Source organism: Eptesicus fuscus, chromosome 19, assembly GCF_027574615.1.
Source record: "Eptesicus fuscus isolate TK198812 chromosome 19, DD_ASM_mEF_20220401, whole genome shotgun sequence".
Classification (NCBI taxonomy): domain Eukaryota; kingdom Metazoa; phylum Chordata; class Mammalia; order Chiroptera; family Vespertilionidae; genus Eptesicus; species Eptesicus fuscus.
Window position 1 is genome coordinate 8,278,088 of NC_072491.1, and position 72,089 is coordinate 8,350,176.

Below are 72,089 nucleotides of genomic sequence, written 5' to 3' on the forward strand. Positions count from 1 at the left end.
CACCGTGCATCTTTTAGATAAATGACTGGAGCAGGAGCCACTTGGTTGAAGCCTGCTAAGAAACGATGCCCTTAGTGAAATATTTAGCACCTAATATTATGTGTGTAAGCTGTTAGAGAAGCATTAATATTGCAGGGAGCAACTATCAGGGGTGTTCTCTAACTCTAGTAACTTGAAGGGAATAATGACTGGCAGAGGGATTGAAAAAAATTGAATATTTTTCCTTAACAACTTAATGTTCTATTCCCATTTTAGTCATATCGTATGGATTATTTTTCAAAATATCGAATTTATAAATATGTATTATTTTATGTTACTATTAAGACTAATAATGTTATATTTCAAAAGTCACACATGTTTATAAAATTATACTTTTACAGACATCTCTCGTAGCAATATTTTTGCCAATGTGTCTCCTAGGGCAAAGGAAACAAAGGGAAGCATAAACAAGTGGGACTACATCAAACTAAAAAGCTTCTGCAAGGCAAAAGAAACCATCAACAAAATGAAAAGGGATCCCACTGTATGGGAGAACATATTCTCCAATGATACATCTCATACAGGGTTAATTTCCAAAACATGTAACTCCACACCAGGAAGACAATCCAATTAAGAAATGGGCAGAGGACCTGAACAGACACTTCTCCGAAGAGGACATACAGATGGCCAATAGACATATGAAAAAAGGCTCATCACTAGTCATCAGAGACACGCAGATTAAAACCACAGTGAACTATCACCTCACACCTGCCTGAAAGGCTACTCTCAATAAATCAACAAACAAGTGTTGGCAAGGATGTAGAGAAAAGGGAACCTTAGGGCATTGTTGGTGGGAATGCTGACTGGTGCAGCCACTGTGGAAAACAGTATGGACTTTCCTCAAAAAATAAAAAATGGAACTGCCTTTTGACCCAGCAATCCCATTTCTGGGAACATGCCCTAAGAATCCTGAGATAGCAATTGAAAGAATATATGCACCCCTATGTTCGCAGCAGTGTTATTTTCAATAGCCAAGATCTGGAAACAGCTCAAGTGCCTATCAGCAGTAGATGAGTCAATAAAAAAGCTGTGGTACATTTACATAAGGGAATATTACACAGCCATAAAAAAGAAGGAACTCTTATCTTTGCAACAACATGGACCTGGAGAATTGGTATGCTAAGTGAAACAAGCCAGTCGGAGAAAGACAAATACCATATAATCTCACATATGTGTGGAATCTAATGAACAAAATAATCTGACAAACACAATAGAAACAGAAGCATGACTACATGGAACAGACTGACAGAGGTCAGAAGGGATGGGAGAGGAGAGACTGGATGAAAGAAGGTAAAGAGATTAGCCAGAGGACATGTATGCATAGCCTATAAACACAGACAACAGAGTGGAGATGGCCAGAGAGAAGGGGGGTGGGGGCTAAGTGGGGGTGGGCAAAGTGGGGGGAGGGATATGGGGACATCTGTAATAATGTCAACAATAAAAATAAGTAAAGAAATTATGCATATTATTTTTTATTTATTTTCTAAAAACAACAATTTATACACTGTGCAATTTTTATTCTTATTGAAGTCAGAAGTTCTTTGCAGATAGTGTGAAGAATGCATTTATCTTCCATTCCAATGTTTATGTTAAATTTTATTCATTCATTCAATAGCTATAATTATGTTCCGGGCACTCACTGTTCTAGGCACTGAGAATACAGTATTCAATAAAACAGACAAAACTTTTATCTTGAAAAATGAATATGCTCTAGAAGAGTGTTAGAATTTACTGCTGTCGACCATGTGAAAATTAGAAAAGTGGAATCAGAAATGTGAATGACTCAAAGAAGTGATGGAGGATGAAGTGGTAGTGATGAAAAAAAAGCATGACCCAAACTCTTTGGCGTAGTTTGCACATGGTATATCAGTTTATTCCTCACCACTAATTTTCCCTGAAAAACTTGAAAGGGATCCAGAAAATCAAGTTCCATGTTTCCCTAAGCTACGGGCAACTATAAGAATAATCTTAATAGTCAAACTAGTTATGGGAAGAGTTTCTAAATAAATAGCATCCAAATTAGTATCCTTGATCTTCTCTGAGACATACAACTAGAGGCCAGGTTGGAATGGAATAGCATCTACAATGACTGAGAAGCGTTCTTATTATAGTACCACAAGTATAGCCTCCAATGTCTGTTAATTGCCTTCTGAAACAAACAAACAAATAAACTCTGGATAACACAGCTTGTCTGACCTTTCACCCCATCCCTAGGTAGCTGGCTTTCTAAACTTATCTCATGCCATTTCTCCACTCACACCACATGTTAAAATTGCATTGAACTGCTTATTAGTCTCACAATGATTCATGCTTTTTCTGGATTCTGTTCCTTTGAATTAGACCTTTGCCTGGAACCTTTGCTCGTCCACTTCACTCCTTTACTGGCTAACTCATCGGTCTCTTGGGTCCCTGTTTAGATGCTGCTTATTTCTAGAGGCCTTCTCTGACCCCTGTGACTTAAACTCCTTTCATATGCACTTCCACAGCCTTTAATTATTCCCATTGCAGCCCATTTCACCCTGCATTATATTTGCTTGTTTAGTTATCTATATCATCTATAAGACTGAGGATGTTTTGGGAAGGAAGGAAGGGAGGAAGAAAGAAAGGAAGGAAGGGAGGGAGGGAGGGAGGGAGGGAGGGAGGGAGGGAGGGAAGCAGGCAGAAGGGAGAAGGAAGGTGAAAAGAAAGGAAAGAAGGAAGTAGGGCAGTAGAAATGAGATCCACACCCCTTTATCTAAAGACAAGGTAGGAATAATATGACAGCAGTAGACCCTGGAAAAATGCAATCAATAAAATACCAGTCTTCTGCAGAAAATTATATTTCATTGGAAATTAGTTGGCAGGTCAGCTTCTCTACATTCAATGATTCTCTCTCATCATTTTGCTTTAAATTTCTTCTCTAGACCATATATTGTAATTAGAGGCCTGATGCATGAAATTCGTGCAAGGGGCTCGGCCCTCACAACCCCAGCTGCCTCAGCTGGCCCTCGCAGCCCTGGCCGGCTCTCTCAGCCCCTCACAGCCCCAGCCGGCCCTTGCAGCCCCGGCTTCATCCGGACGGTCGTTTTGCTGTTCAGTCTAATTAGCATATTAGCTCTTTATTATATAGGATATAGTGTTGTTGTTTTCAATATTAGTGCAAGTTTACCAATCTTTCTAGAGGGATAGCTGAGTGAATATTTGTGAGTAATGAATATTGCACAAGTTTAAAAAAATCTTTGTGTTTGGTGTGTGTATTGACATTAGAGTTGATAGAGAAAATATGGTATTTATACAGAGGAAAAAAAGAAACTTGAAACTTAGACTAAGACTTATCTATCCTATATAATAAAGATGAAATATGCAAATGCTCGTTACACCGTGAAGCGTAATGACCGACCACATAACAACCAGATCACAGATCAGCAGGACAGTGGGGCAGCGAGCTACAAGTGAGTGGCGGAGAGTTACAGAAGGGGGCAGGGCAGCAAGCTATGAGGGGGGGTAGGACGGGGCAGGAGGAGCTACAGGAGGGTGGGGCAGCGGGCGGAGAGCTACTGGAGGGCGGCAGCAAGCTACTGGAGAGCTACTGGCACACAGATTCGTGCGCAAGGCTACTAGTATATATATAAAAGCCTAAGTGACCATTACGACCAAACAACCAAATGACTGGTTGCTATGATGTGTACTGACCACCAGGGTGCAGCCGCTCAATGCAGGAGCTGTCCCCTGGTGGTCAGTGCCTCCCACAGCCAACCTCCCATGACCAGTGGCCAGCCAACCTCCCTCAGTCCCTCACCCCAGCAGGTCCCTCCCCCCAGCTAAGGATCAGGGCACTGGAGAATCTGGGTCCAGAAAGCCTGTAGGAGGAGAGTGACCCCAATACTGATCGAGACAGAGTATCAGGTTGGAGGGGGCAGAAGGGGCAAGGCAGCAGCCTAACTGCAAAGACATAAAGTAAGCACCACTGCCATCTTACCTCTGCCATTGCACTGCGGCGCTCGCCCTTCTGCCCCCATCAGCCACTTCTAGCTCGGCCTTGCGCCTTTCTGGGCTCCCAACCACTGATTGGCTAGCACTCCTATGGTGGTGTGCCACCATAGGCCGAAGTCAGCTACCTATCATGCTTGGGGGCGGAGCCCCAAGAAAATGTGCGGCTGAGGTAGGAGAGACAGCCTGTCTGTCTGTCAGCAACTCTGCCCCAGGGAGAGTGAGGTGGCCCACGTGGGCAGTGAAGTAGAGCTGTAGCTCCACCTCAGAGCGTAGCTGGTGTTCAGGCTGTTTTGGAGCACTCTGTCTGTGGTCTTTGCTTGCCACTACCTCAGCACATCTTCACAACTAGATCGAGGCCTGCTGGCCAACCTTGTGGGGTCCATCTCCCCTCCCCCTCACCCTCCCCTCACCCTGTGCATGAATTCGTGCACCGGGCCTCTAGTCCTTAATAAAGCTCAAATCCCTAACTGGGCTATACAATATTTTGTCCAAAGTGATAATATTTTAGAAAGACTTTGAGAGACACTCTCCCTTTTTTCTGTATTCACTGAACCGTACTGAATTTAGTAGTGTGTATGATCATCCATCAAGCAGATATGTATTTTTTTACAGTATCTTTTCTTTAAAATATTTGAAGCTTCATCTTGGCTCTTTTTCATGACATTTGCCTAAATTCTGTGACGCTCTTATTGGCTCTTTTAGCAACTAAGATTCTAGTTTGGTGTTAGCAAAAGGTTTGTGTTAGCTCTTGGCAGATATTATTATGCAATTTTTCCTTAATTATTCAATGGCTTCAGCTTGACTAGAATCTCAGCAACCTCTCACCATTTCAATGGGCATTGCCTTTCATAAAAAATAAGGCTATCAGCCCTGCTGGTGAGGCTCAGTGGTTGAGCATCCACCTGTAAACCAGAAGGTTGAGGTTCAATTCTGGTCAGGGCACATGCCTGGGTTGCAGGCTCGATCCCAAGTAGGGAGGGTGCAATAATTCTCTCTCATCATTGATGTTTCTATCTCTCCCTCTCCCTTCCTCTCTGAAATCAATAAAAACATTTTTTTAAAGGACAAGTTTATCAAAGGAGAAAAAAAAAGACAAAAAGACAAAAAACAAAACAAAACATGTATTTTGAGATTTCAATAAAATAGTAAGTCAATTTCATGTCACCATCTTGAAAATTTACAGCATTCAGCAATGAAAACATGTACTTGATAAATGCCAGCAGCTTGAAGCCTGCAAAGTTCATCTACTCATTTAGTGAGACAGATGTTTCATTTAATACTCTTCATACTATAGATTGGGATTATATTTTTTCTTTTCCTATTTTTTTTTTTTTTTGTGTCTTGAAGAGAGAAGGGGAAAGAATTTCCCGACATGCTACTAATATCATCCCACACTGTGGGCCAGATGGCGAAAAATGCAAAGGCTGCAGCTTGGTTTCTGTGCTCTATTGTGGGAGGAAAGGAATTTTGTTGCGGAATGAGTTTCAGCTTGATCATTTGTTCCTCTAATCTAAACATGAGTCAATGAGTAAAACAGTACCAGCCAAACTTTAAAAAGTTCTTGAGCGTAAGTGCTTTGAAACGAAATGCATCTGGACCAAGTGCCTGATAGCATCCCGACCTACCACATGTGGAAGGGGCAGAGGATCAGACGTGAACGGCTGCTTTAGTGCCGGGCCCTGTACAAAGGCATTTAAGTCTTGCGTATTATATACCTGCCACATTTTTATTAAGATGTTTGGAACGCTCTTCCTTCTGCTTGGTTTGAATTAAGGATTATGGCTGTCATTGCCCCTGAAATTCCACAGCTTTCCATCAGGTTTCGGAAACCCCAGTGAAAGAGAATAAACAAGAGTCTATGGGTCCTGTTGCTCTAAGCATTAGTTATGCACAACCTGTAACTTCCCAAGGGTGTTTTGAATCACCTATAGAATAGAAAACAAGCAGGGACATGTCCAAGAGACCACTGTAATTTTCGTAATTATTGAAGGATTGGTTTCCTGGGGGAGAGGAAGCATATTTCTATTCTTTAAATACAACGAGACAAGTGATTCTGTTGGAAACAAGCTTATCTGTGGAGCCCCGGCTCTGAAGGCCTTAATGCATGTCTGTGTCAGAGGCGCGTCCATCCAGGTGCAGTAGGGACACCGTTCTGACCATTAGGGTCTTTTTCAAGAGAGTTTATCCTGGTTCTTGGATTCTGAATAGAGCTCAGTGCAGATACTAGGGCACAAGGAACCTCATACCTAATGAGGATTCCACCTGTTCTTCTCCTTTTGGTTTTATTATTAGCACTAGAGGACCAGTGCATGAAAATTTGTGCACGTGGGAGGAGGGGGGCGTCCCTCAGCCCAGCCTGCACCCTCTTGCAGTCCAGGAGCCCTCAAGGGATATCTGACTGACGGCTTAGGTCTGCTCCCAGCGAGCGGCCATCCCCTCCCCCATCGCTGTCTCCTCCCTCTGCCCCCTGGCACTCGCCCTGGCTGGCCTGGCACCACCCACCCACTGGTTGTGCCACTGTTTGGTCGATTTGCATATTATGCTTTTATTATATAGGATTGTGCATGACAGAGAGACAATGTACAGGTCTTAAAACAAGCAAAGTGTTCATCAGTGTCCATTTTAACTTTTGAGTGAATCATATATTTTTAAAAATACGTATTCACCTCAAATTCATCTCCCTTCACTGATAAGCATACATGCAAGCATTATAGCAACTTGTATCAGTGATTAAGAGAGGAAGTCCCTTTCAAACCAGCGATAAGCTTTCAGAAAAAAATATACCTATTTCCCAATATTTCACACATTCCATATGGTTACACAAGGTCAATAGCATGGGGATCATTGAGGGTAGCAGTTTTCAAGGGCTGGTACATGGTAGAACTTTTACAGGTTCACAGTAACATATAAATAAGAAGGACAATGTAGCAAATTTATCAAAAAGCTAAGTGCATTTAGTTTAAAGGCCCATATTACTATAGTTTTTATATTAAAATGTCATTTCTTCTGGGAAATGACTTGTGTTAGTAGGTGGTAACATTATTACAGCAAAATATATGCTAGCCATCCTCTTTTAAGTAGCTCACATTCTTTGAAATTCTTTCTGATATATGAACTCCAGAAATCAGCCTAGAGACCACTTATTCATCTTAAATGAACCTTATAGACATGAAGGAGCCTAGCTTTGTATTAGTGTAACTTCTAGTTCTTAGCAAAGCTCTAGTTCAATAAATTAAATGAGCAAAGATAAGGAAAATATTTTAGTTAGAATAGAATAATGCATTTCTTAACTAAGTGAAGCTACTACTCTTGAGCATAGAAGAATGATCGCCAATTATAAATAAGAGAAATACAGTTATTCGATGAATATTTAATGAAAGAATAAACAAATAAAAATACTTAACCTAGATAACTTACTGGTGGTGGGTGTATAGAAAAAGATGCAATTTGTACATTTTACTAATATGGTGCTTTTTAGTATCAAACGTATTTAAAACATAAAGAAAAAAGCAAATAGTAATTTTTAAAACTTACAACATGTACTCACAACAAAGAATTAGAAATATTAATACTTTACCTTATTTCCTTAAAAACCTTTCTCTTTAAGGAATAAACATTAAAATGACATTGAAATTCCTTTATCCTCACCAATTATACTATCTCTTTCTTCCTGAGAACTTGGAATATCCATTATTCCAAAGTTAGGATGTTTTATTATATGTATGCATCATTCCAAGCTATTTTTTAAAAAATGTCTCCACAAATAACTTATAGCCTTGATTTAGGTAAAAGAGATTAAGAAGTACTATTTTGCATGGTTTAAAAAGTTAACTAAATAGTATTTCTATTGTAGTTATCTTTCAGCAAAGTGTTTTATGCCTGTTTTTTAAAATGTATTAATGTTGAAATGTGTAAATCTAGTTAATTGATTTTAACCTATATAGAATATTCAATGGTATGTATATATTCAACTATATTATGCCTTGCCAACTTACTCTCCAAATTATTTCTCAAATTTAAATTTCAAACTATATATCTGAGTTTATATTTATTTCCTCACATTCTCATCACCATTACGGTTAAATTTTAAAATTTTTGCAAATCTTCTGAGTATGAATCTTTTTCTCTGTTTTTTTTAAGTTGTTTCAAAAGTTGAATAGATTTTGACAGCATAACTCAATGTTATTCTTGCTCATTTTTCTCAAATACGTAACAGAAAATACCCCCAAAACTATTTGTGGATCAAAACATTTGTCACATCTCTCAATTATTTAGTTTACTACAACTTTCAGATACACACTAAGCAGTACCTTGAGGGTTGTTTATATTTTCTTGATTCTGTTCTTTGTTGAAATTGTTAGAAACACAATGGGAAAACTTCATTATGTGGAAACTATATATCAATGATAAAAATTGACTATTTGCTCTACAATTATAAGACAAACTTCGAATACCTGTTTATATTACCTAAGAGATATGATCAGATTACTCAAAGAGATAATGGGTTATTTTCAGATTTTAATAAATAGAGAAATCTTACTAATGATTACTAAATTCCTATATTTTTAGAAGAAAACAATTCATAACTACATATTGTACTATTATAAACATATGTTTCAGTTTCCTACCATTGTAAATATGTAGTAATTATCACTAGATCCATTCTCTGAAATTAAGTACTCTAGATAAATAAGGAATAGGAAAGCCATTTATTTCTTTGCATTCTAAAGGCAAATATATCTCCCTATAATCCTTTTAAATAACCTGACACAATGACAATGGAATAGAAGGTTGTCACAGTATAATAGTACCTGGCTGAGAAATTAATATTGAGGCAAAGCAAAAGCATTTATCAAAAATAAGTGTCGAAGTGAAAGGAAAATGGTGGTGTTTTTCTAAGTTAGAGACATTGATCCTGTGATAATGTTCTATTAAAATGACTTTATTTCTGTTGACTGAATTTGACATAATTATTTTTTAAAATAGAACCTGATGTGCTGTAGTCCAATTTATTTCTAGGAGTTTATTTACAACCTGTTCTTCCCTTTAGCACTGTTACATGCATTTTCAAAGCCTGAAATAAAAGAAGAGCATAGCAGCTCTATAGACCTGTTATTCTTCCTCCTACCCCAGCATCTGAACTTTAATATCCTTTATGCTTGTTACTGAATTCCTCTAGGTTCCCATGAAGGACACGACACTGGCCTGTGAATGTTCTTCATCATTATTAGATGCGTAGCTCAATTTTCATTGAATAGGGTCTTGGAAAATATGAATTCAACAACAACATTCATGGTTGTCTCACTAGCGTCTAGAAAAAGCACAATACTCCAGCTTCACCCTTACCCCTATGGCATTGTACAGCTGAAAATATAACAATACAAACACAAAAATTTAGAACAGTCTCTCATGGCCAACAACTCAAGACTTTGCATTTTTTTCCTACAAATTATTATTTAGTAGTTTCCATGCTTGAAAGATTATAGTTTTCTACAAGTATTTTTATATAAATTGCTGCCAGATTAATAGAGTTTACAATTTTAAAAAAAGTGGAAGTTATAAAGCATTGGCAATTTAGGGAAATCACATTATAGGCAGGTTATAAGTATTTGAGTTATCTTTGCATTATCAACCAGTTAGTACACAGGGACTTGTATATAGTATATTTTCAATAAATAATCATTTGCTAACAAAAAAATATGTGAAAAATATGAAAATTCTATTATTTTATGAGATCTGAGGAAGCTACCTTAGATCCTGACCACCTCAGACTTCTCTTCCAACAGGGACATGATGCTAAGTAAGAAGAAAGAAATGTTTCCTTAGTAGCCTAGGCGAATCTCTGAGTAAGAGACAAACATGTCTGAAAGTCTGATCTGTACTTAAATAATCCTTGGAAATACTTTCATGGAAGCCTCGATTTAGGTAAAAGGCATTAAGAAGTACAAATTGCAAGTAAAACAAACAAACAAACAAACAAAAAAGCAGCCACAGGGGTTTAAAGTACAGCATAGGGAATCTATATATATAAAAGCCCAGCGACCAAATGGCGGAACAACCAGAACGACCAGTCGACCAGTCGCTATGACGCACACTGACCACCAGGGGGCAGATGCTCAATGCAGGAGCTGCCCCCTGGTGGTCAGTGTGCTCCCAAAGTGGGAGTGCCACTCAGCTGACTGGGATGAGCGGCTGCTCCCGCAGGCCCAGGGTGAGGCCAAGTCTCTGCACCTATCAGATACCTGAGACAATCCAGTCGCTGGCCTGACCCCACCAGCTGATGCAGACCCTGTAAGGTGTGTTCTAGAAAGAGTGTGGGGAGCTGGCATAGGCAGATGGCAAGAGGGGATGTCACTGTGGACCCCCTGGGGAGGCTGTCCTGATGGCTGAGGATTCGGGAGCATGGCTGCTCTGAACATCCCCGATGGTTTCACCGACTTGGCATCACACATCAAGGACATTCACCGAGTGGCTTTGGGGTGCAAAGCTCTCCACCAGGTTCCTCCAGGACACAGAACACATTGCCCCGAACACAAGACATTACCCCGAAATATCAGCTCAGACTAATTTCCTCATTCAGCAGCCACTCAGGGTCCACAGCCGATCAGGTGACTGGGATGAGCAGTGCTCCCACAGCGGGCCGATCCCCACAAGCCACACAACCCCCACCAGTGCACGAATCCATGCACTGGGCCTCTAGTATAGTCAATAATATAGCAATAACTATGTGTGGTGTCAGACGGGTGATCGCTTTGTAAGGTATATAAATGTCTAATCCTCATGTTGCATGCCTGAAACTAGTATAATATTATATGTCAACTGTAATTTAAAAATAATTCAATAAAAATATTTTTAAAACAAATCAATGAATTACCCTGACATTCTCACTTTTGTCATCATAATTACTTTTGTTCTATTTTTAAGGTATTGTTCTAGTTCATTAAATGCACTTTACTGGCCTGAAAAAAAAAAAAAATGAAGTGTCCCTCATAGATAAGAAACTCCAACTCTTCAGAACTCCATTTTTATTTTATAAAATGAATTTTCTGAAGATGACCATCATATTTGGTTCATTTTCCCTACATTTTTACTTGTTGAAAGAATACTTGCTAACCTTATCAATGAGGTAAAAAAATAAATTTTATTTTTAAATGATATAACAGAACTAACATTGTCCCCCAAAATCTTGATCTAAAGATACTTGTGTGTGTTTTACACACACACACACAAAGTATTTCTAGAATTACAATTCTAATCCTTGATTGTGTTCACATGAGTGATCTTTTAGTCTAAACCACACAAAAGGGCAAAATAGTTACTTGATCAATAACTATTAATTGATGATAATGATCATTTGAAGCAGCCATTGAACTTGCTTGAAGAAATGAAACTATAATCAATATCTAGTATGTGAATTGTTGCTTCACCTGGTAAATAGAGGTAATGTGCATAGCTTACAGGTTTAGCAGTTTTCTGTGGCTCATAAGGTGTTTTTCTTCCTTTGTACCATGGCGTTTTATATCTTGAGCCTCAAACACTGCCCACCTCCTGCGTAAAATTTACACAAGCCTTGAAAGATTGTGGAATATCCAAGGAAATAATTTTTCAGTCGATTGAGTTCTTAATGGGAAAAGCTCTCTGAATGCTATCTTACAAATTAGAAGATCCCCTGCTTTCTAAATAGTTCAATTGAAACCAGCTTTGTATTTATCCTTCAGGTCATTCAGGCTGAAATGTTAACTCTTACGTCCAAAAGTCAGACTTTTAAAGGTAAAATGTCAAGTCCTTTTAGGGTTCAACTGACCTTTTAAACCAGATTAGGGATTTGAAGCATTACACATGGATTTCTACATTTTATATCCCCATATTTAACAAATGATCAAATATAATTCCCAAGAATACTATTTTTACAAGCTTGACATTTTGGGTCTGAGAGGTGGCTGTCTTACTCTTTTTACATAAATTTACTGGTGGAAGAATACTTTGTTTTTTTCCACCTCCATTTCTTTGAAGAAACTTTGTATGTTTTGCAGTGTGAGGGACAATAACCAATGCCTTAAAATAGTCACTTAAAGATGCAAAATAACCGAATCTTTGCATCTCTTTAATTCAAGACCTAGTACGGTGATAATAACACTTAATACATTCTTTGTATTGATGATAGTGGTGATAATATTCATACATGTCCCAAATGGTAAATTTCTTGAGGCTTTGCTTATCTTTATGTTCTCCACAGGGTTTTGGCCCATAAGTAATTTATAGTATTAAATTGTGTTGTCTATTTGCCATTGTTGCTCTTCCATACTTGTTTCCAACTTTGGCTTAACATTACGCTCATATGGAAAGATGTTTAAAAAAAAATTTAGGCTCAGGCTGAACTAAATCAGAATCTCTGGTCAACTAAATCAGAATCTCTAGGGATGGGATCTAGACATCAGTGGTTTTTAAATGTCTCCAGGTAATTCTCATGTGTGGTTGAGCACCACACTCTGAAACTCTAAGAACTATGTAGTCATAGATATTTATACATATTAGAAATAATTTAATTGTGATAACAAGGAGTAGAAGGATTGGAATACCTTAACCTTGATTTAACTGCTAATATTTGACAGGGAGAAGACCCTAATATTTATTTATTAAATAATTATTTATTGAGATTTTTCTCTATGCAGGACAGCATAGAGAACACAATGGTCCTTGCTTTGCACCATAAAAATCCAGTAGGAGACATAGGACATGGACATATCTAATCTAATAATAGACAAATATGCAAATTGACCATACCTCTGACACGCCCACAAGCCACGCCCACCATCCAATCAGAGCAAGTATGCAAATTAACCCAAACCAAGATGGCTACAGCCACAGAGAGCAAGGTTTCCTAGGTAACAGAGGAAGCCAAGCTTTCTGACAGCCGTTGCAGGCCTAAGCCTCCACTCAAGCTACAAAGTTTCAATTATAGAAGGTAAACAAATTCAAACAAATGGCGGCAGAATGGAGCTTGAGAGAGCAGGCCAGGGTTGTCGCCAGCAACAGGGGAAGCAAAGCTTTCCACACACCCTGGCCAGGCCCACCCGCTTAAGGCAACAAAGTTTCAATTATAACCCCAACACAAATGGCTTCGGGCCTCGGAGGGAGCCCCAGGCTTGGCTCTGCTCCAGGCTACAAAGTTTCAATTGTAGAAGGAAAATAAATTCCAGATACCAGGGCCTCCACTTGCATTGCCAGGGGGCGTGGCTGGCCTGCAAACCACCACAGGCCCCTCGCTCAGGCCGCCCCACGCCCCCAGGGTACTCCACCCTGATCAGGGACACCCTTCAGGGCAAACCAGCTGGCCCCCACCCCTGTACCAGGCCTCTATCCTATCTAATAAAAGAGTACTATGCAGATTGATCATCACTGCAACACACAATATAGCTGCCCCAATGTGGTCAAAAATCCTGCCCCATGTGGACACAGGATGGCCACTACAAGATGGCCAGCAGGAGAGGGCAGTTGGGAGGCACCTGGCCTGCAAGGGAGGGCAGTTGGAGGTGATCAACCCTGCAGGAGAGGGCAGTTAGGGGTGACCAGGCTGGCAGAAGAGGGAACTTGGGGGCAAACAGGCTGGCAGAGAGTGGTTAGGGGGTGATCAGGCTGGCAGGCAGAAGCGGTAGGGGTAATCAGGAAGGCAGGCAGGCAAGCAGTTGGGAGCCAGCAGTCCTGGATTGTGAGAGGGATGTCCGATGCCCGTTTAGGCCCGATCCCTGGGATCGGGCTAAACGGGCAGTCGGACATCCCTTGAGGGGTCCCAAATTGGAGAGGGTACAGGCTGGGCTGAGGGACAACCCCCCTCTGTCCACGAATTTCGTGCACTGGGCCTCTACTATAATAATAAAAGCATAATATGCTAATTACACTAGACAGCTGAATGCGACCTTCAAGACATCATTCCAGAAGTCCTTCTGGACAAAGCCGCGGCTGCAAGGGCCAAGGCAGAGGTGGTTAGGGGCAATCACACAGGCAGGCAAGCAGTTAGGGGTAATCAGGCAGGCAGGCAGGTGAGCTGTTAGGAGCCAGCAGTCCCGGATTGTGAAAGGGACGTCCAACTGGCAGTCAGACATCCCCCGAGGGGTCTCAGATTGGGAGAGGGTGCAGGCTGGACTGAGGGTCCCCCCCCCCCCATTCATGAATTTCGTACACCGGGCCTCTAGTATATCTATAGTACAAGGGTCCTTTGCACCTTTCAGACTCTCAAATGTCTGCATGGACCACGGAGGGTGAGATTCATGTTTTCAAATAAGGAGAAAACAAATCTAACACTTCCCACCCTGACTCCTACATGGCTACATGCAACTCTATTCACTCCTTTGTCTTTTCATGAGTCAAGACAATAATCACAGTGATAGATTAATCATCTTTTTCAAGACTCTGGTTTCTTTTTATAGACCTCTTTTACCCAATAACACATTTTAGCAACAACTCCACAATGCAGTTGTGTTTCTGAATCTCCATGAAATTCTCACTCCCAGAAAATGATGGTTTATAAAAAAAAATAAAAATCTCCCTTTCTTGGGTCCTCTATCTAAATTCCTTTTAGGCAGTTTGGGGGGAGGTCCAAGGTTTTTCCTGAGTCTATTGTTTCTCCAAAATTATCAGCTTAAAATAATCAATATCCCCAAAAGGCATCGTTTGGGATGGGAGACTCTGCTTCCCTCCCATTGGTAATTAATCATTTCATTCTGTTTCTCTCTTACTGCTGTTGTAATTTCCAAAATGCCCCCATATATTCTGTATCCAATGCCACAAAAGGAAGAAGCTGATTGTGTTCAATGTAGAAGTTCATATGGAATGTTCCGTGGGGCTGAGTTCATGCTGAGCCCCCTGCTGACCTCCCGTGAATGTCTCGTGTTAGCCTGCAACTGGCTCAGGTAGAGGTTTTGGCCCGATCAGTTGTAGACCAGGGTAGCCAGATCCCATAGCATTAAAAAGTGATAAATTATAGACACAAAAATTACTTTTGAGCAATTTTTCTAGAAAAGCACTTTTGGCAAAACAACCATGTTGACTCTCTGGGAATTTCCACTATCATTTAGTATTTAATTAACTGATGCTTTTTAATGACTTGGTGTGCATTTTTCTTTTTTTTTTTTTAATATATTTTATTGATTTTTTACAGAGAGGAAGAGAGAGGGATAGAGAGTTAGAAACATCGATGAGAGAGAAACATCGATCAGCTGCCTCTTGCACACCCCCTACTGGGGATGTGCCCGCAACCAAGGTACATGCCCTTGACCGGAATCGAACCTGGGACCCTTGAGTCCGCAGGCCGACGCTCTATCCACTGAGCCAAACCGGTTTCGGCAAGTGTGCATTTTTCTTATCTCACTAAGCAAGGTTATATTGGGAATCATCTCCTATCAACATTACTGTCCATCTTCAATAAGTATATTTTGATGGGCTGATCAAATAGTTAGGAGGAAGATCAGGGAGTGTAATGAGTTCAAAACAAGTTAAAATAGGTTAGATAGTGTATAAAGACAATAGAGCACAGAAAAATTGGGGCTGCGTCACTTAGGTAAAAGGCTACAGAATTAAAAAAGATGAAAGGAGGAAAAAGAAAGAAAACACTCATTGTAAAGGAAGAATAGTCTTATGTTAAAAAATTATTCTAAGAAGAAAATCCCAGTTAATTACCTGAAGGGGATTACAGGAAATAATCATATAAAAATATATTGCAGAAAAAATAGAGAAGAAAACTTGCTAGAAGAAGGAGGAGGAGCACGTGTGATTTACAATTCTAAAACTGTAGCAAGTCTAAATGCAAAATATATTAAAGAGAAAAAATAATCGGATATAAAATAATTTTCACAAATGTTTTCCCTGGAAGAAATAAATATCTTTGATAAATGAAGTAGAGGACCCCTCGACTTCAATTTTCTATACAACAGAAAAAAATGCCTAAAACCATCCTGAATAAATTGTCTGATTGTGGGTTGGAAAATATTGATGATAGTTTGTGATTGACTTTTAATCATAAACACTATACTCCAAAGTTTAAAATATCCCCCACTTGAGCAAGAAAAACACTTAAGTTTTCAAATCTGAGAGCACAAGCTCATCAATTTTAGTAACATCAATAACAACGTTTAGTTTAGTTACACTTTTTAATTATGCATTTGTTTTTCCAGATGGTTGTAGAATATTTATATCACAAAAGTTCTCTTCTTAATAATAATATGGACTTATTATTTTGTTACAATTTTCTCTGAAAAAGTGAGAAATTTAACTGAAAGGAATTTTTAAAAATCTATGTAGAATTTAACCAGTTTGGGGAACTAAATGTTTTCTTGCAATGAGTTTCTTGAGAAGAACGCTGACAGTGAACCTCCAAGTATAATTTAATGTCACCTACAGTGTAAGATTCAGCTTGCTTCTGGGCTTTATTATAGCACTGCAGGATTGGAAACTTTCCCAGACTCGCTAGGCTGGGGAGAATTCTCACCTCCCTCGACTTCTGTGGTTAGCGAGTCCCTTCCCCAACTACAGCAGAATTCTGACAATAACTCGCCATTGTCTTGAGTGATGAGCAAAGAACATCAAGAGCTTCGGGCTAGAAGAGCTAAGTGAGTTTAATCTCCAATTACACAGGCAGACAAGGAAAGGGTCCCTCCTAGGTTCATTCTAAAATTTTCTGTATTGGGGGCCAATCGATGTGTGTAATTTCACGGATGCATTATTGGGACACTGTGAATATATTATAGGGATATAGTAACTATGAGGAGATGGCAAATTTAGTACCCCATTTATTTTGCTGTTATATCAAAATAGCAACAAATAATCTTACAGTAAAAGTAATCTATTTTTATTCATCGAGTGGCAAATTACTCCGTAATAAAAGCAAGTTATTGGTTATAAAGAAAAGTTTTGCTTATGTTTTGACGACAATTTTTTTTAATAAGGATATTTCTAGGCTATTAATCTTTGTAAACATGTTTCTTCTTGAAAAGGCTGAGAGCTTTTGAGTGAAGTGTTAGCTTTTGCACTTCAGAAAATGTTGTTATTTACAAGCGAGAAATTGGGAAAAGCCAAATTATTGTACATATTCAAACTGAAAAATACAAAAAACTGTTACAACAAAATGTACACTCAACTCCTAAGTCATTTAAAAATTATAAAGCTGTGACTTTTCCAGCACACATACTATCATGAATGAACAACAGTCTAATGATCTGATCTATGAACTCAATGAACCATTAATAGACTTTCAAATATAATTGCATTTGTTTGTTATCTAATGTGTAAATCTGACCTTCATAATCATTTCCATATCAAATTCTTTAGGGTTAGTTTTCATTTTTTTAAATTACTCAAATATCTAAAGAAACCACAGGAAATCAATCTAAATACTTTTTATTTTTAATAAATTTACTGTTGACAGTATTACAGATATCTCCAATGTTCCCCCCTTGCCACCCTCCACCCAGTCTCCACCCTTCCCCACATTATTGTCTGTGTCCATGGGTTATGCATATATTCATATATACTCTTTGGCTAATCTCTTACCCACCACACTCCCCTCGGAGATAGGTTATTCTGTTCCATGCATTTATGCCTCTGGACCTATTTTGCTCATCCGTTTATTTTGTTTATTAGATTCAACATATAAGTGAGATCATGTGATATTTATCCTTCTCTAACTGGCTTATTTCGCTTAGCGTAATAATCTCCAGGCCCATCCATGGCAAAGCGGAAGAGTTCCTTCTTTTTTATGACTGCATAGTATCCCATTGTGTAAATGTGCCACGGCTTTTAAATCCACTCATCTACTGATGGGCGCTTGAGCTGTGTCCTGATCTTAGTTATTGTAAATAACGCTATGAACATAGGGGTGCATAACATTCTTTATGACGGGCGTTCCGGGATTCTTAGGCTATAGTCACAGAAGTGGAATTCCTGGGTCAAATGACGGTTCCATGTTTAATTTTATAAGGAAACTCCACACTGTTTTCCACACAAGCTGCAGCAGTCTGCATTCTCCCCGGCAGTGCACGAGGGTTCCCCTCTGCTGCATCCTCGCCAGTCACAGTAAAAGAAGTGAGCTCACTGGGGAGTCAGACTAAAGGGGGGCCTTGGAGACCGCGTCAGGAGGTTAGCCTGGGAACAGCAGCCGCTGCCCACTGCTCCCCGAGTTGCAAGTCTTGTGGGATCCCTTAGAGCAGTGGTTCTCAACCTTCCTAATGCCGCGACCCTTTAATACGGTTCCTCATGTTGTGGTGACCCCCAGCCATAAAGTTATTTTCGTTGCTACTTCATAACTGTAATTTTGCTACTGTTCATGAATCATAATGTAAATATCTGTGTTTTCCGATGGTCTTAGGCTCTACAGCAGCGGTTCTCAATGGAAAACACAGATATTTACATTACGATTCATGAACAGTAGCAAAATTACAGTTATGAAGTAGCAATGAAAATAATTTTATGGTTGGGGGGTCACCGCAACATGAGGAACCGTATTAAAGGGTCGCGGCATTAGGAAGGTTGAGAACCACTGCCTTAGAGGTTAGAGAAAAACAGAAGAGATTCAAGGTGTGGGTGTGCTCCAGCAAGAACACATCATGGCTCCTTTGTCTCAAGGCTTCGTATCTTCCTCTGGGCAGCCGGAATCCTAGGAGAGGTCTCAGGCGTGGGTCTTAACAGAATATTCATTAGCTTTTTCGGTGTGTCCTTCAATACGTTGATTCATCAAAATGTGCATATAGAGGGGTCAGGGGTTATTTTCTGGTTATTTTCATGTTTAAAGAAGATCATCAAAAATATTATTGAAGAGGGACCCAGATTGAGACTGTTCTGTCCCGGAATGGTCTGGAATGTGTAAACCATTTGCTCTTAAGTGTCCTTGGTTAGAGAAGATAAGACCTTGTGGCTCATCAGCTGACTGTAAATGCTCAGACCGTTTGGTCTTGATTGATTATTATGTCTCAGTTTCCCTTATTGCACTTGTCAAGGGACTTGCCTAGCTTCCCACTACCCTGCCTCATGGGGAGAGGGATGACTGCTTAGGTGGTAAAATCATCCAAAACAAGCAGAAAGTAGTTACCATGGCAGGCAGGTTTGTGGTCACCTGTGGTGGGGAGGAAGTTAGGAGATGGTGATTGGGAAGAGCCATTCAAGGGTGGGGAGAGGGTGTCTGAGGTATTGGCAACGTCCTATATCTTTTCCTGGGTTAGAGCTACTGGGTCACAGCTCTTTGAGAATCAAAGTCTCTCTATCCAGGACCGGGTTACGGCCGCAGGGGATAATAAAGCACCATAGAAGTGGGTACTCTCCATCACTCGCTTGTCTCTCTTTATAACCATAGCTCTGTCACCATATTTCTTTATTCTCCTGGATTTGAGGCAGCGATGGAAGTAAGCTTTGGACCAAGAGCAAGGCTTTTAGATTGAATCTCATATTAGAAACAACAATCCTCTTCGCTGGTGCCAGTGATGGAAGTTACAATGCCTTCTGCGAGGCAACAGTCAACGTCCCTCCTGACCACAGCTGTTCGGGGGTTTACAGTTTCAATGCCATGTGTGTGTGGGCCAATACTTTGCAAGTTTTAGCTTGCATATGACCTGAATCGTAGCGTGTTCGTGTTCCTGGTTCCCCCAGGTCATTCTAATGCAAGTTGACTCAGGACCACAGTCTGAGAAGAAGCCTAATGGGTTTGTTGCCCACAGTGCCAGCACTTTTCAATGCTATCTCAGCCTTAAGTAACCATTTCCTGAAAGTTCAATGGTGAATGTTTGTTTCTGTATTCCTACCATCTTGTAACTTTTTCATATTTATAGCCTAAGTTAGATAAACCAATCTCCTGTACCATGGGGACATAAAAATAATAAAGATCAGAGTGGAAATAAATGAAATAGAGTATGAAAAACAATATAAAAGATCAATGAAACCAAGAGCTGATTCTTTGAATGATAAAAAATACATATATAAACTATTAAGCAGGCTCATCAAGAAATCTAGAGAACCCAAATAAATAAAATCAGTAAAGAAAGATAAGAAGTCACAACGGACACCACAGAAATATAAAGGGTTATAAGAAGATACTATGAAGAAAAAAAAACCCAACCCACTTCACAGGGTTCTAATAAGGGATCAGTAAAGTGCATAGCATTTTGAAGCACCCCAAAAGTAGTTTATTTTAGCTTTTTAAAAAAATTAAAATAGATCATTATTAGCAGAAATAGCCCATCAGCAAAGAAACAGCAAATTGTATGTGGGAAACTGATTGTCCCCATCCAGATTTTTTTATTCCCTCTACCCTCATGGGGAGTTAAGGTTACTTGAGTTCAAATTAAAGGTCAGTAATCCTGGCCTCCACCCCATAAGCAACATCCCATTTGATTTCTGTGAAAATTACTCAGGGGCCTCTGATTTCCTGCATCTAAGATGGAGAGTAGATGTGACCTAAATATTTCAAAAAGGGTAAATTAAGAAATGTGACTTCAGTCACAGGAGAGTCTGGCGAGACTGTGGGGTGGCCTGCTGGAGCAGAGAAAAATTGCTCTTAGCTATTGTTACATCAACAAATCTTCAAGTCTCATTCTCGTCTTGCCTTTTAATGTTTATTATTTTATTCACTTACTGATCATGCCTTTTATTCCCCTTCCTCTAATGTCTGATATTTCCTAGAGTAACCAAGGGCAAAGGCAGATGTCAACCTTCCAAGATTGAGACGACTTGATAACCTTCCGAGAGTGGCTGCTGTTACAAGGGGTCAGAAGATGTTAATGAGAGATGAACATGAAAGAGACATCGATCACGCCCTATATAATAAAAGGCTAATATGCAAATCAACTGAACGGCCAGTCACTATGACGTGCACTGACCACCAGGGGGCAGACGCTCAACACAGGAGATGCCCCCTGGTGGTCAGTGTGTGGCTGGCAAGCACAGCAGCAATGGTGGGAGTCTCTCTTGCCTCCATGGCAGTGCTAAGGATGTCCAACTACCAGCTTAGACCCGCTCCCCACGGGCCTAAACTGTCAGTCGGACATCCCCTGAGGGCTCTCGGACTGTGAGAGGGTGCAGGCCAGGCTAAGGACCCCCCCCCCCCCCAGTGGATGAATTTCATGCACCAGGCCTCTAGTAATACATATTCTATTAACGCACAAACAAAGGCACTGGAGATCACAGGCAGTAGGGAAAAGTCATGAGTGATCCCCATTTCATGGCATCAGAACCTATATAGGAAAGCGCATTTAGTATGAAAACATTCATGGCTTTAGTGAACCTAAACGTCAGCAGTTCTAGATGCTACTCTAGTCACACAGGACTGATTTATTCAAACTCTGGGACAATGTAAGCATGTCACTCAGATTTGGTCACGAAATTCTAGTTCTACATATTCCAGTGAGCACAGCTACAGTTTTCTGGTTTCCTTCCAAGGATTAAGCTAATCAGGACTTCTATATGCCCAGCCATTAATAGGACGAGCTCTGTGACCTTGGATGAGTCATTCCACTTTCCTGAGCTTTAAAAGAATGGTATTAGATGCTGCAAAAACAATGGCTATTTCTGTTATGATTAAAAAATGGTTTTCTATGTGACCCAACACTTTAGATATGAGAACTTAGGAAAATGCTTGATAAAGCTAAATGTTTCTTTAAGATTAATGAAAAAAAAAATATAGCAGTGCTGCATCTGGAAACCTGAGTGCCAAGGGATAAGTGGTATGTAATAATTAATAAAAAGTGGTTGTGAAGCATTTCGCAAATATAAAATGTAAGATAATTTATAAATATTTAAATAGTTATTAAATGTAATATGAATATTACATGGATACCATTTTTATTTCCTATGCCACTTTATTGCCTCAGACTGCTTCACTAATATTAATTACGTTACTGTTGATAGTATTGTTGTTAATTGTATGGTTTCTGAAGGAGGACATACCCAGTAAAGAGGAGGAGAAATAGGGGCAAATAATCAGCTGTATGACTGTACTACTAGAAGGCGATATTTCTTTTCTGTTACAATGTCTTGGAAGTTTAAGTCAATTACAAGCCTGTTTCATAATTGACCTTTTCTCTTAGATCTGGTTTTGACTTAGCTTCTTCTGATCTTAATTCATTCCATTAAAAAGTCCTCCAGCCCTAGCCTGTTTGGATCAGTGGATAGAGCATTGGCCTGTGGACTGAAGGGTCCCTGGTTTGATTCGGGTCAAGGGCACATACCTCGGTTTGGTTGCAGGCTCCTCCCCAACCTGGGTCCTGGTCAGGGACTCGTGCAGGAAGCAACCAATCGATGTGTTTCTCTCACATCGATATTTCTATCTTTCCTTTTCTCTTCGTCTCTCTAAAAATCAATGGAAAAATATCCTCGGTGAGGATATATATATATACTAGAGGCCTGATGCATGAAATTTGTGCAAGGGGCTCAGCCCTTACAGCTGCGGTGGCTTGCCTCGGCCCTCGCAGGCCCAGCTTTGTCTGGAAGGTCATCCAGAAGGACATCTGGAAGGTCATCCGGAAGGTCATTCAGCTGTCCAATCTAATTAGCATATTACGCTTTTATTATTATAGATAAACTCCTCAACTCACATTATCATTTTTTCACTTTTCATTCCTCCAAACTTTCTTAGTCCGCAGTCTACTTGATTGTTAAACAGCAAACAAAATCACTTGCTAAACCTTGAAGGGTTAGCCAACAGTGAACACAAGTCTCAGTGGCCTCACCTCAGAGCTCAGGTAACCCTCTTCCTCAGAAGCAGGCATGACCCGCTCACTTGAGAGATGAAGAAACTGAGACCAAGGCAGGCTCCCAAAGTTATCCACCTAGAAAACGACGGGACCAACTCCGTTCAAGGCCAAAACGCCTGTCTTTCCTCATTACTTAATACCGTCTCCAGAGAAACATACCAATTAGTTAAAAAGTGGAGTTGTTTGGGACAGGTATTTGAAAGCAATTATTGTATTTTTTTTAAATTATTATTAATTGAGGATTAGAAAAGGCTTTGGAAACTTGATTAAAGAGTAGGCGGGGGCAGGGAGTCAGAGGAGGCATAATGAAGAAGGGGTCAAACCATAGATAGACCCAGAAAAACAAGAAAACGTTGGAATAATAGTAATGCTGTGATCACTTTGTAGACACCGATCCCTAAAAGTACTCACCGATGAAGGGAAGAGGGCGGCTCTGGGATAGAATTTACCTAAATACCCTGCGGGCTGAGTTGTGGGGTGTGAAGGCCGCCTGTAAACAAAACGGGAAAGCGGGCACAGGGGGGAGTCCGTGGCTCTGCTGATAAGAGACAGGAGGAGAGCCGGCTGCAGGTGGGCCCAGCGATAAGCCGAATGTACGATGCTGGGAAGGCTTGATTAGAAGAGTTTAATAAAAGCACGTGATGGTTGCCAATTAGAAACTGAAAGTAAAATATGATGCGGCTGCTAATTTTGCATCCAAGTAGGATTACGCTGTGATGGGGCTGATAGAATGAGATTGGAAATCTGGAGGCTCTGCCTTGGAGACGCACTATCCAGCGAGCAGCTGAAGAGAAGCAGCAAAGCAGCGCTATCTCCGCCGGCCGGGCCCAGGAGAGAGGCTCATGCAGACGCAAGCTTGTGTGGAGGCAGCTGCAGAGGGGCAGGAGGGTTCCCTAGGGACCCGGGAAGACAGTGCTCCCTTCAAGACCGAGGCCGTGAAGGCTTCTTCGTCTGCGAGAAATGTGTACCTTTGAAGGGGCCATACTCAGAGACTTTTTATTTTTTTAAATATATTTTTATTAATGTCAGAGAGGAAGGGAGAGGGAGAGAGAATCACTGATCAGCTGCCTTCTGCACACCCCACACTGGGGATCCAGCCTGCAACCCGGGCATGTGCCCCGACGGGGAATTGAACCGTGACCTCCTGGTTCATCCATGAACGCTCAACCACTGAGCCACACCGGCCGGGCTAGAGACTTTTAAGGAAGTCTACAAATAATCCTTCTACAACCCACCAAGTGTCTTGCCCTACAGGAATCCTGCACTTAGTAGGCAGGCCTTCCCAGAGGAACAGCCTGGGAGCAGGTGCCTCTGTGATAGGAAGACCCAGTGTTGTAAGCCAAGAAGGCCCTGACTAAGGTCAGCCTCCACTCCAACTTCAGTAAATAAGAAAGGAGGAGAGTATTCAACAATGTAGAGGTAACCTGGTGTCTGGGAACCAATAACAATGGTCCAACCTGACCCAAGAAACAGGATATTCTCGTCTCTTCTTTGGCACCGTTGTAGTCTCTTTGCCCCCTAACTCCCGCCACCTCTGTCTTCGGCACCGTTCACACTGGGACTTGGATTAAAGGCTGCTTTACATCTGCTGTGTGTCCTAATTTCCCAAGAGTATATGAATTAATTTACAACAAAAGGAACTCTCCTTTAATTTCCATCTAATGTGATGCGTGGTGTCACTCAGCAGCTAGTGACATGTGGGCTGGCAATAATAAGGTCTTGCCTTTTGAAATAATCTGTGAACAATCCATATTTAACTGTTCTTCCTATTCAAATTAATTCAGATATTGAAATTATATTGCAGAGCATCTGAATTCTTAAAGCACCAAGCTACGGAAGGGTAGGTAACCTGGTAGTAGAAACCACTATGTGTACTTTTTGAAACAAAAACTATTTAGCTAGTACTTAAAGTAAGATTAAAAAATACAAACCACACCCAACCTGTATTAAGGACCTCAACCTCCTAAAGCCTGTGTAACAATAATTGGTTTCTCACCCTCGTTCTCCTGATACCGCCACTCTAGCATTCAAATCCAAGCACACAAGTGAACCGGGCTGTGCTGTTCTTTCCATGAAGTGATACTTGCCTGATTTGGAAATACCAAAGCGAAACCTATTAAACAGATAAGATGGAATGTCTTCTACTTTTAAGTCAGAGGGTCTGATGTTTGGTTCAGATTTCTTTCGTTCAAATTCATTTCCTAGCAACAGAGATGCACAACATAAAAGGACCATACTCAAGCTCTTGAATTGTTTTGACAGGGAACTAAATCTTGAGTCATTACAATGGTCTGATGCTGATTTTTACTTTATTGATTCTGCAGTTTAATTGAGAAGGATGCTGATTTGGTTAATTAACAAGGTCAAGTTGCTAGGGCAAATGCTTGTTGAACAAATGAGTGAATGAACAAATGATAGTAATGTATGCACATAATAAATGCTTAAAAAATACAGATTCAAATGAGTACTATTCTACCTAATTGTCTTTTTTCTATCCTAGAGAAGTAATAGTTGTAACAGTTATCATTTTTTTGTGTGTGTATAGACATTCTTCCAGAGTTTCTCTCTCTATAAGCCTTCATGGGATTATGTATAAATTCAATTTTCAGTCCCCAGAACCTAGTACAGCTCATTGAACTTAGTAGAATTTGATTGATTATATCATTCAGAAAAGAGAACTCATGAACATTGTTTAATTGTTCAGGAGCTTCTTTTGAAGGCTCTGGGATTTTTTTCCCTCCATTAGTCTTAAAAAATATAGCTCTTAACTCTCTCAACCGAGACATTAAAGGTTGGTACACTTATTTCTGTAATTTTCTTTCTTAGCAACAAGAGAATGTTGACATGCCTGCATAGCTTAATGTTGTTTCATCAGAATCTTCGGGAGCATAGCAGATTGTTCCGTTTGCTTATATATTCCATGGTAGATGTAGCCACTGTCCCAGGATTCAGAAAAACGAGGCAGCCCAGGACACTGAATCAGAAATGACAAGAGCATTGGCCCTTTAAGCTCTTTCTTATGAACATTTATAAGTCAACACACATTATTTACAGAAAACTGAGAGATCGCCAGCATAAAACTTCTTTTAGTGAAACAGCTACCAAATTCAAACCCTCAATATGTATAAGTGTTAGAGAATGAGCAGGCAGCCATATTAGATCTGTTCTTCGTTGAATTTTATGTTAACTGGGGCAATTGTGTGTGTGTGTGTGTGTGTGTGTGTTGTGTGTTGTGGTTTTTGTGGTGTTTTTTTTTGAAATGTCTTAACTATTCCTGATTTAAGATAACAATGTGACCCACTAAAATGGAAAAAGTTCCATAGGTAAAACACGGCGTTCAGGTAAAACTTCTGAAAAGTCTTCCTTCTGTCACACTTTGCTTGAAGGAAGGGCTGGATACAGGTTCTGACTGAGCAAGCCAGTCGGCACGAGAGACTCAGAAGATGAAGAGTTTACTGTCTCAAAGGGGTCCATCCATCACAGAGGATGGCAAATGGGACTCGGGAAATGGAGTTGCAGGGAGCAGGGGACTGGTTGTGAAGGTGCACTGAATTCTTCCTGCCCCGTGAGAGCTTCCTCTTCCTCTTAGATTTTTTTTTTCTTCACAAATTGAGTCCTATTATCCTTCTTCTTTTGTTCTATTTGTCCATGCCACTCCCCTTCTTTTCACTTTTCCCCTCTCTCTACTTTATTTCCATGTATAATCTTTTCCCTTCTTTCTTCCTGTTTCACTGGTTATAACGAGGAGCTGAGGTCTACTTTTATTACTGTATGGACATGGAATAGTTTTAAGTTTTTTGTTTTTCATTTTATTAATGGGTAAGTTGGATATTTTAAGGATATTTTTCCTCTCTCAAGTTAGTTCAAGTTCCTCAAAATTAATATTTTCCTATAAGTTGTTCTTGAAAGACAGGGTTGCCATCTTTCAGTCACTAGACCCTATAATGTATCTGCTTTTTTCTGCTTCCTTTGCCGACAGATGCCATCCACGGGACCCGTGTTTCAGGGGGAGAAGTGAAATGTGGCAGAGCGCTGCTTTGCACAAACGAGCAGCCATTCTGCTAAAATGCACGACGAGAAATGGTGAAATTTTGTGTGAGGCCCTAGATGTAATGTTTTGCTGCTGCATTTATTGAGTATAAAAGCGAGAGGTATTTTACTCGTGTATTTTTCCTTTTAAATCGCTTTCAGTGTCTAATGGTAATGTGGAAACAGGTGACACATCTTCAACTCCATTTAGATTTTTGTTACCGACAAAAAATAGGAACGTCCAAATATATCCTTGTGATTCAGTTAATAACAGAGGATAAAGCAGTATGAATTTCAAACCCTTGCCAGCATTAAAGACAGCGGCCCCTCAATTCCAATGGGACTGTAAAAAATATGAGTACATGGAAATTTTCTGATGTGAAGGTATTACTAGCGGTCAAGTGGACTTCAAGCTATGTGACAATTTCTTATCTAGGTATTTTAATAGAATGCCATTTCTCTTAAGAAGGATGAAATATTTTGCATCTTGTATTATTTTCAGATGAGGAATACTCCCCTGAATTAATATCAAGATGCATTCCACGCAGAATTTTAAAGCATCATCAATCTGCCATCCTAGCCACATGCTTTAGTACCTCCAGGCTCTTGCTGTAGTTTTTATGAACAGGATTCAAATAAATTGGTTCTTTTTCCTTGGTGGCTTCTTTAATTACTTTGTTATTATCGGAGGAACTGGCTTAATTTAAATGAACACTGTGTTCCTGCTACTACTATCCAGAGAAAACACAGACTCAGAACATGCTGTTTTGTAGTTAAAGTGTATTTCTCTGCATGGGGGTGCCAGAATCGGAAAGTTCAATGCCATCTTCCCATTAGACATGAAGGGCAAATCCAACCCATCTTGAGAAATCAGTGACTTTCCTAAACTCCTATGCATTTCGCTAGAAACAAAGAATAGACGGTACCTGTATAAAGTAATGATTTGCTTTAAGTAAATCTGATAAGCGTTTCTTTCAAGCCAAGCACCCCAGCAAGTCTGTATAGTTCTTTTTTCCCTATTATCTTTACCGGAGGTACATTTTAAAACCAATTATGGGCTGAAGTTACTGCAAGTAATTCAACTCCCCCCACAACCTCCCAGATATTGACATTACAGAAAGTCTTATTAAACACTTATTTGAAACGTAAGATGTTTGCAAAGGTGCAGGTTTCCTTCTCTTCTTTTTAGCTTCCACCCAATGAAAGTACAGAATAAATTTTAAAGTATTTTATAAATATTATATAAATATAAAATTGTATTTTATTTCTTAAAATAGTTACAGTTTCCACCCCCAGCTCCATCTCTTTAAAGCCATGTGTGAGAAAAGAAGCTTAATCTTTGGAAACCCCACAGTTTGGCTTGTCTGCTGAGCCCCTCCAGCAATCATGCCATTTCTCCCGTTGCAAGAAGAAGGGACAACAGACTTGCACATCTGTGGGGGCTGAGGCGGGGACAGAGCCGCAGGCGGAGGTTCGGGCCTGTGAACTGTCATTCATTTCACACCTTTCACCTGAGGATTTGGGTTTTTGTCAGATCACGGAGTCTTCTTTTTCTAACGTGCAAACAAGCCAACGAAAACGTGGTCCTTTGCCAGAGGAGACGGTCAAACCCGAGGCACCCAGAGCTTCTGTGTGGCCATGGAGGAGGAGAAACAGTGTCCCGGATGGGAGCTTCTTTAAGCCTTGGCTGCCTCGTGGGTGCAATGGGGACACAAACAGTGCCTACCTCTCTGGGTACCATGGTGGGAATTCAGTGGGAAAGAGCAGGTGAGCAGCTTAGCGCGGCTCCCGGCATACACATGCGAAGATCATCCTCATTCCTAAGGGAGGCCCAGATCATTCCTGTGCGCTCCTGAAGCCAACTATCTGCTCTTCCCCGGACATGCGTTCTCCCGGGTCGTATTTCTCAAAACGTCCTTCTTGAACTACCTGCATCCAGGGTGCTTGTCAAAAGTGTAAATTCTGCCGAAACCGGTTTGGCTCAGTGGCTAGAGCATCGGCCTGTGGACTGAAGGGTCCCAGGTTCAATTCCGGTCAAGGGCATGTACCTTGGTTGCGGGCACATCCCCAGTAGGGGGTGTGCAGGAGGCAGCTGATCGATGTTTCTAACTCTCTATCTCTTTCCCTTCCTCCCTGTAAAAAATTAATAAAATATATTTTTTTAAAAAGTGTAAATTCCTAGGCTTCCCCCAGACACCTTGCATGGATGCTTTGTGTACTTGCCTCTGCCAGAAAGAAAACCTCTTACTTTTCTCCTTTTAACCAGCTCGCTCAGTTTGAAAAGCACTGTTCTCAGTGAAGTCACCTCTCAGCCCATCCTCCGAAGCCTGGGGCCCTGACACCAAGTGCATTGAACTACGACAGAGCCAGTCATTGCGGATCCCCGCGGGGTTCCTTCACACACAGGTGCTTCTCCAGGTTCAGAGTTAATGAGAACATGGTATTAGTGGGACAAACTGTCCCCAGCACCCGCTGTGTTTTGTCTCCCTCTTGTCTTCAGCGAGGTCATTTTAGGTACCCTGTCTCTTTTCTTCTCTCTGCTGGCAAGTCCTGCAAACCCTTCCGCTCTAGCTCAGAGGCACTTCTTCCGGGGAAATGGGAATACAAAAATGGGAGGAAAGAACTGTGTGTGGCTATGAGAAAGGAGAAACATTGTCATCATGTGTTCGAAGGTAAAACTAGAACCTTCTGAAATCAAATTCACCTAGATTTAAATTGTCATGTCCCCTGTTGCTCTATGATTTCTCTCTCCCATTTTTGTATTCCAACACCATTTCTTTCTCCCATCTGTGTAATTCTACACCAAACATCATCTGTAAAGGTCTTCTATTAAATGCCCAGCCAGTGATGCTCAATGGTTGAGCATCGACCCATGAACCCGGAGGTCATGGGTTGCTGGCTCGATTCCCAGTAGCAGACATGCAGGAGGCATCTGGTCAATGATTCTCTCTCATCATTGATGTTTCTCTCTCTCCTTCTCCCTTTCTCTCTCTGAAATCAATAAATACACACACAGAGAGATTATATATATGTATGTATATATATACATGTATATATATATACATGTATATTTATATATATATTTATATATATATATATTTATATACATGTATATATATATATTTATATATATATATATACACACACACACATATATGTATATACACACACACATTAATTAATCACATGGTGCCTTGCTTATACTGGTTTCTAAGGCTTACAATGTTACTTGCTCAGTCTCATGCATATCTTTGTCTCCCTACCTCTCTTATAGGGGGTATAAATCTCTTAAAGGCAAATGCTCAATGTTGGACTTCCTAGGTTTCTCAATTGTCCTTGAGTGCTGAGCACCGGGCTCTGAAGTTTGTGTTCTGGAAAGATCTGTTGAATGGGGAGGTACAGTTCATTATGTACACACTTAAAGCTTCCTTTGAAAAGTATGAGAAATGGAGGTCTTGACAATTCCTCTGATTAATTTTAGCAACACTGAGTAGAACAAATAGATCTTATATGCCTCCTACTATGAGGAAATAGCAAATCTATAGCATCACCCACAAAATATTTTCACCTAAAAAATTAAGTCATCAGTCAAATTCAGAGAGTGGGAAGAGCTGCCGGATAAATGATGAAACAATGGCAGAGGAAAGAGAGCGGTGGGACATGGCTAACAAGTAAAAGGGGCTTTAGAGACTTACTATTTGCAGTCTGTGGGGCTTTAAGATAATCTGGGAAATTTGAATGTGAACTGGGCATTTCAACGAAATGAATAATTGCTATTAAACATTTAGGTGTGAAAATAACATAGTAGCTATATCTTTATGTGCTGTGTTCCATTAGCTACATATACTAAAATATTTATAGGTTAAATGGATTATTGTGCTTTAGAATATTCCAAGAAAAACTATGGGGGATAGATGAGGCATGATTGGCGAAGTGTTGGTAATTGTAGAAGCTAGATGATGGGTACATGGAAGTTTATTATACTGGGTTTTTTTTCTGCTAATGTACATGTTTGAATAATACAAACTTTAAATAAAAGCGTTTAGGCAGAAAAATGATTTGTACTCATCTTTCAATATAATGAGAATAGAAATGCTTGTTTTCAATATAAAAGATCTTTCAAAGCAGTGAACAATTTTTTAAAAACTACCATTTGGAATGTTTTAAATGTATCGTCTATGTATATGTTTAGAAGCTGACTTGTTTCACAAAGGATTTGAGGAAGAAGTTATGAGAACAGATAGAATTGCTACAGAAAACATCGTTTGCGAATTTGTCTATTTTAGGTCCCTTGGAGGAGGAGGCAGCACCAGGGGTCTCTGGTTACACATACAAAGAGAAGATAATCCGGGGCCCTCACCTGAGTGATTCTCCATGTCAATCAGGCAAAAGCTTGGTTGAACAGATGGGCCTGAAGCTGTGCCCTGGAGGCCAGCTGACTGCCAGCGCAGAGGGCAAAACAAACGGAGTCGCAGGTCCTCCCTCTGCGAGCTTTTCCTTCCGGCAGAAGCAAGTAAACAGAGTGCAGGTATTAAAGCTCTGACTGACTGATTAAAAATGTATGCCATCGCTACTTGCAAAACGTGTTTGAAGCCGTATCATGAAAATATATTCTCAGGGCCTCCTGCCAGGAAACGGGGGGTAGGATTGTTGGGGGGTAGGTAGGATACATGGCCACAGGAATGCCTGAACTATGTAGACATGGCTGGAAAACCAAGATCTTTATATGCCCTTGAGAGTACCAGAAAATGCTTCCAATACTGAGAGTTAAGACAAGGTTGAGCAGTTTCGTAAAGGACTGGAATCCAAACTTTATTAATTCCCCATAAATCCAAGTAGACATCTCTGAGCAGCTACTGCGTTAGAACGAACCATTTGAAATTGCCATTCTCGATCATGTTGACCAAAAAAAAAAAAAAGTGGCAGCTTCGTACGGTTCATGTAAAAGTTCAGTTGCCAGATGAATTGTGGGGTGGCAGTTAGAAAAGGGGAAGAAACAGAAGAAAAGACACAAAGAAAACTGAGGAAGTATGACTGACAATAAGAGATAAAGAGGACCAAGTCAAAATTTGTCTTCGTTTTGAAGCTGAGAACCTGGGAATATCATGAATTTATTAATAGAAACCAGGACTAGGATAAGGGGGAGGGGAGGATGATAAATGAATCATAAACTTGTTGGTTTTAAGATAATAGCAAGATACTTAGAAATGTCCATTAGGCAGTTGGAGAGATAGAAGGTAATAATTGGAAAACGAGAGCAGAGCCAGAACTAAAGCTAGCTACCAAAGCTGTAGCTGGTTTCATGAGTGAGTAGATATGTTCACCAAAGGAAAGATCTGGAAAAGAACAGAAGCCAAGCACTAAAACATGAGAGGCTAGGTGAGGAATTAAGAGCATGAGAATAGGAAAGATGATTCAAGAAGCAAGAGAAGGCCATGTGTCATGATGGCCATTAAAACCATAGTTAGCCCTGGCCACTGTTGCTCAGTGGTTAGAGTGTCACCCCAGGCACCTAAGGGTCATGGGTTCAATTCCTAGGAAGGGCACATACCTGGATTGCATGTTTGTGCTTTAGAATATTACAAGAAAAACTATGGGGGATAGATGAAACATGATTGGTGAAGTATTGATAATTGTAGAAACTAGATGATGGGTACATGGAAGTTTATTATACTGGTTTTTTTCTGCTAATGTATATGTTTGAATAATACAAACTTTAAATAAAAGCATTTAGGCAGATAATTTATACTCATCTTTCAATACAATGAGAATAGAAATGCTTGTTTTCAATATAAAAGATCTTTCAAAGCGGTGAACAATTTTTTAAAACTACCATTTGGAATGTTTTAAATGTATCATTTATGTATATGTTTATAGGCTGACTTACACAACTGTTGGGGCATGTGCAGGAGGCAACCAATCAGTGTGTCTCTCTCACATCCATGTTTCTCTCCCTCTCTCTCTCTCTATCTCCTCCTCCCTCCCTTCCACGCGCTCTAAAAAAATCAGTTGTTCCTGTGAGAAAAATAATATATTCAAAAAATTTCACCCATACCATTGGGGTTTTCTGGAATCATTCTTAAAGTAAAAAGTATTCTCTCTCTCTCTCTATCTCTCTCTGTCTCTCTCTCTCTCTCTCTCTCTCTCTCTCATTTTTGCATTCTGTCTGGATGTTAAATGCTATCCTTTCTTGTTTTCCTCTTATGCGTGTTATACAGCCTACAGCGATTAGCATGGTGGAAAAGTGAGGCGCCAAGGCCAGGTAATTACGGCCCCTGCCTGCCCGGTACTATTTACATTACATGATTGGCGTGGAGCCTATCTCAGCTGCATGCTGAGCACAGCCAATTAAGCCTCCACAATATCCTGAGCAGACCTCATGCTTTTCTTTTAAAAAAATATTTTTAAATGTGTGTTATAATTACAGTGACATACTATGTTCTATTAGCTTCAGGTGTACAACCTAGTGATTAGACATTTACATACCTTATGAAGTGATCACCCCAATAAGTCTAATGCCGATCTGATCGTTATTACATGTAACAGTTGTTATAGTATTCCACACTCTATTCCCTAGGCCAGTGGTTGGCAAACTGCGGCTCGCGAGCCACATGCGGCTCTTTGGCCCCTTGAGTGTGGCTCTTCCACAAAAATACCACGTGCGGGCAGGCACGTACAGTGCGATTGAAACTTCATGGCCCATGCGCAGAAGTCGATTTTCGGCCCTCAAAAGAAGTTTCAATCCTTGTACTGTTGATACTTGGCTCTGTTGACTAATGAGTTTGCCGACCACTGCCCTAGGCTATGCTGTACATCACTTTGACTTTTTTTATTACTACTTAATACCTTTTACCTTTTTCACCCACCCCTCAACCCCCTTCTCATCTGGCAACCATTAATTTGTTCTCTGAGTGTATGGGTTTGTTTCTTCTGTTTGCTTATTTATTTGGTGTTTTTAAGTCCCACCTATAAGTGAAATAGTTCTGAGACATTGCCCTCCTGACAGGGAAGGGAGCCATCTGTCCTGGACCCTCAGCAGCTAAGACCCTTCCCTGTGAGTGGACTTTGCAGTCCGTGGCTTTTTGTGGTATCTCAGGCAATTCAGAATAGCATCTTGCCCTCAACCACCCATCCTCCACCTAGGATCTAAGCCAGGGGTCCTCAAACTTTTTAAACAGGGGCCAGTTCACTGTCCCTCAGACCGTTGGAGGGCCGGACTATAGTTTAAAAAAAACTATGAACAAATTCCTATGCACACTGCACATATTTTGAAGTAAAAAAACAAAACAGCAAAAACACCCGCATGTGGCCCGTGGGCCGTAGTTTGAGGACGCCTGGTATAAGCCATCTGAGAAGTGCTGAGTCTACTACTCTCTCAAAATTCTGGTAGATGGAGAACTTTTTTAAGCCATAAATGCTACACATCATAAGGACTCGAATGCAAATGAACCTGTTCCATGAATCTTGGGTATTCCATACCACCCACGGCATAACTTTAAGCTAAATTAAAAATGAGTAAGTTTGGGTTACATTAGGGTTATATAGTATTGTAAAGTCATTCAGAAAATATAGACTTAATAAAGAAAAAAATACAAAATTAATGATAATGTAATTTTCACAGGATTTTTCTTTCTCGACATATTTTCCAATTCCCCCTACACACACACACACACACACACACACACACACACATACACACATTGTTTCCTCACTTTCATCAAAACCACCTCTGCCCTACATGACACAAGGGAGCAGAGCCACAACTTCCACTGCCACTGTGACTGTCACTTCTTGGACACAACCTCTGACGAGAGACACCACCCACTCAGCCCAGAAACAGTGTTCTCATCTCCCACCTCATCAACATAGAAAGCTGGTAGCAAACTCCAACCTGCTCAAGCAGATCAGATACCGAGTTCTTCCTGCAACTAGTTTCTGAAACTTGGACAAGGCGTTCTGTCCATATTTCTCTTGAGGTTTTATTACCATTAAATCACCTTGAAGAATGAAGTACACTTTAGACTTGTATGCCTATACAAACTTTTTTTTTTTCATTTATAATTTGGGGGAAAGTATTTTCTGAAGTTAGTTTGAGGGATATTTTTGGTAGTCACCCATGTCACTCTTTCCAGCAACTAGTTCCTTCCTAATTTGTGTGGTCCCTGAGGAAGAGCAAAGGTGAGGGCTCTCAGCAGCACCAGGACTGATGCCACTTGAAGGGTGAGTTATTCAACCTGGGAAATAGTCAACTATGTTCACAGAGTTGGAAACATTTGTAAACAAATCAATTGGTTCAGTCTGGCTGGCTTGGCTCAGTGGTTGAGCGTTGACCTATGAATCAGGAGGTCACAGTTCGATTCCTGGTCAGGACACATGCCTGCAGTGGATCCCAGTGGGGAGCGTGCAGGAGACAGCCGATCAATGATTCTCTCTCATCATTGATGTTTCTCTCTCTCTCTCTTCCTTCCTCTCTGAAATCAATAAAAATGTATATTTTTTAAAAATCAATTGGTTCCACAGCTTCTAGGCAATGAAAATGTAAATACAGCTAAAAGGATCACCAATTTAACAGGAAAAATGCCAGAGCCATTATGTCATCCTTCAAATGAGAAGATCACACCTTTCTTTTTTCTCCTTTACAAAGAAGTCATACAATTAATATTCTCTAAAACACTTCCTTTTTCTCCCTTTTGATTGGAAAAATGAGAGTATTACTTTGGCCACAGTGAAACTAAGGCATCGTGTTGCCTGCAATGGTTTGGTAGACTAGACTTGGCAAGTCTAAGAATGGAACAGGCAACTTGTCATTGTCGCCTAATTATTCTATCTATTTACGTACATAACTACCCTCTTATCACCATGCTTTAGTATGTGCGGACCGATAACTTAAAACGCCCCCATTTTCATAAACAGTAGTCACTTCCAAGTAAACAGGTAGGTTTCCAAATATAACAAGGCACCCAGGTTAAGGCTGTGTCACAGTCACTGATTTTCTAATTGTAGCACAGTTTCTGACCCAGCGTAAGTACTTGGCAAACATTTGTTGAATGGTCACCATGAGCAGCAGCAGTCTGACTGTCCAGTGAAATGGGCAGGACCCACCTCCTTCTCAATGACCCTCTCCAGCAGGTGTCTGATGAAACCTACTTGCAGAGAAAGCCTAGGAATCATTTGGGGGGAATAAGAGGCTCAAGGCCCCACACCGGCAGATGTGTGTGACTGTTAGAGTGGCTCTAGGTTTACCCGGAACTGGTGTGACCTGAGAAATCGTGGGCTGCCAAAGAAAGAAGATGGCATAGGCTTTTCACCTTTCCTGACCGAGGGGTTGTAAAAGGTACTTCCTACTGAATAAGAAAATCAAGGAGAGCCGTGCCCGCCTCTTCCTGTGGAACGCTGAAGCGGCAGTGCCCTCCCAGGGCGACCCAGGTCCTGCAGGGTGGGGTGCGGGCCGTACGGTGACTAGGGAATTGCATAACGGCTTCCCCCACGCAGCAGTCTCCTTCCCTGTTACTATCTCTACTCGATGAAAAGTGAAGACAAGACCTCTGACGAAAATGCACCTGATAGAAAGCCTACCCTCTGAGGGCTGTTCTGTCTTTAAAGTTTCAGAAAAATGCAATGAACCATTGGTTACTGTTTTGAGCATTTAATTTTCAACAGAAGCACAGAATCTAAGCAAAGCTTTTGATTTCTCCTAAGCACTGATTCGAGCGACCGCTGGTGTCCCTAAGTCTTACCTGGTATCAACAACTACCCCAGACCCTGTCTCCCGAGCCCACGAGGAGTGAGTTTGGCAGATGAGAACCATCTAGGGGCCTAACAGAAATCTAGAGTAAGAGGTTGGAAATCATGGGATCAGCTTTATTGAAGAGAATCTGAGGCAGACATGTTTTCCTATATAAACCTACATTTCTACCTTGTCCTGAGCCTCTGTTGGCATCCAGGGTTTGTCTGAGATCATGACTGTCCATACCTCCCTCTAATCTTTGAATTGCTCTGTAACTTTACTTAAAACCCCTCGAGAAAAGACCCTTGTTATACTAGCATTTCCTGCCTTCAATCCCTGCTTCCTCTTTTCCTCTTGGACAAGTAGAGACAGGAAAACAGTTTACTTATCAAATAACGTTAATAGTGTATGAAAAAAATTTCCCAAACCTTTTTCTAAATAGTAGGGTTTTTTGTTTGTTTTGCAAAGGACTCCAGTTGTGGTCGCAGACATGTAGGTAGACATTCTAGGCTGCACTGCCTTTATTTCTGATTATTTGGTTCAGTAGCCTGCGTTTGGGTAGGCCTCGCCTAGCAGAAAAGGGATTTCACATTTGGATTAACCTGGTCCAGCATGAAAGAAATGGGAATAATAAAAGTTTTATTTCACTTTAACGGAAAGCTATTTAGTCTGCTCAGGGGCAAAGTTGTAGAGTGTGATGTGCGGGGCTGAGTGGGGAGGGGGAAGGAGGTAAGTCGTGCCAAATGAAATAGAAAAGATGGAAAGCTCAGGAGATGGACATTTCAGAGCCAGGCTGTACCGGATTAGCGGGGTGCAGCCCAGTGGAACTCCAGAGGGCCACGGTGACCTCAGGAAAGACTTGGACCACTCGGGAAGGAAAGGAAGACCACCCTGTAGTCACCACGGCTGCACACATGAAACCATGCAACCTTCTGCGATATTCCCACCCCCCTGTCGTGTTATTTCCTGGCAGCCAAGGGCTGATAAAGGACATGCTTTGAAAAATCATACCGTTGTTGTAGAGAGAAAACGGTGGACGAGAAATATTAGAGCTGTGGGGAGGTGGGCACAGAGGAAGGAGCACCTGGGGGCCGTGCATGACGTCGCCGCAGATTTATTCCTCACTGAGCCTGCTGTTGTACCATTTCACCCTTCCAGAAAATGGAGATGAAGTGCTCACTTATTATGCTTTACCAAGGGAAGCTTCAGACGTGGATGTAAAATGCTCGGGAAATGTCACATAAAATCTATTCAAGACACACAAGATGTTGCCGGGGATTTCTCTTTGGCAGGATGGATCGGAGGGGGATAACCTGATCCGACAGGAACGGGTCGCAGCTTCTAGCCACCCTCGCTGGACAAGCAATGGAAATCATCACGTCCTCGGCTCTCCAGCTGCGCGGCAGATGTTGGGGGAGAGACGTCGGGCAAGAGCCACTGGTCTGGCTCTGGGCTAGAATTCTCATCCCTGACCTCATTTCAAGGTATTTCACTGGGACCCCCTTTCAGCTGGGAGTATTTACATAGAAAAACTGCCCTGCCTACCTCCCACGCCGAGAAGAAAGAAGGAATTAAGCTCATTGAGAAAACATTATGTTCTAATTTTTTTTTTTTAAAGATGTACCAAGGTTTCGGGTTCTGCTTTATTTTTGCGTGTGGGTTTCTTTTTTTGCCATGACAGTTTTCCAACTTGTCTGTGAAGTTTTATAACCACATTCAGAAACACAGACTCCACTGGGGTGAGAGCTTTGACACAGCGGAGGGAAAAGGATGGAAGACAAGCACATCTCACCCAAAGCAACAGGGAGCCCTGCCGTCGGCGGGAAGTCATTTCTGGGATGGAAATGCGTGGCTAGCAAGTTGGGCTTTACTCGCCCACATGATCTTAGGAGACGTGCCATCCTATCTTTACTAATGACACAGACACACTCAGACCAAGGTGGGATGCTTTGAGCTCTCCCCTCTGCCACCTCCCTGCACGTCTAAAGGAGGTTAGTGCACTGAACCTGCGGAGGACATTTGGAAGACAGCAGACGCAGCTTGACTGTGGGGTTGTTGTTTTTTAATGGACTTGTCAGCAGCCATTCTCATTTGCAATAGAATCCCTTTCCTCCCTTACCCTTTCCCTGGTCCGTGCTGCTCCGGTGCTGAATAATTTACAAGGGCAGAAAAAGAAAACTGTCACCGTCACAGTCCCAGGGCTCTCCACTCACTCATCTGTCACATGGTCAAATGTCACCGGTGCCATTACTTGTGAGGGCTGAGATTAACGCCACCGAGCTACTTGCCTCCTTCTTTATCTATTGTTAATGGCTCTGAACCCCAGTGTATGTTTTTCTTTACAAGAGCTGGTAGCCATTTCTACCACAAATGTCCCATCTAAGGAAATCCAAGTAACCGAACCCTTTCCTCATTCCACTGAGCCCTTTCATCTGTCTTCATCTGCTGCTTCTTATCTGGCATTTCCACCCACAGGACAAAAATGCAAATCTCGCTAGAACTATATTCAGAAGAAATGCCGGTGTTCAAAGGGATCCTAGGCATGTTAGTTCTGTTCCTTATTACGAGAGAGAGAGAGAGAGAGAGAGAGAGAGAGAGAGAGAGAGAGAGAGAGAGAGAGAGAGAGAGAGAGAAGGCCATCACAGTTGCAGTGAGTCGCAGTGAATCTCAGGAGTCAACAAAAGATCCCCTGCACACAGATGGCACTTTGCAGAAGGGAAATCAGAGCCATGGCTCTCAGAGGAATTACGCAAGTACAGAAAGGCAAGGATCAACATTTTAAAATACCACTATCAATCATATAACAGAGAGAGAGAAAGAAATATAAAACTATAACAAATATTTTAATGGAATAGAGAAATGCCTTCTAGTTAGATGTTGATGTTACTACCATGAGAAATTATTACTGTCTGCTCAGCATGGAGTTCAGTACCGTTAACAATAGATAAGCATGGACAGAACACCTATCCCTGATTGAAAACCAGGCACTGCAAAGAATGACGTAAGATTTTTAAAAGTTTCTGTTTTTCAGGGTCTCAAATATGAATATACAAAAATAATAATAATAGCTAATATCAACTTAGTATTTACTAAGTGCATTAAATGTATAATTATATTTTTCCTCCTTCCTTCCTTCCCTCTCTCTCTCTCTCTCTCTCTCTCTCTTTCCTTATTAATCCTCACCTGAGTATATTTCTGCCATTGATTTTTTTTTTTTTTTTTAGAGAGAGAGTGGAAGGAATGGGGAGAGACAGAGAGAAACATCGATGTGAGAGATACAAATCGGTTGCTTGCCTCCCGTACACACCCCTACCAGGTCCCGGGATGAAGCCTGAAACCGAGGTACGCCCCCTTGACCAGAATCAAACCCTTCAGTTTGTGGCCGACGCGCTAATCACTGAGCCAAATTGTCTAGACCTGTATAATTATTATTAATCCTTATAAGTATTGCTGCTATTATTATCCCTATGTACATATTAGAAAACCGAGTCACACAAACTTTATGAAAATGGTCCAAGTAAGTGACGGTGAACTGAGACTAGCCCACAGAGTAGGACACTAAACTTCCATTTGGAAATGTGTATTTATACAACACACATTGGGGAAAGACTGAAAATGTTCATTTATTAGCTTAATTGATGTTAACAACCTTACAAAGACTACACCATTTGTTTCTACTTCTTGTTTGTGTGCCAATTGACTCATAAAATGCTTAAGAATATGTGGAATCTAATGAACAAAACAAACTGATGAACAAAATACATCCAGAGACACAAAGACATACAGGCTGATGAATCTCAGAGGGATGGGCGGGGGGACGAGACTAACCAAAGAACGTATATGCATACTAGAGGCCCAGCGTATGAAATTCGTGCACAGGTAGGATCCCTAGCGGCTGCCAGCTGCAGGCCAGGGCCTCCCTTTGTTCCGCACCATTCCCTGGTGGTCAGCGCACATCATAGCGAGTGATCGCACTCTGGGTCAAACTCCTGAGGGGACACTTTGCATATTAGGCTTTTATATATATAGATATGTATAACCCATGGACACAGATAAGCAATAATGCGGTAGGCCTGGTAGGGTAAGGGTGGGGGGATGCTGGGTGGAGGAGATCAATGGGGGGAAAGGAATATCTGTAATACTTTCGGCAATAAAGAAAAAAATTTTAAAAGGATTAACTTGCTACTGGCCTGTTGCGTGGGCTCATTGGAAGTGACCACAATTTATCTTGCTTCCTGCTCTTGTTCGTGACACACAATTAGAGCATGGCTCTGCTTAATTAACAGGCAGGCTCCAGGCTCAAGTCCACCTGTCTCAACTTGTCCTCTCACCCTCAGTGTTTCCTTGTGCTTCCTGTTGGTTTGCTTTAGGGCAGTGGTCAGCAAACTGCGGCTCGCAAGCCACATGCGGCTCTTTGGCCCCTTGAGTGTGGCACTTACACAAAATACCACGTGCGGGCGCGCACATACAGTGCGATTGAAATTTCGTGGCCCATGCACAGAAGTCGGTTTTCGGCTCTCAAAAGAAGTTTCAATCGTTGTACTGTTGATATTTGGCTCTGTTGACTAATGAGTTTGCCAACCACTGCTTTGGGGGAAACCCTGATGTCTTATCTCATGTGATATGTTAGGAAGGTGGAGGGACAGAGCAGCTCTGATCGCATTAGTTGCCTTGGAAGGGCAGAGAGGAATTACAATCTGCTGTCTCATTTGCTGCTAACAGATAAGTGCTTTCAAAGAGCTACAAAGGCAAAATCCCCAAGGAACTTACAATGAAGAAACTTGGATCCTCTTGTGGAGAGACTCAAGCTGAAACTCAGGAGCTGTTTTGTGAACACATCAAGTGACCTGGAGAATCAAGCTTGATCCTGAGCATACAGGTCACTTTTCCAGATGCCAAATAAAAACCGGGAGTTTTATGGTGAAGCTCTGGAACCTTCCATACAGGGTGGGGCAAAAGTAGGTTTACAGTTGTGTGTAGGCGAAACTCAAGAGTTTATTCTTGTATTATTATTTATTCATTATTATATTGTCTTCCCTACAAACTACTGTAAACCTACTTTTGCCCCACCCTGTACAATCATTTGGATGTTATCAAGCCTATGAGCAAATTGAAAGCCTACACATAGACAGGGCAACGCCCAGAACCAGTCATGTGCTCCAGCTGATCTCTGGTGGTGCTAATGGTGACACAAAGTCACCAAAGCTGATGGGAAGTTATCATTTTGTAGCCACAACTGGGGATGGATAATGGAAATTAAACAAATGCAGGCAATTGATGGTTTCTTCACATTGAACCAAACTTCTCTAATTCGGGATACTTAAGGTACTAAACAACAAACAAACAAAAACCGCTTTGAATAAAAGGTGTGCAAAATAATTGTGGGAAACCACTAATGGTTGCCCTTAAAAATATTAGTAAATACAGGTGATCTCAGGAGGGAAGAGAGCCCATTCTTAAAAAAAAATAACCACTACTGAAAATTAAGTTTGTATGTTCCATAATGTCCGCCCAACCCTTGAAAAACAGAGGCAACATGGGGCTGAAGAATGATCCTTTGCAAGGTTGGTGTCCAACTACAGACGATATTGTTAAAAACTAGACAGAAAGTTCAACTTGGGAAAGGTTTGTAAACACTCTTTGGAGTAGAAATTCTGATAACACAGAATGACTATGAGAACCTGCTTCAACTTCCAAAATTTCCCTTTCTTCCTGGTTTTTTATTAAGTTTTTTTTTTAGCATTCTTCATGGGACTAACTCCAACCTGGTGGCTAAAATCAGCAAGCATTTATCATCTCACAATTTTTGTGGTCAGGAATTTGGGAGTAGCTTAGGTAGGTCGTTCTGGCTCAGGGACTCTCATATGTTTGCAGGGAAAATGTTGGCCAGGGCTACAGTTATGTGAAAGCTTGACTGGAGTTTGAGAATCCATTTCCAAGATTGTGCCCTCACACAGTTCTTGGCTGGAGACCTCAGAGTCTTGTTCTGGGACCTCTTCAAAGAGGTGCCTGAGTTTCTTCATGACATAGCAGCTAGCCTCTTCTGAGAGAGCAATCCAAGAGAGATCAAGGAGGAAAACGTAATGTCTTTTTATGACATACTAGAGGCCGGTGCACAAAATTTGCATGGGGCGGGGGTGAGGGGTGTCTCTCAGCCCAGCCTGCACCCTCTCACAATCTGGGACCCCTGTGGGATTGGGCCTAAACTGGCAGTTGGACATCCCTCTCACAATCCAGTACCGCTGGCTCCTAACCGCTCGCCTGCCTGCCTGATCACCCAACCACTCTGCCTGCCTGCCTGATCACCCCTAACCACTCTGCCTGCCTGCCTGATCACCCCTAACCACTTGCCTGCCTGCCTGATCACCCCTAACCACTCTGCCTGCCTGCTTGATCACCCCTAACTGCTCATTTACCTGCCTGATCACCCCTAACTGCACCTCTGCCTCAGCCCCCACTGCCATGGCTTTGTCCAGAAGGTCGTTCGGCTGTCCAGTCTAATTAGCATATTATGCTTTTATTATTATAGACTAGAGGCCCAATGCCCAAAGATTCGTGCAAGAATGGGCCTTCCTTCCCCTGGCTGCCGGCACCGCCTTCGCTCTGGCCAGAGCCGCCTTTCCACTCAGGCCCAGAGCCACCTTTCTGCCTTCTCATGCTGCCCAGAGGCCCAGAGCGGCTGGGGTGGTGTGGAACACCCGCCCCACCTCCAGCCTCTCAGTGGCTGTGTATGCAAATTAACCTGCCCTCTTTGTTGGGTTAATTTGCATACTCACTCTTATTGGCTGGTGGGCATCACGAAGGTACGGTCAGTTAGCATGTTACTCTTTTATTAGATAGATTCTTGGATATGACACATGATTACTTCTACCACATTCTATTTTTAAGAAGTGAGTCACTATATAGAACCCACACTCAAGGGGAAGGCAATATAGGCTTCACATAAAATGGGAAGGAGTATCAAAGAGCTATAGAAATCCTTTCAAATCACCATTCATAAATGTGATAAAGTAATGCTCTGACAGAAAAAAAACTGGCATCCTTAAACTAGGCTCGGAGAATCCTAAAAGTCTTCCCACAGGAAAGATGAGACTAGGAGTGGTAGTGAAGAGAAGTTCAAAAAGCACTCCAAGCAGAAGGAAGAACCAGGGAAATATTTCATCCAATAAGAAAGTATGACACAATAGGGTAACTGAAGTGCAAGATCTCACAAATCTATGAAGTTATCAATCGTCAGATACCCTTCATTTTATATATGACCAAAAAAGTAAAATTGCTGCCACTTAAATATGATGAACTATTGATTGTAAAACACATCATCATCTCAGAGTTATACAGTTATGAAATGAAACTCAAGTGCATTTTAGAACCAATGAAGTTGTTAGTTTGACATTGATAAGGCCTAGAAGGAGGTAAGAGAGTGTGGAGTTTGGAGCTGGAAAGGTAACAGGGCCCAAAAGATGAGGGAATCTGAGAAACCTGTTATGTTCAGCCTTTAACTTATTGTCAGTGGGAAATTACAAAGGTTTTACACTGAATAGTGAGTAATCAAATAATCAGGTCTACTTTAGAAAGGCCACTGTGGTTGCAGTGCACAAAATGGGTTGGAAGAGGACAAGGATACCAGGTGAGCCTTGGTTGCAGTAAAAATCCAGAGCAGATAAGATGGTGACTTGATTCCATTCACAACAGCAATGAATGGACCTGGCGAGCATTATGCTAAGCGAAATAAGCCAGTCAGAGAAAGATAAATATCACACGATCTCACTCATTTGTGGAATATAATGAACAACATAAACTGAAGAACAAAAACAGATCCAGAGACATAGAAGCATCAAACAGACCGTCAAACCTCAGAGGGAAGCCCTGGCCGGTTTGGCTCAGTGGATAGAGCGTTGGCCTGGGAACTGAAAGATCCCGGGTTCGATTCCGGTCAAGGGCACATGCCTGGGTTGTGGGCTCGATCCCCAGTGGGGGACTTGAAGGAGGCAGCCGATTCATGATTCTCTGTCTTCATGGATGTTTTTATCTCTCTCTCTCTCTACCTCTTCCTTCCTCTCTGAAATCAATAAAAATATATTAAAAAAAAAAAAAAAACCTCAGAGGGAAGAGGGGGGGAGGGGGGGCGGGAGGGCGGGAGGGGTTTTAAGAGACCAACCAAAGGACTTGTATGCATGCATATAATGGACACAGACAGTAGTGGGGTGAGGGCATGTGCTGGGGGCTGGGAGCAGCCAGGGAGAGGTCGATGGGGGGAAAGAAGACATATGTAATACTTTAAACAATAAAGAATTTACATTTTTTTAAAAAAGAAAAGATGGTGCCTTGAGCAAAAGTTAGTGGTAGTAGATTGACTGTGGAGATAGAGAAAATGTCAACCAGAGTTAGTGATTAAGTGGATGCTGAGGTGGGAGAAAGGAGAGTGAGCGCCATACTATTAAAACATTGCATCACTATAAATTTTATGCAATGACCATATATAAGGTTATAATACTTTTCTAATTGTTATTAATTACCACTATTAGCATCATTATCCTTATCACTTCATATTGTATTGTCTCACTGGGACTGACTGAATTCACGTTAGTTAGAGAGACAGTGAAATGTGCGGGGGCTTGGGAGACAAAAAAGAGAGAGTCACAGATGCAACGCTGTAGGAGCAAGGGAATCTGGGCAAGAGATGTGATCTCTCCCAGATAGTGCCCTCACATCCTCGGTGTGGATGCAATGTCCCTTCTGCTAGCTGTTGTGTGGAACAGGGAACGTTTCCGTGAAGTGTCTGACTTAGTGTTCCACTGACTGACATGCAGGGGGTGCTCAATTAATGGTCCACTTAATTGGACAAGCCAAATAGCCATTGAATTGGGTCATTTTTTCACAACAATTTTATGGATTAATGAAGAAGGTCTCGAAAGGGGATCAAGTCATAAAGGCAGGTGGGGGGTGGAGGTGGGTAGAGGAATTCACATTGCTGCTTCTATCCTAGTCTGCAAAGAATATGACACGGTAGCGACTGTACATGCTAAACATCACGAGTCTATGTGGAGGATATCGTGCCTGTAGGTAAGGGATAAATTCGCAAAGGATATAAAACTCAAATTTTCCACAATTAAGCAGGATGTTAATGGGCATTTCATGAATTTTTAAAGATAGTTATTCTGGGCTTTTGTTAAACCAGTTTCTTTCTTTTCTTTTTTTTTCTACAGAATTTACCAAAGCTTTAAATACTCCCAAGCATGCTGTAAATCTCTAAGAAGAAAGATAAGATGCAGCATCTTCCAAACTTATTTGGCGACAGAACTCCTTTAAGACCAGTTTCCTACGGAATACCAGTTTGGGAAATTCTGCAGCAGGCTGTATTTTGTTGGATATCTGCATCTCACACATATCCTGTCTTTACCTTTGGAGATAGCTCTCATATTTAGAGACACAGCAATAAAAATGTATGACTCAGGAAAAGAAAACCTTAAAAGTACTAAATACAAGAAACTTCTTAATCCTTGACATTGTCAGAAAAAAAAAAGAAGCAATAAAAGGTATAGTGAGTATTGAGAAATTATTCATTCCCATTTTACTTTTCTGTGCATATAGAATAAGATAAATGATTTCTATGGGTAACAAAATTATACATTCATGTGAGATATAAAAAAGCTTGTCCTTGTATATACTTAAACCTTGTGGGAACTATGAAGATACCAAGACAATAAGTAATTACCTTTAAAATATGCATCCAGCCCTGACCCGTTTGGCTCAGTGGATAGAGCGTCGGCCCATGGACTGTAGGGTCCCAGGTTCGATTCCAGTCAAGGGTATGTACCTTGGTTGCAGGCTTGTTCCCCAGTAGGGGGCGTGCAGGAGGCAGCTGATGGTTGTTTCTTTCTCATCAGTGTTTCTGGCTCTCTGTTCTCTCCCTTCTTCTCTGTAAAAAGTCAATAAAAATATTTTTTAAAAATATGCATCCATATTTCTTGTCTATTTATTTAGAAGATATCAGAAAGAGAAAAATAGGGATATATAAAGCATTACTGCTAATTATAGCAGTATACATATAACAATGGAATATCGCACAAATCAGGGTAAGCTAAACAATAGTTTCCAGGGAAAAAATAAATCAAAATAGATCAGTGGTTGGCTATTAAATTTCATTTTCAGGTAACACTGGCATTAACATCAAATCTAGCATCTGTAGTTGAGGAAAAGATTGAAGAGTCTGGTTTGGTTAGTACTCTGACTCATCCCTCATCCCATCATATCTTTGAAAATGTCCCCACTTTTCTCTTTGGTCAATCTTCCTGACAAGGCTGAATGGCCTGATTCCTGGCATTTTACTGTATGGTTTCCTCATTGGTCTGTACCTTTAGCAGACCATGAAGCATCATATTTTTACTTGGCTACCTCAAAGTAGAGCCAGGATATGTTCCATTGACTCCTAAACAAGCTTTATGAAACTGATCTTTCTTTAGAGATCACATGCCTTCTGCAAGACAGAGTTCTATATAGTGAAATCCTCATTTCTCCAGATCACGTTGCTAGTGTTACAACAAGTTATCTACATACTTCTAGAGAGATAATGTCTCCGTGTAGCTCCCTCATCTTTGTTTTCTTTAACTCATGGAGCAAGCCTTTGTGTTGATTTTCCAAAGTCGATGTCCCGTGCATTAGATTCTGCCCACCAAGCTCTCCCTGTGCAGTGATCCCTCGTATCATTGCTACAAATTGTCAGTGCCCCAGTGAAATGAAGATATTGATTTCACCATAACTCCTTTCGCCACCTCCACAGGAGGCTCTTTCTTCACATACAGAAAACGCATTAAAACCCCATGCTGTCACAAGGTAGATTAACGCCCTTGTGTCACAGCTCTCCTTGGAAACTGCCTCAAACGCCAAGCATTAGAACTTGGATTAGGGGTCACTGAGACCTTTGAACATTCCAAGATGATTTCCATTCTCTTCTGTCCCGTGGAAACAATGTCTCCATTGGCAAAGAAAGTCATGAAAATGGAAATGCCTGGGCACAGGCCTGCAGATTCTCTCATGCCAGGTCATCACACACAAAGCAGAGTGGACAGGTATGTGGACAGTGAGGCAGGCAGCAGAACCAAGCTGAGTCAGAAAAGGCAGAACACTGGGGAATGTCAGACACCTAAAAATGCTTTGGAACTATGACACAATAAAAAGATGCCGAGGAAAAGAAATGGCTTGACCCATAAGAGAGGCTCCATTCTCCTGAAACTCCATCCAAGAATTACTTTCTAATTTCAGCTTTCTGAGACAATAGCTGTTGTTTCTTAATGAGTTCCTATGGGGAATATACATATGTATACGTAGTATGTATGTACATACATATATGTGTGTATAAACAGACAGAAATGCCCACGTGCATATGTGTATATACTTTGAGTCTGACATTTTTCACTCAGACTATGCTTATCCATGTTTAGGTGTAGCTAAACTTTGTATATTTTTCTTGCTGTGTACTATATGGTGGTATGTGTAGTATATTACTATACCACAATTTATCCATTTCATTATTGATGTTTTTGTCTATTTCTAATAATTCTGCTGTGGACATACTTGTATTTTTCTTGTGGTGCACCTGTGCACACATTTCTTTTGAGTAATTAGAAGTAGAACACTGGGTCATTAATTGTACACATCTTGAACTTTGGTAGAAAATGCCAAATCATCAGTATAGCATGGTTGGTAAAGTGCTCGTTCCAGCTGTTTGACCATTTTTCTATTTGGTTGTCTTTTTTTTTTTTTTTTTTTTACCTTTTATTTTACTTACTTATTTAATTTAAATTCTTTATTGTTTAAAGTATTACATAGGTCTCTTTTTTTCCCCATTGTGGTTGTCTTTTTCTTATTGACTTATAATAGTTTTTTAAAAAAATATATTCTGGTTATCAGCTCTTTCTTGATTATGTGTGAGAAATATCCTATCCTATTCCATGATCTTCTTCTTATTCCACTGGTGATGATAAAGAGAAATTCTTAGTTTCCTTAATCGTTTTTTTTATGCTATGTGCTCTATGTGCTATATAATAAATACTTCTCTACCTTGAGACCATTATATTTTCTAAATTATCTCCTAGAAGTTTTATTATTTAATCTTTCACATTTAGATCTCAATTTCATCTGAAACTTTTATTTTGTTGCCTATCATGTGAGGTATGGGTTGCAATATATATCCAGTTGTCTCAATATATATTTATAGGATTCTGCTGTGCTATCTTTACAAAAACTCAAGTGACTACATACGTGTGGGTATTTTTCTAGACTTTCTATTACGGTTTTTTTCTCCCTGCATTGATGCCTTACTGTTTTAATTATTATGGCTGTATACCAAGTCTTGATTTCTGATTGTGCAGTTCTTCTTAACTCTGTTCTTCTTCAATACTGTTTTGGGTATTCATGGCCCTTAGCATGCCATATGCAAATTTGGGAATTAGATTCTTAATTTTCAAACTGCACACACGCGCATACATACACACACACACACACACACACACACACACCACAGAAAATGAAATGTTGTTTGGGATTACATTGAATTTATAGATCAGTTTGGGAAAAATTGACATCTATATAATATTGAGTCTTCCTCTCCATGAACATGGTATTTCCTTCCATTTATTTAGGTCTACTTTTATTTTGCTTAATAATGTTTAATAGGTTTTTTATATATAATTCTATACATTTTAAAAGGTGTTTTTTTTTACACCAGGAATTTGATAACTTGATACTATTGTGTAGTATCAAAATAATTTAAAATTTTATTTTTAAAAATGTTTTTGTTGTGTAGAACTTTTGTATGCTGAATTTTTTATTTTTTAAAATATATTTTATTGATTTTTTTACAGAGAAGAAGGGAGAGGGATAGAGTAAAACACATCGATCAGCTGCCTCCTGCACACCTCCTACTGGGGATGTGCCTGCAACCAAGGTACATGCCCTTGACCAGAATCAAACCTGGGACCTTTCAGTTCACAGGCCGACACTCTATCCACTGAGCCAAACCAGTTAGGGTTATATGCTGACTTTTTAAATTAGGCCTGATACTTCTCATTAGTTTTGTAAATGTTTCTGTCATTATCCTTTCAAATATTGTAACTGCTCCATTTTCTCTTTTCTCTTCTTTGGATTCTGGTTAATTATATAGAACTTTCTCCTTGTCTCCTCTATGTTTCATACCCTCTCTTCTCTGTTTTTCATGTTTTTGTTATTCTATGCTTTATTCTGAATGTTTTCTTCTATTTTATCTGGCTGTTCACTAGATCTCTCTTTTCAGGCATCAAATATGCTGTGAATTCCATCATAAGTTAGGTAATTTTAAAATTTCAAGTATAAAATTATTCTTTAGTTTTTTTCAAAACTTTTATGAAGGAATATCATAGTATCCAATTCTCAATTTTACCCCTTATCTTCTTCCCAGGTTTTAGATTTCCTCTTTGCTTAAACCTTCATCTAATAATTAAACCAGATTTTTAAAATATTTTGCCCAGCTTTTAAAATAATCCTTATTGGGAAGGATGCTCTGAATTACCCAGCCATCCATCAATTATTGGAATCAGAAGTCAGTCATCATTGGACTTTTCAATCTTTTCACGTTTGCCTCCTTTTAGTCACATTGACTGCCATTCTGGACCTTTCATATGGCCGGAGGGGAGGGATATGGTACATATTCAGTAAGCAATTACAGAGCAATATAAGACAATTAGTGATTAAATACAAATATGAGTGGTATTCACATTAAGTGATTTGGAAATCAAGAGGAGGTGAGGTACTCGGTGATAGACGTGTGTAGCCGAGAGGATATACAGGGTTTAGAAAAGTGCACAGGAGGGAAGTAGTCTATCTAAGTAAAGATGGCTGGATGACAGTAAATATAATGGCAAGGCTAATGAGAAGGATAAACATGGATGGCTGCTGGACTAGGAGGGTCCTGACCCTCTACCAGTGTTCATCCAGAGATGTTGCATGTCCAGGGGAAGTACATAAAGATGATTTGGAGTAGAAAAACAATATTAATGATAATCTTTAAAGTTAAACTAAAGAGCCTTTGTTTTGAGAACAATAGCAGGAGGCTATGAGAAGTTTTGAACCATTAATTGACATAGTAAAGTTATTGCAGAGATCTACCTGAAAGTGATGGGTACATCTGAAACGGAAGAAATTAGAAAAAAATTTCAGCACAAAAGTCTTCACTTGCCATATATTAGAGCCCCAGGTCCAGGGAAAGACCATGCCCAATGTTGGCACCAAGTAATAGCAAGAAAAATGAAAACACATTTCCGTGTAGAAACTTGCACACGAATCATCACAGAAGCACTATCCGTAATAGATAAAAATTAGAAAGAACTCAAATGCCCATTACTTTGATAAAGTAGTATATCCATATAATAGAATATTATTTCTAACTCATTCTAGTTACCTTACTATTCAAGGAAGGATAAGAAGTTAAAGTGTCAAAGGTATGATATTTCCCAACAATTTTTGAGTAGAAGTTTTGATCCAACATTAGTTTAATTTTACAAAGAAATGTGTTACTAACTGTACCCAAAGTATAGAGCAATTAATCTCTTTTATAGATCTTCTAGGTTAGAAAGAAGTAAGTATACACCAATTAAACACAGAGGACTAGGACTTCAAAAAAAAACAACAACCTACTAAATTCAAATGAGCTTAAATTTTTTTTAAAAAAAATTATTGTTCAAGGAAGGTTGTGAGCTTCAGGCACAGCCAAATCAAGAAACTGAAATGATGTCAAGATTCAGTCTTTTCCCATGAAACCTTGACTCTGCTTTCCTCAGGCTTTTTGTGCAAGTTGTTCTCCAGAAGTGCTAGGTTTGCTTCCTGACTAACCCCAATAGGAAACAAGGCTCCCCTCCCCCATGTTTCAGTAAAGGGGCCAAGAAGTGCTCTTATTGGGCTGGCATGATGACAGACTAATCCCTAAATCAAGCACTATGTCCATGCTCTAACTAGCAAGTCTGGGTCACATACTTGGTATGAACCAAATGCACTGAGATTAGAAGAGGGTTAGAGCTATCAACTGGAAATATAAGATGCCCAGTTAAGTTTTGATTTCAGATAAACAATGAATATTGTGTTATATAAGTACGACATGCAGTATTTAGAACATATTTACATTAACATGTTATTCATTGTTTCTCTGAAATGCAGATGTAAATTGGAGCCTTGTATTATATCTGGCAATCCCAAAGAAGGTGTTTCTATCAAGGAAAACTGAATTTCTATTACAGAAAGGGGGAACATTCAAATATCTGCAAAGAGTAGGCTGGAGAAGAAGCCAGTTTATCTCTCTGCCCTTCTGAAATTCCATTATCCAAAGTATTGAAGAACCTGTTCAATAAGGTCAAGGAATAAACATAATTCTACTGACAATATATACCAAATGTGCAATCCTAATATGTAAAGCATTTGGTGAGAACATGAATTACTCCCAAATTTGTCAGTGATTTATTCATCTACAAAGTCACTTTCTTCTTCCCTAAATGTTAAAACAAGGCTTTGTTTCTATAATTCTGAGTGATCCAAGAGGTTTCAATGAAAATAAGAGTAAAAATTCTCAAATTCCCATTTAACTTAAAAAAAAAAAAAAACACTTGAAGTTCAAAAAATCTCAAGTAAGTACAAGTAAGTGTTACCAACCCAAACAGCTCCCTCGGGCAGAAGTTAGAGGAGAATGTCATCATGATCTCTTGAATCCAGAGTTGATCCCTGATCTACAAAACATATAATTACATTTTGACCATTTGCATAATCTAATCTACACAATTAAATTCCAGGTCCCCATGATGCTTGGAAAGATAGAGGTTTACAAGTTCTGCAATTACAGTACACTTACACAGTGTTCCATAACCAAGGCATTTTCCAGAGGGACAACATATACCAAGTAATATAAACTAAAAGATAAACACGTGCCCATATGTGTGCAAATGTAAAAATTCATATAGAAAAATATGGATCTTCCTTATTTCCTACAGGAAGATAAGTGTAATTTTGTGAAGTAATTTTTCCACATGATAACCCTGGAATTTAGTGGATTAAAAAGAAAATAAAAGCATTGTAATCAGGCTTCAGACCCTTTCCCTGAGCCATTCCCTGGATTCCCCCGACATCTACCTCTACCTGTTTAAGCTGCAGTGTGTACCCCTCAGCGATCCACAGGAATAGCTAAGAGGAGTGGGGAAGACGCCCCACATCACTTCAAGGCATGTGTTCTCCATCCCTGAAAGAGTATGATGTTATTTGTGGTGTTGCGTTTCCCGTGGATCATCCTCTCCCTCCTCTCCTCTTTCTCTTTCTTCCTTTTCACATCTGTGTTTGTGAAACAACCGTAAGATCTTTTCACGAAAGCAAAGCACGGCAGCTGGGGGTTGTTTGTTTCACATACCTTCTGGCAAGTGCCGCTCCACAAATGTCCAATTTGCACTTCTGCCCTGCTGGTCCGCGGGGAATTTTCTATCTGTTGCCTTATATGTGGACATTTCTTTGTGGTGTGTGGTTGCATGTAAAGGGGGAGGGGCACACGTTGTGGGGAGCAACATGCTCTATGGTCTCTGGGTTTAACCATCATCATTTGTGACAGGGAGGCCACGTGCAGTGGTTCCGTGGAACCCCACCCACCTCCCCAACAGGAGAAGAGGTTGGTTGCGCGTTAGAAACAGTTGTTTGCTACGGGGAAACAGCCAACATCTTATTTGCATCGGTGCATATCAACAATGCAATTAGGGGGAACTTCTTAGAGAATTAGATGGAGATGGTAATTAAAGAATTGTGTCGTGCATTTTAATGTGATTTTTAGAGAAGTAAATTACGTGGTATTGCTATCTTCTCCCATGTTAGAATAAAATGCCCAGGGACTTCTCAATGAAAATTCCCAAAATTTCACTGGTACTAGGGAACGGATAAAAACAGAAACTACTTACTTAAGATTCCTGTAGCTCCAAGGCTCACTATATTAGATTAAATTAAGTAAGAGGCTGAAATTAAATCCCGCCACAATGGAGATTCTTCTTGCAGTGCCCGGATGCAGGATACCCGATGAGATTGTTCCTGATGTGTTGGAACTGTAGTGTAGGGCCCTGGAGCTGCAGAAATTAGGCAAAAGTACTTCCATGTTCTAAATAGATGAAATAGGCGACCCCACCTTATATTTACTAAAACGTTATCAGAGCTCACACTGAATAACAGTTCCCATCATTCCATTCACCTACCTACATTATAACAAAAGCCCTTGTATTTGAGCAATAGGGACCTACCAGTGAGTAGCTGCAAAGGAAAATCCTGTGTTCTGGGTTTTAAAAAACAAAACAAACCAAACTGTGGCTTTGTCTTCAACCAGCTCGGGTCTCCCCTAGGGCCAGAGGCCCTGACGCCTTTAACGGTTGGATGTTACATGTGTTGCTGTTCTCAGCTCTCAGGCTCTGAACCGGGGAGCCTCTGGGGTCCAGGCCTCAATCCTCTCAGCAGCCACCCCAAGCCTCCCACACAGCTGAGGCGCTGCCTGTGGAGGCTGGGCCCGCCCTCTCAGGACCTTGCCCCTCCTACAGGTCTCCAGGTGGTCTCTGCCCTTCCTTGTTATCAGTCTCCTCCTCAGCTGGACCTCAGTTAGTAGTTCTGGGTGAATGTTCCCCATTTTAGTTTTATTTCCAGCCTGGCCCTGGGAGGCGGTGCCACAAAGGTCTGCCTGCTCTGCCACCATCTTCCCCTCCCCGAGCCCTTTTATTCATGTTGTGTGTTTTTTAAATATCTATTTTCATTGATTTTTTTTTATTTTATTTTTTTTTTACAGAGAGGAAGGGAGAGGGATAGAAAGTTAGAAACATTGATGAGAAACACCGATCAGCTGCCTCCTGCACACTCCCTACTGGGGATTGAGCCCGCAACCAAGGTACATGCCCTTGACCGGAATCGAACCCAGGACCCTTCAGTCTGCAGGCCGACGTTCTATCCACTGAGCCAAACTGGTTAAGGCTCCCGGAGCCCTTTTCTATCCCTTCATTTAACTTACTGTCTGAAGATTATGCTGATTACTCTGATAATCTGATTAATTGAGAGCATTCTATGCAAGCCACATATAGGCTATCAGCTTCAAGGAGTTAGAGAAAACAAAACGTTTGTTCCAGGTCAGGGATAATTTAACATAATTTTCTCTTTCCTTAGTGGGTAAGAAAGGTCTTGAAGAAATTTATGGCCATGCACTTGGAATTGACTTAACTACATTATTGTACAGTAAGCATACATTTATCAGGCAGCCCCCATAATCAACTTGAAAGAATGAAAACAAGTCTGTGCTATTAAAACATTGCTATATTTTTTATAAACACCAAAGTAATATCCCTTCTAGTTCCATTACACTGGTAATAATAACCACTTACTTAATTAATACAGACTCATAGTGAAAATTCAATCTGAATACTTATAACAACCACATTAATATAAAGAAGTTTCATTAGAATTAATACCACAATAAATATAAAATGAATTAGTAATGGTCACACTATTGTTTTAAAGCATTCCTGTTTATACTCCTGTATTTACTTTTAATCACCATTACTCTAAATAGCAATTAACAAAAGCTAGGTGGGGCGTATTTATGTAGGAAAAACAAGGCATACCAAATATGACCCAGGCCAGACCATGCACATTTTCTCTATACTCATGCGTAAACACACCCAACAGTACAGCAGGTTACTAAAAGTGACCTTCTTTATGGCCTTGGTGAGGAAAATCATCCTATATTTTGGCTTCCTCCCTGGTTTTAAACTATTGCTATCTTCTCAATAGCCACATGCTGATTCTAGATGCTAGCACAGTGCCTGGAAAATAGTAGAAACACCATATATATGTTTGTTAAATAATTTCTGTGCCTCCTGGATCCACACTCATCTGGTTACCCTTGAGTGTTTCCTTTTAAGGTTGGTTTCAAAGAATCTGCCACTGATTACCGATGTAGACAGCCAATACCGAACAGGACTTATTCCGTAAGGGGAGGACAAGGAGAGGAGAAAAGCTACGTGTCTGTCAGCTAGCCATACTGAAATGAAAGAAGGAATGTAACACATTCTAATTTTTTGTTTCAGAATGTGTCAGTGGGTTGGAAGTTTAAGGAAAGAAACTATGGCACCTTTTTTACATTCTATTTCCTTTTTTTTTTTTTTTCTTATGGCTGAACCATGATCTTTCAGGATGTTAGGAAACTGTCCACCTCAGTGGGAGCAACTCTGGTGAAAGAAGGCATAAAGGAAAAGAGAGGACACCAAGGGAGCTCTCCTTCTCCCCTTTCATTTCCTGGCTGATGACGGACGTTTACACATTGGCTCTTTCCGGATCTCAAGCCCTGGTCATATCTGAGTTTGAGAAAGCTCAGTAGAATTCAATGTTAATTCTCAAAATCCCGTTCCATAAGAGTTGCCCCCTATATCACCTGTCCTTGCTTTTCAGTGGCTTTAATTTTCTATTTTCTTCACCTACGTGACGATTTGTCCAGGAGAGAGGCTAGGGATGTGCTGACTGTGGAGAGTGACTGTTAGGTGCTTCAAGACACAGGAGCCCTGAAAACCAGAAGAGCCATGAGCAAGCTAGTGAATTTGCCACACTATGAGACTCAGAAAGAGTATTCTGGGTAAAGAAATGTATCTAGTTCACAACCTGGCATAGAACCACATCCGGGCCTTTTACACCTCCAGCTTGAGGCCTTTCTCTTCCTCTGGGAAGGAGGTGAAATATCCTGAGTGGTGAAAAGCAGATTGGGAGTATTCCTCCCTTTCCATTCATCGCTCACCCACGAGGCCGGCACTCCTGTCTGACCTGAAAACAATCCACCATTTGTTGTGCCAGAAATTTTACATAAATTTTTTCTTTTAATCTTTACAATGACTTAACACGTGATAATCCCATTTATAGGTGAGATGCTGTGTAAATAACGCAATCGACAGATTCTGTGGTGGTGTTACAAAAATAAAACAACTTTTAAAAGTCCCCACCACAAAAGAGCTACGTTTATCTAGTCATGAAACTTCATAACTAAAGAAAGTCCGTGAACTGAAGGTCAGATCAAATAACAAAGGTGATAACCCACACCGCCCCCACCAGCCTCAGAGAGCCACCACGGAGGGCACCTATGAGAGGTTATCTACTCGTATAAGCACATTGTGTATTAGCCCTTCGTGTGCGCATGCGAAGTGGGTGAACTTTTCTCAGCACCTGTATTGAAAATACTATATTAAATACCATGTCTAAATCGAGAATGCTGTGCGTTGTAGAAGTTTTAAGGCTTGAGCTCTAATAGGTGAGGACACAAGCCTTTCTTTCTCATCTTGGCTCAAGCTATTGCCTCTTTTCAATTTACATGGTAGAGTTTGAGAGCACTCTTGGAGATCATAAAAGTACTGGGCACTCTGCCACCATGTACTTCAGTCTGTGCCCTGGTGGAAAGGAGAGTCAGACCAAGGCAAGTGGGTAGACGAGAATCTACGGTAAATAGATGATACTCCAGTCTAAATAGATTAGGGTGAAAGAGAATGTAAAAATAAATGAAGGGAAGTGGAAGGTTAATAATAATAATAATAATAATAATAATAACAATAATATCTCATTTTTATCAGAGCTTACTATATACCAGGCACAGTGCTATGGGCTCTGTGTACATTATGTAACTAAATCCTGGCAATAATCCTTTCATTTAGAAACTGTTACCATCCTCAAATTACCGATAAGAAAGTGGAGGGTTAAAGAAGAGTTAGTATCTAGCTCAACTAGCTAGTTGGTGGCGAAGTCTGAATTTAAACCCAAGATATCTACCCCAGTGCTTGCATACTAAACCATCACAAGTGTCAGAAAGCAGGAGAGAAAGAGAAGCTGCAATTACTTCATGAAGAGAGCGAATGTGAACGTATGTTTCAAACGCTGTTGGCATGATATGGAGGCAGGAGCCAGCATGCAGGCTGAGCCTGGCTCCCTCGGAAGGTGGCCATCCAAGCAGCTCTTCTCTCTGTTGTTATTTGCAGCCACAGTGGCTGACTCTCCTTACCCTTCTCCCTCTCCCTTGAGTTGGCAACACATATGAGCAGGGAAATGATGGGCTATGAAATACATAGCTTTGGAGCAAGAATATATTTTAGTAAACTTGTTATTAAAATAACATACATACAGGCAAATCCAGCAATACATTTTTAAAATATCATACACCATGATCGAGTGGGATTTATTCCAGAGATGCAAGGTTGGTGCAATGTTCACAAATCAATAAACACCACATTAAAAAGGGAAGGATAGAAAGCACATGATCCTATCAATAGAGGCAGAAAAAGCATTTGATGAAATCTAGCGCCCATTTATGATAAAAACTTGCAGCGAAGTGGGAACATACCTCAACCTAATGAAGGCCATCTATGACAAACCCACTGTAAACATCATACTCAATGAGCAAAAACAACAAGTGCTCCCCTTATGACCAGGAACGAGACAGGGATGTTCACTTTCACCACTCTTCTTCAACATCATACTGGAAGTCCTAATCACAACCATCAGAAAAGAAAAAAAATAAAAGGCACCCAAACTGGAATGGAAAAAGTAAAACTGTCATTATTTATAATTGACGTGATACGGTATATAGAGAATCCTAAAGATTCCACCAAAAACCTACTGGTACTGATAAATGAATTCAGTCAAGTAGTAGGATACAAAATAAATAACCAGAAATCAGTTGCATTTTTTAAAATAAGTTTTTATTGATTCTAGAGAGAGGAAGGGAGAGGGATAGAGAGATAGAAACATCAATGAGAGAGAAACACCATTGGTTGACTGCTTCCTGCACACTCCCTCCTGGGGATTGAGCCAGAAACCCGGGCATGTGCCCTGACCGGGAATGGAACCATGACCTCCTAGTTCATGGGCCGACACTCAAACACTGAGCCACAGTGACCAGGCTAAATTAAGAAAACAACCCCCTTTACAATTGCATAAAAAAATACATAGGAATAAAATAAATATAACCAAAGAGGTAAAATATGTGTACTCAAAAAAACCATAAGACATTGAAAAAGACATAAATATCTGGAAGCACCTACTGTACACATGAATAGTGACTGTGCATGTGAATAGATACAGTGAATAAGTTGATGGTTGCAGATGGGAGGGTATTTGGAGGGATGAGAGAAAAGGGGAAGAGATTAATATGTACAAATTGCCAATTATTAAAATAGTAACAAGGATGTAAGGTACAGCATAGGAAATATAGTAAATATTCGTGTAATAACTACTGATGCTAAACTTCACATTAAACTTATCCATTCTTTATCAGGCATAAAAAGTTTTTGATGTTATTTGAAACTAAGAGATTCTTGAAATATTAAGAAGGAATGGAAGCAGTATTCAAACATAAGTGTGAAATTACTAATGTAGAGTAACTTTTCCTAAAGAGGGAAACTAATTCTTTTTCATGGACCTCAATAGGTTTTATTTTGAAGGGACATAGAATGGCCTGTAAGTGCCATGTCAAATCCCTAATATTTCTTTAGCCTATTAAGAGCCAATACTTAAAATACTGATCTCTATAAATGAAGCTAGAATTCTCTACAATATACACTGAGTGGCCAGATTATAATGACCACCTGACGTTTGTAGGCAAATTAGCCGTACACTGCATCGTATGAGATATGGAAGCCGAAGGCCTGTTCGAACACCTTTGCTGTCTGCAGTTACCAAGATAAAACGTCTCCAATTCGCACAGGAACACAAGGATTGGACAGTCGAGCATTGGAAAAAAGTCATGTGGTCCGATGAATCACGTTTCCAGTTGTATCATGCAGATGGCAGAGTGAGAATTTCGCGGAAACAGCATGAAAGCATGCACCCCACATGCATGAGTACAAGCCCTCAAGCTGGTGGGGGCAGTGTTATGCTTTGGGGCATGTTTTCCTGGCATGATTTGGACCCTTTAATTTGTGTGGAACAGCATCTGAATAGCACAACATACCTAAGTATCGTTGCTGACCAAGTTCATCATATCATGTTGATGGCATATCCCAATGGAGATGGCTTCTTCCAACAAGACAATGCGCCACGCCACGGTGCTCGTATTGTGCAGGAGTGGTTTCAAGAACATGAGGGAGGCTTTACCTTGCTTAGGTGGCCCCCACAATCACTAGATCTCAATCCAATTGAGCATTTGTGGGACGAAGTTAAAAGAGCCATCAGGCAGCTGGTTCCACAACCATCAAATCTCACAGAACTGGACAGTGCTATTCATCAGGCATGGGGTCAGATTCCTCGCATCACCTTTCAACATCTCATGGAGTCAATGCCAAGAAGAATCACCGCAGTGCTGAAGGCAAAAGGTGGCCCAACGAAGTACTGATGGGGTGGTCATAATAATCTGGCCAGTGTATATAACTGATAATTTTCTGAGAGTAGGCTTGGCGGGATGGGGAAGCATCTAGAGACCTTGGCGCACTTGAATTTGAGGAATCATCTGAGGGTACAGGACTGCCTGTGGACTACTGTGACAACTTACAGTTATTTTATAAATTGGTCTAAGCCTAGTCTTGCTTCCCTGAAATTTCTTTTCCCAATGGCAACTCTGCCTATAGAGGACATACCCAATCAATGAATTTCAGCTGTCATCATGATTGACGTGGATCACTGAACAAGTGACAAGACTGTGATAATTATCAGTATTGACTGTAAATGTGTCTGAAATGAAGATACTGAATATACTGTGGACTATTAATTTCATGAATGTGGAATACAGTCATTGAACTGTAAATCTTTAATCCCCTGCTAGTCACCTCATCTTGTGCAAACCAAAACATTTTTCTCCATTTTTCTTCTAAAAGAAAGAGAAACTTGAATGATTACATAAGAGATGTAGGTAAGTATCTGAGATTTCTTGGATTCAATATCGTTTAAGAAAGAGAAAAAATGCTCTAAAAATGACATACATATAATAATCCTTCTTATCAAAGTGTGCTTACTGTATATATAATATGCCCTAGGTCTCCTATGTAAACTCTGTGAGTGTAAGGGCAGTATTAATTAATTAACTCAACGCTATTGATTGAGCAGGCATTATAATGTGTCAGGCACTTTTTACTTACAGAGATTCAGCTACTTTTCTAGGGGCAGTGATCAAACAGTGGCATGCCTTCTGTTGCCCCCATAGTCTAGTGGGGAAGACAAACAGGATGAAATAATCACATCAGTGAGTGTAAAGGTTAGAGGAACGCAGTGCATGGTGAGTGAGGTATTGGGTACAGTGAGTGTGGAATGGGAGAACTGCCTAAGAGAGTCAGAAGGGTAAGCTGGCTGAGGAAACGATTATTAGCTAATGCATGACATTCAAGTAGGATTTCACTTAAGTAAGTACCTAAGCAAAGAGAAGGGTGGGGCCTAGGTGGATGCAAGAACAATCCAGGCAGAGGAAAAAGTGCTTCTGCAACTAAAATGGAACAGCACATTTGAGAATTTGAGAGAAGGTTAATGTGGCTACAGGCAGAAAGCAAGTGCATGGGAGGTGCAACATGTGGCTGGAAAGAGAGGCAGGATAAGCAAACGCAGGCTCAGAGTAGAACAACGGATGCCCACTAAGTCTAAGACAGTTTCAGTTTATGCCTGCTGTCCAGTGTAATCCTATCTAATCAAAGGCTAATATGCAAATAGACCGAACGGTGAAATGACCGGTCACTATGATGTGCACTGATCACCAGGGGACAGACACTCAATGCAAGAGCTGCCCCCTGGTGGTCAGTGCATTCCTACAGGGGAAGCGCTGCTCAGCCAGAAGCCGGACTCACAGCTGGCGAGCACAGTGGCAGTGGTGGGAGCCTCTCCTGCCTCCGCCGCAGCACTAAGGATGTCCGACTGACGGCTTAGGCCCGCTCCTACGGGGAACGGGCCTAAGCAGTCAGTCAGACATCCCCCTAGGGCTCCTGGACTGCGAGAGGGCGCAAGTCGGGCTGAGGGACCCTCCCAAATGCATGAATCTCATGCACTGGGCCTCTAGTTATTAATAACACAGACTCTCACTCTTAACACATTGCGGACGGATCACGAGAATTCTCGCTTCACATTATACAGTGTTTTACAAAGTATCATACTTTAAAAAGACATTAGATTGTAAGAACATGTAATAAATAACTTCAAAAATGCAGTAAGTGTTTAATTTTAAAGCATGCCTTTAACATTTATGTAAAACGTTTTTTGTACTCGTTCAATAGAGACTAATCTGGCCACTGGGTAAAGCTAGCAATGAAACTACTGGTCTGCAATGAGTTAAGTTCATGCCAGTGTGCTGAGGAAATGATATGATCACCCTACTTAAAGGCCATATTAAGGATGTTGGTCTTTTCATAACTCCTAACAACAGGAAATATTTACAATTGTTTAAGCAAGTAAGAGGCATGCTCACATTTTACGCTTGAAACGATCATTGTCTTTGGCACCGGGGGGTCTGCCTCTTGCTTTGATATCTTTCCTATCACTGCAGAAGCAAGGTGGGTCACTTCTCCTCCTCCCAGGCTGCTCACTTACCATCTGTCAATGTTGAAAAAATACAAAAACACTGTACCACTATTTTCCTTATGAAAAACATGAATGCAAACTTTCTTAGAGCTAACGCTTTCTTAGAGCAGCATAATCAGCTGCAAACTCTGCTTCTAAAATAGCTGTGTAATACTTTCTGGGTATCTTAATACTTCTTTATCCTAGTAGCACCTTATCAAGGACAAAATAACATACGTCCATATAATGAAATACTATCTTTTTCTTCAATGAGAGAAACAAATAATAGGAAAAATGTTATGCCATTCAGTAAATATTTACAATGATAATTATAACCTATAGGAGTAGTTAAGAAGGCAATAGAAGGAATAGAATAGGAATGAGATGTATTTTATTATACTTTTTTTGTTGTTAATCCTAATCCAAGGATGAGGGGAGAGAGAGAGAGAGAGAGAGAGAGATGAGATGAGATACATTGTGATTGGTTGTGCCTAGACTGGGATTGGGGAATGAACCTGCAACAGAGGTACGTGGCCTTCACCGGGAATCGAACCCGCAACCCTTTGATGTACAGGGCTGATCCTCTAACCATTGAGAACATTGTCCAAGGCTGAAAAAAAAATTCAAAGGGAAGATAAAAGTAAGATTTAAAAAAACCCAAATAGCCTAGCCTGTGTGGCTCAGTGGTTGAGCGTGGATCCATGAACCAAGAGGTCACCAGTTCACTTTCTGGTCAGGTCACATGCCTGGGTTGCAGGCTCAATCCCCAGTTGGGGCTGTGCAGGAGGCAGCCAATCAATGTTTCTCTCTCTCTCCCTTCCTCTCTCTCTAAAAATCAATAAAAACATATTTAAAAATTAAAAACAAAACAAAGATAAAGTTTTGAAAATAAAAAGATAGGAAGACAGTTGTTTTGGGGATGGTAGCAATGAGGTGTTACAGGGGTCAGATGAACAAAAGTACCTATCATACTATTATTATTATCCTACAGCTAAATATCATATATTGCTAATTTCTCAGTGAGATTATTCTGCCACATTAATAAATATAGGTAAAAGAACAATATCCTGAAGCATACTATTTAAAGCACAAATAAATAATGGAGATAAGAGAGAGAGAGAGAGAGAGAGAGAGAGAGAGAATGAGTTTGTGTATGGGGTGGGAAATATGGGATTCTTCAGCCAGCTAAATCATAGGTTGGCAAACTATGGTTCAGGCCAAATATGGTCCCTGATCTAAGTCATTATTGGTATATTTGAACTTTTTAAAAATTAAATATATTTTAGATTTTTAGTGAGAAAAATAAAAATAATAGAAAGAATGAATCAGTATGCTCAAGGCTTAGTTTTTCTAGACATTGCTTCATCAAATAAAGGCTATATCGGTTGGCTTTCTAAAAAGAGGAAAGACATACATCAAATAAGCACATAAATTAAGAAAAACTGGAGTATTGCTTTAAAATAGTACATTGGGGTAGGTGGGAAAAGTGATAAGACATTTTTAAAATATTACCCAATACTTATTAAAAAAATATGAGCTTACTTTTCCAGGAATCCTAAAATACATTTGCTGAATTATTCGCTAATTCCTCTGGCACCTCTAGAGAAACGTGTCAAGGATTTCTGAGTGTTCTAAATGTGGGTTCAGAAAGGTTAAGTAGCTTGCCTAAGCAGCACAGCTCAGCAAGTTACCAGAGAGATAAAGAGAGGAAGCTCTGGGCTTGAATCTTGGTTGAACCTACACCCAAGAGCGTCCAGAATATTCTCGGGGGCACTTCCATGAACCAGAGCCTTTCGCATTTTAGAAGGAAAGGGATGCCACTGCCGTAGAGCCAGGTAGTGGCATCCCTATTACTACCTGGCTCTATGGGATTGGCATGACCTACTGAACCCTGCAGGAATCCTTGGATTTAAAAAGATTGTAGGACTCAAGTCAAGGAAACCAAAGAATTTCTGTTCTTGTAATGCAGTGCATCGTAGCTTTGATAAAAAGGAGCCAGCAGCTTCTCTATTGTCACTATTAGCAATTTATGTCTTAAAGAAAAAAAAAAAACTAAAGTGAGCAGACTTGAGACGGCTTCCCTCCTTATCTTGGGAACTGAAATGGAAGTGTTGGCAGTGTTCACTGCCTCACTGCCTTCCTCCCCGCAGCTCCCACCCCTGGCAGGCACGGGAAAAGAAAAAGCCAACAACTTTGCTTTCTTTCTTTCTTTTTTTTTTTTTCTTTTTCTTTTCTTCATTGAGCTTTAGCCTGATCTTATAGGGAGCTCTGGAATATGAACTGTACCCTACAGCTTGTCCTGCCCAGACCCAGGTAGCTGACCTGTTGTACCCCCACATTAGCTCGTCATTCGCTACGGGCTACCTCTGGTGGGGTGGCACATCCTTCTAGAAGTTCCGGTCAAGGTCGCCTCTGCAAGGTGAGAGGGCCCCCATCCGTCAAAGGCAATGCTCTAAGAGGTCAATGTAAGCTGTCATCAGCAACGGAAGCTCAGCTGCCCTCCCTTGGTGAAGGAGGTGTGTTCAGGGCACCAGTAACATCTACACCAAATAGCCGGTAAACATATAAAAGGGTGCCTGCGCTCATTGGTTTCCAAAATGGAAACTAAAGCCCAGTGGAATAGGAATTTGAAAAGAAAAAAAGTACATTCTGCAGTTGTTAGGGGTGGGTTTCTATAAATATCATTGAGGTCACATCTCTCTCTTTTCTGCTTTCCTGTCTACTTGTCCTATCAGTTACTGAGGAAAGCTTGTTAACGTCTTTGTTTAGGATCGATTTCTCCACTTGGCTTTTTTATTTCGGTCATTTTGGCCTCAGGTACTGGAAGTTCTGTTGAGATGCATATCCATTTAGACTATAATACTTTCTAAGAGGATTTGATGCCATTATAACTCACCCAGTAATTAAGTCATTAACAGCAAAGGAGCAAAAGGAAGGCCCGATAGTATAGGCATGCCATCTGTGCCAAAAAGCTGCAGTTTAACGCTCTCCAGGTCTGTCCTCCCAGACCCTGGGGAAAGGGACTACTAGACAAAGGAAGAATAGGCGCATGCCCAGTAAAGTCTGAATGACGCAGAGAGGGTGCTTGTCTGTCAGTCACACCTGGGACAGGGCATTGGCCAGAGGAGGCATGGCCACTGCAAGCAGGGGAAGGTGTGATATTGACACTCCTAAGCACAGGTGGTTCTCTCTCTTGGCGCTCTTGCACTCCTGGCTCTTGTGGCCAGGGGCATGCCCCCCTGCATTCACGCACATGGCCCACAGCCTCACGGAGCCCACACGCAATGGACTGATGGACTAAAATGAGCCTGACCCTGTGCCCGACCCAACTCCACCCTGGAACAGAAGGAACCTGGACATCGGCTGTGCTTCTAGTTCTCCTGAATCCCCAGCTACTCCTTTTCCAGGACTGGCTGAAGGGAAATGGGACTTTACCAACCGAGGGATATAACTTCACACAAATTTAAATCACTCATTCCCCCTGTGAGTCTTAGAAAATTCTTTTTCTCAAGATATTGTGAGAACCCCACTCCCACTAGCAACAGAGAGATTCCATTCATGTAATTCTCCAATAAAAGACTGACCCTTTTCACCCTAGCAGCTGGTTTGGCTCAGTGGCTAGAGCATCAGCCTGCGGACTGGAGGGTCCCGGGTTGGATTCCAGTCAAGGGCAGGATTCCAGTTGCGAGCTCAATCCCCAGCAGGGGGTGTGTGGGATGCAGCCAATCAATGATTCTCTCTCATCATCGATGTCTCTCTCTCTCTCTCTCCCTCTCCCTTCCGCTCTGAAATCAATAAAAATATGTTTTTAAAAAATTGCCCTAGCTGGCTTGGCTCAGTGGCTAGAGCATTAGCCTGAGGACTGAAGGGTCCCAGGTTCGATTCCAGCCAAGGGCACATGGCTGGGTTGCAGGCTCGATCCCCAGTAGGGGGCGTGCAGGAGGCAGCCAATCAATGATCCATTCTCATTATTGATGCTTCTATCTCTCTCCCTTCCTCTCTGAAATCAATAGAAAATATATTTTTTTAAAAAAAACGATTGACCCTTTTATCATTGTGACATTTTTTAAATCTCTAACAATGCTGCTTGTTTTGAAGTTTACTTTTTGTGTTATTAATTGATGAACTGGTTAATCATGTTTCCATGCTTTTTGTTAAAGGAGAATGAAATTCCTTGGCTTCTTCTCCATGTGTGTTGGCTACCCATGCTGACCCGTGCAAAGCACTGCTCTCAATGCTTTACTTGAAGGAAGTCATAGCCACAAGTTTCACTTTCCAGAAACCATGGTCCATGTGCTCACTTAGAATTTGAGCCCATTTTAAGTTCTTTTTATGTATACAGTACCCCAGACTTTACTTATTCTTCTTGCCTTACACTGGATTGGGATACATCTTCATGTGAATACACAGCCTCAAAATTCATGATTCAAATAAAGACAGTAGTAGGATTAGCATTTCTTTCTTTTAGGAAACTGAGATTTTGGCAGAAGGAGGTGGTGGGGGGAGGGCGGTGCTATGCGTCAGCCATGTCCCACACAATATAGACAAGTGTATGTCTTGATGAGTGAGTTCCAATTCGTTTTGTAAAAAGCTTGATAATATCTAAGTGTGTTGTGCTGGTCAGGCACATATCCAAGCCTTCTAATAATGATAGGGCATGTGTCCTTTTTAGTATGTGTAGTTGTTATAAAACTATATAAGTAGTAGAGACATTTTAAAAGCAAATTTATGTGGTATCATTATTCTAGGTTGTATTGTTTTTTTAAAAAATGATGTTGCTTTGATAACATTCTAATGCTGTCTTTGCTCTGACAAATTAATTTACAATAGATTCAACTTTGCACCCTTTGATATTTGTCAAAATCGAGCTCTGAATCAGAACCCGGGTTTATCCAGGTTCCTCCAAAAGCGCCCTAGACACATTCCTCATTAGGCATCTGTTTATTCCAAAACATACAAATACACCAGGGATGGAATTAGATAACACATTTTTGGCTTACTAAACGGGTTAGACTTAGGAAATATGGTCCTCGCTTTTCAACTGATTCTGCCATCTGTCAGCAAACTTACTGCTTCTAGCAGGGGCTTTTCTTGTAGTAATTTACAAGTTGTTTTTCTTCCTTTGTTCTTTTCATGAAGATGCATGTCCTTAAAACTTAAGGGGGAATAGCATAAAATAAATTCACCCACTAAACAGGAACAACAGAGAGCAAATGGCTGCTGGCGAGTGAAAAAGAAGCCTGAAATTCAGCCACAGTTGGGGTTTTTCTTTCCTTGTGGGGATGGAAGGAGAGAGAGCCTCAACAATTCTGCAGGTGACTTCTCAGTCTCAGTCCCAGCTGGGAGGCATCCGACAAGAGGAACAGCACAAAGCGGAAGAAATTTATTTCTCGGAGAAAGATGCCAAACAGGAAACTCCAGGGCAGGGAAGCTCCCCCTAAAGTCATCTACAACAGGTCCCCGCACCCTCCACCGCCCCCCCCCCCCCCCCCGCCCGGCTGTCCAACAGCAGAGCATTCCTATGAAAACGTTCTTAAGCCAAAATGGCATGAAGCAAAGAAGCAATTACCATTCATTGACATGGACTTTTTTGTGTTCCCACCCCCAAAAACAACCTACCAAACACGCTTAAGTACTTTCAGTTTAACACTTAAGTGTCACACCCTTACGAGCTGTCCTCAGCTTCTGATACTTTAGGACAGATCTTGCTAACGGAGGCACAAAATAAATCAAGACAAAACACAGATGCTCACAAACACACTTAGAAGTTCTGGCGGCCCGATGCCGAGATGCTGAGTGCAGTTCCAGGGGAAGGAGTTTGGCGGGGACACGCACCTTGCTGGGGGCGCTGCTGCCTCTAGAAGGCTCTCTGCAAAACAGACAACTATTTTCACTTGTTGCCTTTTTCAATAAAAGTGAAAATCCTCTGGATTTCTTTCAGTTCGTGAAAACAGGTACTGAGTTAAGTCTTTCATAAAAGCGAAGTGGTGTAAAGAGAAGTTTCAAAAAGCAGGGATTTGCCTGTTGCCATGATCACTTTTGCCTAAGGCTTGCTCTATAGCTTACACTAGTAGAGTTTATTGTATTTTCTGATCGCCTAAAAGTGATCAGAGGGAATGAAAGGAATAGCCATATATTGTATCGAAGCCACTGAAGGAAATGAGAGAGGAGATACTGGAGAAATCACAAATGGGGGCCCAGTTGTCATGGAAGGAAATCAGAGGGGATAAAGAAAAAGGACTCATGAATCACATTTCAGCAGAGACCATGAGCCAAAGAGCTAATAAAGCAATAGCAGAGGAGACAGCAGACACATAAGCAGACCAATACATTTCAATTAACAATTGGTTCAAAAAACTCAAGCTGGGGACTTACGTTTTTTAATTTGCATTACATGCTGATATCTCTCTCTCTCTCTCTTCTCTCTCTCTCTCTCTCTCTCTCTCTCTCTCTCTCTCTCTCTCTCTCTCTCTCTTGTATTTTGACCTAGTTTAGTATTCCTTGATGCTTAGAATTGTTAAACCTGGCTGACTTCCATGTCATTTAAAGATTTGGTTCTGAGCACCTCACAAGCAAGGGCTGTGAAGGAGGTCCAGGGTTGAATGGCTGTGTTCAGCACTAACTTCTGCATCCAGGCAGACATTCCTGGAGAGGAACCATGGTTAACATTTATTTTGTGGTTACCCTGAGTCGCTCTCTGTTCTAAGCCCTTTACATGCACTAATTCACTAGTCTTGTAAAAATCTAATTGAAGAAGTGCTCTAATTATCGTTCCTATCGTACGCACGAGGCAAGAGAGTCAGAGAGATAAAGGAAACTACCGAGATAAAACCAGAATTTGAAAATCAACTGCCCTGCCTCAGCCTACACACTCTTTGCCACAACACTGCAAGGCCCCCGTCAGAATGTATTAGTGACTAGAGGAAGTTGGTGGAAATTTAGGAGTCTGAGCTAAAATCTCTGCTCTTTAAATACGTGCCTCAAATGATTTGATGCAGATGGTATGAGGACCATACACTGAAAAATACAGTTTATGGTATAGTAGTCATAGAAATGTCCTTAAGAACTGTTTGTCCATTGTTACAGTTCACCAAACGTTTTTATATACATTATCTCATTTCATCTTCGTAACAGCCCTGCAAGGGTATCAGTCTTTCCCAGGATTCTGAATGAGAGAAGCAAGTCTCGGAGAGCTTACCTAGGACCACACTAGCTGTCAAACACAGATTTTCCAATTCCAAACCCTGTCTCTTCCTATGACGCTGACCCCTTACTGACCTTTCTGCTTCTGCGTCTGCTTCTGGCCATCTCCAACTCATAGTCCACACAACGAACAAAGGATCTTTTTAAATATATATATATATTTATATTGACTTCAGAGAGGAACAGAGAGGGAAAGAGAGATAGAAACAGCAATGATGACAGAGAATCATTGATTGGCTGCCTCCTGCACGCTCCCTATTGGGGATGGAGCCCGCAACCCAGGCATGTGCCCTGAATGGGAATCAAACCGTGACCTCCTGGTTCATAGATCAATGCGCAACCACTGAGCCACACCGGCTAACCCCCCCCCTTTTTTTTTTTTTAAAGAATCTTTTAAAAGCATAAATCTCATAATGTCATTTCCAGTAGATTCTCATTACATTTGGTAAAATCCAGCTCCCTTATGATGGCCTCTCAGGATATGGCTCCTCCCTGCCCCCCTTGCCTAATCTCTTACCCTCCCCCCACCCCCCAATGTATTTCAGCTACACTTTTTGCTTTCTAACCATCTCACACCAAGTTTTATTCTCCAACTGAACCTTTGTCCCTTTCCTATTCCTTCTTTATTTCATTTCATATCAGTATCTGAAATTAACCAATTGATTTGATCATGGAGATGTTGAGGAAAAGAGCTCTTGTCTGATTTGCTTAATAAGAAACATTCCCAGAGTGCCAGGTACACATCCGGATACTTTAGACACGTTGATCTATGTAATCTTCACCACTGACAGAGAGCCTAGCACCTTGCCCGAGGTAACTGATAGACTCACCTTTCCCTGGAGTGTGATAAGGCCCCAACCCAGAAGGAGCCCTTTGTATGGACATATACATTGACTAACCAACCAGCTCTGGCCAAGTACCCCAAGCCCTCGTGCCTTCCTCATTCTCCTTAAAGAGAGTTCTAACCCCTGCATGGGCTGCTGCTCTCCCTTTGCGAGACAGCCCGGCAGGTCTTTCCTCTAATAAAGCCGGTGTCACCTGGTTTTCGGCCTCTGACTGATCTTTCAGTAACCAGCTTATAAGTGACAGCTGAACTTCACCCAGAGTCTGTGCCTTTCCTGTGCCTACCTGGACTACCCCTTGAAGAGAATAAGTGATCCTACTACTCCACTGTTTTAAACAAGCCTTTGTCTCTGCCATCACTCTGACGCACAGCCCCCTGACTGAGGCAGCAGTGACCACGGTTAAACTCATACTGACCAGAGACATGCTTTGATGATTTGCCCGCCTTTTCTGGCCTCATCTCCAAAGAAATAAAATGAAATCCAGGCAACAAAATTAATTAGAAACTACAGAACAGGAATCCAGCATGCCCTTAAAAAAAATGCCAGAGGATGTAGAATTCAGAATTACTCTTTACTGGGTGGTAATAATGATGGGGTGGGGAGGTGGAGAGGGACTGTCAGAGACTCCACATGATCACAACGGAAATACTTCATAATCAGCATCTCAAATCAACCGAAGTAGAAGCCTATTAATCAAGCTAAAGCAGCAAGTGGCCAAACAACCATTTTCTCCCCCTTCCAGACATCTCACTGGTTTGAAGGTCAAATATCTATTCTTCATCTAGTATAAAAAGCTGCCACTTGGGGGAGGTTGGGTATTGTATTATTGTTTTGCTTTAAGACATCTGTCATTTCTGAGAATAAATATTTCTGTTCTGTGGTTGTTAATAAGCTTCACAAAGTGGTTTTCCTGGCATATGAAGACATCATTTGAATAATAAAAGCTCATATTTATAATTACATTGAGTTAAATAGATTTGCTTAGCTTAGGGTTTGAGGTTATTCATAAACAGATGTGAGGGTCCATAAAACCTCTATCATTTCAATAATCTCACTGCTTGGGGGTTCTCAAAGAATTTAGAAGCTTCCATGTAAATTAAGGGAAGTTTTCCTCAATTCCCTGAATAATCACAAAAGTACCTCCACCTGAGTCTACTTCTCACAACCTTTCTCAGAAAGAAGGCAATGAGGACTTATTCTAAGCTGGTGACATTCACTCCCTAAGCATTCAGAGAGACTTTTATAAAATGCTTTGCTCTGTTCTCAGAATATGTAGATGACCCACAGCCACAGTCTTATTTCACAACAGTGATGAAAAGAGGTCAGCCATGCAAGCAGCACCTTGGGATCTGGACCTGCCCTTGCAGCCACCTCTCCTCTTGAAACTCAAGAGTCCTTTGAGCCATTCCCTTAGGTCCGTGGTCAGCAAACTGCGGCTCCCGAGCCACATGCGGCTCTTTGGCCCCTTGAGAGTGGCTCTTCCACAAAATACCACGGCCTGGGCGAGTCTATTTTGAAGAAGTGGCGTTAGAAGAAGTTTAAGTTTCAAAAATGTGGCTCTCCAAAGAAATTTCCATCGTTGTACTGTTGACATTTGGCTCTGTTGGCTAATGAGTTTGCCGACCACTGCCTTAGGTCCTTGGGAGGCGATGAAAGGGTTCATGTTTTTAAAATTCTTGTGGCACATTGGTTGCAAATGGCTGCATTAGACATCTGTGGGACACTGTGCAAGACCTAAACTTGTGATCTCTAAAACTCTATTTCTCAAGCCAAATCCAATTTAATCTGTGTATTGGGTTTAATAGTGTTTCCTAAAAATTCATGTCCACCCAAAACCTAATTTGACCTAATTTGAAACGTGACCCTAATTTGAAAGAAGGATCCTGGAAGATACCACTAAGATAAGGTTTGAGATGAGAATCTACTGGATTAGAGTGAGCCCTAATCCCTACGAGAGTACCCTTATCCAGCATAGAAATGGAGACGAGCCAAGGAGCTAGAGAAGAAAGCACT